The sequence below is a fragment of the Lactuca sativa genome, chromosome 8, assembly GCF_002870075.4.
Source record: "Lactuca sativa cultivar Salinas chromosome 8, Lsat_Salinas_v11, whole genome shotgun sequence".
In the NCBI taxonomy this organism is placed as follows: domain Eukaryota; kingdom Viridiplantae; phylum Streptophyta; class Magnoliopsida; order Asterales; family Asteraceae; genus Lactuca; species Lactuca sativa.
Genome location: NC_056630.2, coordinates 34444159 through 34516247, shown reverse-complemented (window position 1 = coordinate 34516247; position 72089 = coordinate 34444159). Strand labels below are relative to the sequence as shown.

The 72089-nt window shown below is 35.2% G+C and overlaps 1 protein-coding gene and 2 long non-coding RNA genes across 8 annotated transcripts; all 3 read left to right on the top strand.

The window, feature by feature from the left end:
- Positions 1-19877: 19877 nt before the first annotated feature.
- Positions 19878-26325, top strand: LOC111892930 (uncharacterized). Its single transcript, XM_023889006.3, has 8 exons — positions 19878-20207; positions 20339-23057; positions 23133-23291; positions 23373-23552; positions 23631-23825; positions 24801-24899; positions 25007-25588; positions 25658-26325. The coding sequence occupies exons 2-8, from the start codon at positions 20358-20360 to the stop codon at positions 26024-26026; spliced, it is 4284 nt and encodes a 1427-aa protein (XP_023744774.1). The 5' UTR covers positions 19878-20207; positions 20339-20357; the 3' UTR covers positions 26027-26325.
- A 6845-nt stretch (positions 26326-33170) lies between these two features.
- LOC111892934 (uncharacterized) lies at positions 33171-41489 on the top strand. Of its 4 annotated transcripts, none has more exons than XR_008225429.1 (7): positions 33171-33562; positions 33729-33800; positions 33884-33915; positions 33998-34126; positions 34419-34746; positions 34838-34983; positions 41313-41489. It is a non-coding gene; the product is annotated as an uncharacterized LOC111892934 (long non-coding RNA). The 4 variants fall into 4 exon arrangements; XR_006186192.2 differs by having other exon boundaries at positions 34838-35294; XR_006186191.1 differs by lacking the exons at positions 34419-34746; positions 34838-34983; positions 41313-41489 and having other exon boundaries at positions 33998-34346.
- A 20433-nt stretch (positions 41490-61922) lies between these two features.
- On the top strand, positions 61923-64719 carry LOC111892921 (uncharacterized). Of its 3 annotated transcripts, XR_006185737.2 has the most exons (7): positions 61923-62273; positions 62553-62626; positions 62787-62873; positions 63191-63403; positions 63774-63852; positions 64351-64450; positions 64535-64719. It is a non-coding gene; the product is annotated as an uncharacterized LOC111892921 (long non-coding RNA). The 3 variants fall into 3 exon arrangements; XR_002850737.3 differs by lacking the exon at positions 64535-64719 and having other exon boundaries at positions 64351-64533; XR_002850735.3 differs by lacking the exon at positions 64535-64719 and having other exon boundaries at positions 62460-62626; positions 64351-64533.
- The last annotated feature ends 7370 nt before the right edge of the window (positions 64720-72089 follow it).

The window sequence follows — 72089 nt, the reverse complement described above, 5'->3', positions numbered from 1 at the left end:
GTTAAAACATAAAATCCAAATCTAAGTTAGAACATCATATCATTTACATCTTTAAAGTCAACCATCTTCTTTATCATAGTATTTTTCATCACATGCTATGAAAGCAACGCAAGACATAAACAAAAAAAAACTGTTGTAAACAATCATAAAATTATGAATCAAAAGAATAACAACTTACCAAGTTCATCCCTTATAGTTATTAAAAAAAGTCATCATCCAACCTTATCACTTGAGACCGGCAATAAACAAATCTCCAAGCATTTGAATATGAAAAATTAAATATATTTCTACATTTTGTTTCTGTTTATATAGAATAATGACATATGGATATCATTAATTTTCTCTCTTGATCACATTCTTTAGTTTTGATACTTGTCTGGATCAAAATAAGAAAATAGATAGAAATAAAATGTAAAAAAAATATTTCATTCTCTTTGAATATTGCACTTGTCAAATGAAAATAAATGGAATAAGTTTTATCTAACAAGAACATGCAAACTCAACATTTGGTTTGTCATTATTCAAAACAATTTTCATATGGGTAATCTAAAATGGTCATTTCATCTATGATTAGAAGATATTTACGAAAACATTTTTGTGGATAAGATACCAAAATTTAAGTCTTTACAATTTCGTTATTTTGAAAGATTAAAATGTACACCCAACAACGAAATCAAAAGACATAGTCAAAGTAAAAACATTATTTCAACATCATAACTCATAACTCAAAAGTCTTATTAATATTCTTAAGCTCTAAATTATCCAAGTCTTCAACTTAAACTTCAAACCTGAGCACATATTAAGGAGTATAGCTAGCAGGTCAAACATAACGAAGCATATATATATATATATATATATATATATATAGAGGTGGGTTCAATTGAGAAAATAAAAAAGGTTGAGAATGGGGGAATCATTCTCAGCCACTCATTTTATTCAAGCATAAAAAGACACGGTGGCAAACTTGTAAATATGAGAACAACCTTCAATCTCAAATACGTATCTGTAGTTCAAACCCATTCATCGTTCATCATCCAAATTTATTCCCCAACTTTCAACAATCATTTAGATTTCTTCAATTAAACCATCATTAACATCATCCAGTGCTAATCAATCATCGATCTTCGTCAATAATCAACACGATTCAACAGTTAACAACAAAAATTCGTTTTTGGTTCTTTTAATTCAACCTTCAATTGTGCTTAAATACGATCAGATCTTCAACATCTATGATTAATTATACTCCCAACGTTATTAGATCAACATCATCGATAATCAACAAAAATCCACTTCATATCATTCATTCAACATCGATTATCAAATAAAACTTGAAAATTGAGGTTAGAAAAATATCAAATCGTTTTTTTTTGAAAAATTTCATATAATTCTCTATCAATCTACTCTTTTGTAAGATTTAAATGGTCAAAATATCATGTTTTTAACATTTTTAAAAAAAGTTAAATTGTATGCACTCCAACTGTTTGATGAAATACATGAACTAAATTACCACGTTATATTCATATATGAATATGTTTTCTCAGTATATGATTATTAAAACAAAAAAACAAATATGCAAGTCTGTATGTTATTCATATGTGAATAACATATAAAAATTATATATGTTTGTGAAAATACCTTTTAATATTCATATGCGAATATATTGTGTAATATTCATATGTGAATATATCATCTAATATTCACAAATGAATATACTATGTAATATTCACATGTGATATACCATGTAATACTATGTAATATTCAGATATGAAAATATTATCTAATATTCATAAGTGAATATACCATCTAATATTCACAAGTGAATATACTATGTAATATTCATAAGTGAATGCATCATCTAATATTTAAATATGAATATACTATGTTTATTATATGTTATATTCATATATGAATGATACTTAAATTGTAAAAAAATAATAATAATAATCATAGTTTTTATTCATAACTGAATAACGAATGTACTGTAGTAAAAACCTGATTCATTTTTATTCGCTTATGAATAACGATAGCTGAAAATATAAAAAAAATAAATTTTTTATTTTATCTTAAAACTATATCAATATGGATGTCTATTTGTAGAGAATAAAAAATCATGAATTTTGGTATATTTAAAATCATTTTTTGATAAAAATAGCTTATAAAAATTAAAAAAAACGAAAAAAACTATGTTTTTGTATATATTAAGGTAATGATTAGCATAGTTTAAGGAAATATGTTATGTTGGAAAACACATGTATATTGGTTTCTCATTTCCGCCGGTACGTTGGAAGATTTTGCGGCAAAAATAAATGATTGGCTGAGAATGATTCCCCCATTCTCAACCTTTTTTTTTCTCAATTGAACTCTCCCCTATATATATATATATATATATATATATATATATGTATATATATATATATATATATATTAAATTTTAAGAGTTATAAGGTATAAAGTTTTTTGTACAAATCAATTATACATAAATAAATCATCAATACTTGTCAAAAGTTAAGGTTATTAAGAAATTTAATTTGGAGCGAAATAACAATTTTTTAATATTAAATTTATGTATATAAGTTAATTTATATTTTTTAAACTAAACAATGTTATTAATTAATCTACATCAAATGTATAAACATATAATATAAATATAAGGTCTAACATAAATATTTTATTTAAAAATGATAATTTTTTTTATAAATAATAACTAATAATAAAATCTAATAATTATTTTACCATAAGAAAAATTATTCGCTAAAAGAATTATTTATTGTTGCCGTTTTGCACGGACACTACTATGTGTGTGTAATTTACATTATTAAATCATAAAACTCAATCACAACATAAATAAAATAGTGTAAAAGATGCAATGCATAACAATAATACAAACCCAATTCTTATGTCATGTACTCTCAAAACAACAAAGCTTTTTCATTACTATCCGTGGTAAAGATAGGCTAAATATGGTACTAAATCACGGAGTTAGAGAATTGAAACACCTTTCATTATAGTATTTTAAATTAACATTTTTAAAATATTTATTTTTAAATTCCAAAATATATTAAAGTTTAAGTTTGGAGAAATAACAGTCTTAAAGTTCACAAAATAGGTATTAAGTTTAAGGAAAATCGAGGCAACATTAATCATGTATCAAAACAAGGATTAAGGACCTTCTAACATGTACATGTTATTTCTTATAGTCTCTAAATTATTAATCTGAGCGTACACTTTTAGATGTCATTTTATGCATCTTTTTCCGTTATTTTTACTTTTTAGTAATGTATTGCATCATATTTTCTGTATTTGTGTAAGTTTTAATATAGTTAATGGACAACTTATGTTTTTTAGTAAAATGTTCGTACTGCTCATATTTAGATGTCTATTTTAGGTAATTTGAAGTGGTGCAATATTATGGAGGTTTTTGTACGCAGCTTAGAGCGTATTTAGAGCTTAACTGGAGTTAAAAAAAAACTTATGGAAGTTGGAACGTGAAATGTGTAACATTTGTTTTCCTGGTTATAATTCTTAATCCTTTAATTTTCAAGTTAATTAAGTTTTGGGGTTTTTGCTATGTAGCAACACATGGTTTAAAGGTAGCGTCACGACATTTAATGAGTTTCGTCGCGTGATGGGTCTGATGGGCCAAACCCTAGATCTCGAGATTTGGACCCTATTTAAGGGAACTAACTCGTAGGGTTTTGTTATTTCACCAACCTCCACCATCATTGAGCATTCCCTTGTAACCCTAGTGCAACCTCCCTAAAATATAGAGTAAAATTTTCATTTTTACATATATCAAACCAACCGAATGCCATTCCATAAAAAAAGATCATCATAGTTTCAAATGTAGTTTTCAAAACAGTACATTAAAGTATCATAAAATGGTAGTGCGGAAACTCAAGTGGATGTGGTGCAATCACGTTATGATCTTCCATGTTTTGATAAAGTACCTGCAACATTTAAACTCAAAACCATAAACACAAAACATAGTAAGTTCCCTAAGATACCACATACAACTACGGCTTCCGCCCAACGTAACGGGCCCTGACCAACATACATAACGGGCCCCACCCAACTTGTATAATGGGCCCCTCCCAACATACATAATGGGTCATGCCTAACATACATGTAAGAGTCAAAAAGACAATCTAGCAATCTACACAACATAGTGAGAAGACTCACATGAACTACTCAACATAAGCTCAATAGCTACTTCAGCAACAAAACAACTAACCCAAGCTACCGAAAGCTAAACTAATACCATTCATTAGCCAAATACTCGATTCTACCAAAGTTTGATCAAAAGTCAAACTGGTTAAAAAGTCAATGATCAACGGTCATTGCGTCGTGCGAGTTCTTAACCGCACTGTGGCCACGTCCAGACCAAAGTAGATGTGTTGCAGCGCGCTACCACATCGTGGGCCTAAAAAAACTATCCCTAATTCCTTGGTTGATTTTTGGCCTTTTGGATCATTTATTGACTTGAAGAAGAAGAAGAGAAGAAGGAGGATAAGGTGTTCTATTGGTGGAGCTTGCAAGGAAACATCATCATCATCATCATCATCATCTCATTTTGTTTCTGGACCTTTGTAAGTGGAAAATACTCAAACTATATTGCTTAATGTGGTTAGATCTAAGTTGATGTCCTGTTTCTTTCATGTTTAAGCAACTTTGAATGGAAGGAATACATAATGTTGGAAACTTTATGCATTCTAAGGGTCCTTGGAGTATGATTATGTTTAGATCTAGAACTTGGTTGATTATTGGTCCCATGCATGAAGATTTTGGTTTAATCACTTCATTTTGACCTAGGATGGATGGAGGACATGCATGAGGAACTCATGTTCATCAAATAATCATTTTTACGGATCTTTGGAGTCCCCTTTGGCTTCTGGAAAAGTTAGAATGAAAGCCTTAATGGATTAAGGACTTAAATCTTTGGATTTTGTCTTCAGATTGTTGTCACGACATGAGAAATAGCGTGTCACATCGTGAGAATGTTAGATTGTGTTTCTGCATAACCTTTTTGGGGCTAACGACGTGAGGTCAGCTCAGTAAGTTATTTGTGTCTGAGTCGACTCAATGGAGTGAGTCGAGTTAGAATTAGGTTGTGTGAGCTCTTACGACGTGACCAAGGGTTGGTCACGACGTAAGGTGATACGTGTGAAATGTACTAGTTTTAATTCTAACTAACTTAAACAAAAACCAACACACGATAGGCACTGTACCTAATTGGATAGTAGTTTAGTGCAGGCAAGTGAGGTATCGAACACATGGAAAGGTAAAAACAATTAAACTATTACTAACTAGGTGTGAAACCCATGTATTACACGGGTTGATTTAAAAAAAGATTAAACATTAAAATGTAAACATAAAATATTTTTTAATGTATAACTTTAAAATAAAGAAGATACATATTTATTGCAATTTAATATCATATATATCATATTTAATACTTTACATATATAAGTATATGACTTTAATTTTAAAAATTGAAACAAACCAAAAACTGACAAGTGGATAATATTTATTTAAAAAATACCACAAAATGACAAGTGTCAAAATTAATGAGAGATTGACATGTGGCAAAAAAAACCTTCATTTATTAAGGAAGATGTTAACTAATTAAAACAATTATTAAAGAAAGGTTTTTTTTTTCTCTAGTTTTGCAAGACTAGAAACTTAGACAATCAATTAAGCACTTAACAAAGAAGCAATTAACAACTAATCGAAGGACAAAAGACGACTTGATTCAAGTATATTAAAGAGGCTTCCGTTTAGATTCAAATCACTTATTCCTATGGTTGATTTCGTGGAAAGTGCAATGGATTAATGTATTATCAATTATCGATTTCTAATATGATTAGGTTCATGTTCATTATTACTAATCCTTTAGCAAACAATCAATTCTAGCAGTGATCAGTTGATCAATTTAACAAGTTTCTTAGTATTAAGTTTGAATCATGTAAGATTTGTAATGGTGGTTAATTAAATTGGTTGGATCAGTTAACTCATATATGGTTGGTCATAATATATAGCTCACACATTAACTTACTTATTTTCTAGTTAACCCTAGGTTATGTTCACAACACTAGCTTATAATCTTGATGGTAACAAAATCATAAGAGCCATGCAATCAAGAAGATGTTCTTGCAATCTCAATAAACTTATTAATTAACAGAAAATAATTGTCATTAACACATAAGGTTCTTTTAACAAACTTAGCATGATGAATAATCAATTAAACATAATCCAAAGCCACAAAATCAAACCATAATCATAAGATCCTCTACTCTAAACTAAAGTATGGTGTTTAGCTCATGAATTTAGCATAAATAATCATAAAAATGAAATTCAACATTGAAAACATGATGTAAACAAGAGAATTAAGTAAATAAGACGTAATTTTGCCTTAGATCTCTTCAAAATAAAGCTTCAAGTCGAATTTTATAATCCACAGCTCCTTGGGGATGTTTATGGCCTCAAAAAATTGCTAAAAACCTCCAACATACGTTAGGGTTTCGAACAAAAACGATCCTTAAATAGATTCTGAAAAACGGTGCAACATGACATGTCTAAGGGCCCAACACGTCGTGTTCTTCATTAAATACACATGTACGGCAAGGCACGATTCCATCGGGATTTTTCATCTCAACACTCTGTGTTCAGAGATAACACGTCGTGTTCTTCTTTATTTCATCTTTTTCTTCAAAATCCAAGATCCAAGCTTCCAATTGCTAATTTCGTTTCCTTTTCCTTCCGAGCATGTCTTTGTTGCTACAATTGAAATTTTAAACTAATTAAGTACCTTTTGTTATTTATTTGAAACAAATACAACATAAAATATTAAGATAATGCGTGAATAATATGATTAAATATGCAAATATCAAAATACCCCACACGTGACTTTTGCATGCCCCCCAAGCAAAACTGAATTTTAGCACACTAATACCACATAAGACAATCCAAATTGAACCCAAACATTATGCCAAGACCGCAACGCATGCATTCGTGTCTATTTTTTTTCCTAAGAACCTCCCTAATCCTAAATACTCACAATCTTCATAAACACCCACCCAGTTTTTCCGAACTACGCTCATTTTATGCATCCCTCCAAATCCATCCGCAGAGAACTTTCTTAACCTCAAGGTATACTTGGTTAAACCCCAAGCATACATATGGAAAATAACCTAGAAAATAAAATTACAAATAAAATAAAATAACAACTTTTTCTTTGAATCTTTGATAATTTGTAGCTCTTCTTCATGTCCTCATAACCTGTAGATTCTTTCAAACATTGCAACACTCTTTTTTTTCACACGCACTTTTTTCACTCAATTCTAAAAATCCTAGAAAAACTTATGCTTATGCAAGGGGATTTAACTTCAATCTTTATTGATTAAAGGTATTAGTCTCATGTGCAATGACTACTTAAGGTGTTTTGGATACATTTCAAGTACACGATGCTAAACATATTGTGTCCCTCAAACTAAGCAAAGTTATGTTTTTGTTCCATGATTTCACTAGGATAAGGAGGCCACAAATGCACTAAAACGTATATTGGCTCAACTAAACATTTAGGTTCGCATTACATCATCAAACATAATACTAGCATGGAATCCTAATAACTTTTACCATAATTTTCCAAATTATCCTAGCAATTTTTTTATGCAATTTTTTCAAAATTATTCCTGGATTCTAATATAACTATTTAAACCAACCCCTACCCCATGATTATTTTATGCAATGTCCCAATTGCATGCTATGCAAAAATAAAGAACAAGTAAAAATGGAGAAAACGAACGAACTCCCATAAGATAGAAGTGGCGAGGTTGATTTTCTTCTTTATGTTCCTTCTTCAGCTGACTTTGGCATGGGAACAACTCATCCATGCTCTTGCTTGTCAATATGTCTCGTGTGATTGACATCTCGCAAAATAACTGGAAAAAAAGCATCTTGGAACGCTTTGGAATGAATTCAAAGAATGTGGACAATGACTGCCTTGAGTAGGCGCGAATCAATGACTCAAAAAATTGACTGAAGCTGAAACACACCGAGTTGGTAAGGGAAACACGTCGTGTTAAATTTATGATCATACAGAAATCGCGTTTTTTCACTGGAACACGTCGGATTGTGTTATGACCACGGCGTGTTTGACGGTCAGTTCATGATTTTACTCTTTTCTGCTTCAACGAAGATTCCTTGGTCCAAAAGGGTATTAATGCAATATACCTTTCACATTCTTGTGTAACATGCCCCCTTCTTGCAATTAAAATTACCGGACTCAAAATTTTCGTTCAAAATCTTCTATTTTCTTGTCAAAGACCTGACCCCTCACTTGCTTCCTCTCACGTTTTAAATAATCGTTCAATTCTCAGCCTGACTTTTGCAGAAATCAAAAACAATAACCACATAATAACAAGGAAAACAAACACTAAATTAAAATTCCTACATTACCCCTAGCAAACTAGAAGTTTAAAAACAAACAAACCAAGCACATACAAAATAAAACAACACAAATAAAAATTGTCTTCAAACACTTCAAACACAAATTAAGAAAAAAAGATAGTTAATCTTCATCTTCTCTCCCGGTTCCACTCCCACCGGCTCCACCTTGCATGTTTCCCCACAGTTAATTCCAATTCAGAATGTAAGGATAAGAAGTGGGATACCCATCCAACCTTGATATTTGCATATGTTGAAAAGGGAGATCGGTGTACATGTCTTGATAGTTAAGCCCCGACCAATATTGTCTTGGTATTGCTTCATTGCCCAATTATACAAATCCATGGGCATCTCATCCTGCATGGAAATCATCGGCGGCTCCATATCAACGACTTCGGGTCATGGCCTCACCCATCTCCCTACCTGCTTCGGTTGTACCACCTCATCATCATTAGGAATAGAGAAATTATTCCCTCTGTTATCCTACACAATCCTTGCTTTTTTGTAGAGAAGAGTATTGATGGGACATGTTCACATCATAGTTAAGAAACTCCTGGCCCCTATCTCAAACAATCCATAAGACCTAGCCAATTTTGTTACCAACATGCCACCACAAATCGGCGCCCCTTTTCTATCCTTAGCCGCCCTCTCCGCCATAAACGTTGCCAAACAATGGGGTATGTTGCAGAAAACCCCGAAAGTTAGAATGCCCCATAAGAAATATATATCAAGATTGGGGACCTTTTCCGAATCCTTCCTCATGTTAATAGTGCTTGAAATGAAATGGTGAATCAAGCGGTGAATAGGTGACCATATGTCACCTTCTCAGGCCACCGATGGTATGTGAACACCATTGGCGATGGTGGTCCACCAATTCTCCCCATTAACACCTTCCGGAAGTTACGTGTGACAAGTGTCTAAAAAGACATCAAAGCCCTCTAACATCGCATCCGATCAATTGTATAAGTCCAATCTCCAAGCCAACTCCACCACACTACACTCTCTTCACTCCCCTCCCAAGCAAAACACTAGGTTGCCCGTATCAAAAGGATCAATTCTTCCTCTAAATCGAACGGTAGCATAAAACTCCAAACAAAGTTCCTTATATACCGATTTTTGCAACTGGAACAACCTCATCCGACAGGTGCACGTAATCCTTACCCCATCACCCATGAACACCTTAGTCGAATATGGGTTCATTTCCTCAACAAGCCCGACTTGCTCAAGCCATCCCCAACTCACTTCATTAGCGATGTAAAACTATATTGTCTTTAATTTCTCTAGCTTGTTCCTCCATTCCGCTAGAACCCCTGGAGAAACAACCTTCGAAAAATCGTACCATGGGAAATCACCATGTCCTTGTGGAACTTGTTGGCTTCTCTGTCCTCTGCTCATCTTTCTATACATTTGAACAACAAAAGAGAAAACCAAAATCCAAAAGAAGTTAAAATAAAATAGTCAGCAAAAACTGGGCTCTCTGAACATCTAACACGTCGTGTTGTATGAACAACAACCATGTTCCATGATCAATTCGGCTAACAACTTTTACTTTGAACACATATTGACCAAATTAACATCAAACAAGTTAAGGGGTTTACTTAGAACACAATATTATGCACATAAACACAAGAAAATCCAGTTAAAATGCCCTAATTTGTTAAAAATTGAAACCTAGAAATTTATGGAAAAGTTTCAAAAATCCAGTTTAACATGAAAATCGACAAAAAACCTAGAAAAACCTTAACTTTAACAGATTTAGGGGATAAATATCTTACATTTCTTGAAGAAAATGAAGCAAAACCGAAGGGATTGGAGATTGAGGATGCCTGAAGGAAACTCAACGTGTTTGGGGATAGTGGGTGAAAAGTGAAACAATTTTTGCCTTTTAGGGTTAGAGAACCTTTTTTGACTGAGTTTAAAAATGATTTGTTTTTAGTAACTGCTAAAGCAACATGCCGTGTTGGGGTAGCAACACGCTGTGTTGAGACGGAAATCTTCGAAAAATCGCGAATTTTTGCCCAAACACAGCGTAGGAACAGGTCATCCACGCAGTGTTGGGTGTTTATATTATTAAATAATATTAATCTTCATTTTCATCATTAACTATAACTTTCATCTTATTCATATTTGTAATTGTTATTGTAATACATCCTATTTATGGGTCTATATATTCATCAGTAACACCAAGGTAAGTATCCCATTTGCTACTAACGTGACCGACACGATCTAATGCATTAAGTGAGGCGTGACTCTCACCCATAACATTGCCCCTGGTTTTGCTACATTCGCTACTCCGACATTGGATACACTAGTACATGCCTTGTCGTTATGGATTGGTATGAGCGATGACAATTCCATCAAGGGGCGGGGCCCACGATATTTTTATATGAGATTATGTGATTATGTGTATGGTATGTGGTAGTTTGGGGAGACTCGCTAAGCTTCATGCTTACAGTTTTCATTTTTTGGTTTCAGGTACTTCCGGTAGCAAGGGGAAGAGCTCGGGATGACTGCATTGCACACACCATGATACTTTAGCCAGTGATGTTTACTCTGATATATTTGACAGATGTTTTGATAAAAGATACTATTACTTATGTTTTGATGAGATGATTTTGATAACTATGGTTTTATTTAAAAATTTAAAATGAAATTTTTGGTCGTGATTTTTGGAATGTTACACTTTGACTTTGACTCTGACCAAAGTTGACCCATAAGGGGTTATGAGTATGAAAGGGTACTTGAAGGAAATCTTTTATGTTTAGGAGCTTGAGTTGGGTTGATATTCGGAGCCGAGGATTTTCATCTATTTTCCAGTATCCGAGGATTTTTAACTGTTTTCTAGTATCCGAGGTGAGTTAGCTTGAGTAGGTTTCATAAATGGGTCAAAGGCACCAATGTCGGCCTACTAGTAGTTGTTTATAGTAAAGATGATTGTCTTTGTGATAATTATCTGGTATGCCAATATCTATTGAGATTTATGTGATTGTATGCTATGTTATTATGTGGTAGTGGTAGGGGTGAAATAGACCCTGTAACCGATTGGAATACACCGGAGGGTAGCCCGGGCACCCATATATACCTGAAAGTATGTTTGTGCTATGTTATTATGTAGTAGTGGTAAGGGGTGAAATATACCACGTAACCGGTTGGAATACACTGGAGGGTAGGTCGAGCACCCATATATGCCTGCCAGGGTAGGTTGAGGACCCGGATATGCTTAACAGGGTAGGTCGGGCACCCATATATGCCTAACAGGGTAGGCCGGGCACCCAGATATGCCTGGTAGTATGTGATTATGTGGTATGATGGGGAAACTCACTAAGCTTCATGCTTACAGTTTTTATTTTTGGTTTCAAGTACTTCTTCTTCAGAAGGAAAGGAGTCGGCATGATTGCAGCACATCACACTATGATTTTTCCACATTATGAGGTTCTTGGGGGATTGTACTATGATATTATTTTCCTATGACATGTTGTGGTTTTTGATACTTGGGTTTGATTATGATTTGGATGACACTATTGATGTTTTCAGACTACTGTTTTTATAAGCTACCTAATTAAAAATGAAATTTTTGGCTCTAAATTTTGGGATGTTACACTTGGAGGCTAATACTTAAGGTTTGGTGGCTGCAAAACGATATGATTCTCGTATTTTAGGGTTTAGCCTTCTTAAATACTTGACAACTTTCATTCTTGGCCCCTAAAATGTGAGAAAATGACTCCATGACCCATATATATATATATATATATATATATATATATATATATATATATATATATATATATATATATATATTATCAAGTATCATTTTCTTACACTTTGACCCCCCATAACTTAACGTTAAACAAAAGAAATGGTTAGTTCAATAAATAAACTTGAAGGGATACTATTCTCATTAATAGTAGAGAAATTTGGGTCGTTACATTGTGTGTTTTTATATGAGAGTGGTAGCACCTGTTGCGGGTCAGTTGAGTTGAGTTCTTGTCAGCTTTGTGAGTCAGGTGAGTCTCCTCACTGTACCTGTGGGTTGAAGGCACCAATGTTGGCCCACTAAAATGTGTTATGTATGATGCTAGTTGTCTTTGTGACTCTTGCATTGATGTGTTGGTTTGGGCCCATTTGCATGAGTAGGATACACCCATTATATGTTGGGTTAGGCCAATTATATGTCAGGCTAGGCTCATTTGTATCCTGGGCTCGACACATTGATTAGGAAGGGCTACGCCCATTATTATGGGTTGGTCCCAATGTGTGGGCTAGGCCCGATGATATGTATAGTATGTGGTATTTTAGGGAACTCACTAAGATTTGTGCTTACGATTTCATGTTTTTGGTTTTAGGTACTTCTAGTTCCAAATGGAAATGATCGGCGTGACTACACAACATCCCCAAAGTTTATTCCGCATCGGTTATTTGTGATTTTTACTATGATGTTTAAATACCATATTTCACCTTTAATGGTTTTAGGAACAATTTGTTGTATGGGTTAATGCTTTAAAAATGAATATTTTACTATGAATTTTTAGGATGTTAGACACAAGGGTCCAGAAGGTTGATAAAGGTTGATCTTTTTAGTTGCAAAGCTTCAAAATAAAGTCTTTAAAGAGCACAATACCCCAAAGCCATACAAACTTAAGAATATGGATGGGAGGAGTGAGGATGGGCTTGATTTATGAAGGGATGCTAGGACTCTTTTATTTTTAATGTTATTATATTGCTTAATGATAAGTTTTGTATTAAGATTTTCTACAAATATACTCATAATATTTGTCCACTTAACGTGTATATGATAAATCTTTATTAGCTCAAAACACATATGAAGAAATATTACTTTAATTATAGAGTACAAGTTGTTGCGAAGATATTTGATGTTGAAGTCTTTGTCCCACAGTGTCTATATCGAATAGCTTGTTTGTACTTTATATCGAAGGTTAAGCACCTTCAATATATGTATGTATTTCAAAGATCACATATGTTCAATATGTTGTGTTGATGTCTCTTTATATATTTTGTAGTATGTTGAGGGCACTATACATAGTGTTCTCGTCTAAGTTACTAGTGACACTTTTTAGAACTCATTTCTTGTCTTGTAACCTAGTCTCTCCCCTTTGTCTTTTTGAGGTTCCATTTGTGTTTTGTGATGCTTCAAGAAGAAGGAAGGCCATTGTGGTGTCGAGAAGACTTGTTTCAAGCCTTGATCCAACCTTACATTCATATTTATTGACTACTGTGAGTTTAAAGTTTCTGTCTTAAATTTTGGTTGCATAGGGCCCATGATATATTGGAGTCAATCCTCGATTTTAATTAACTTAAGATATTTTTTTATGAGAAATTAAATATCCTCATACTTTTTTCATATATATCTTCTTACTTATTTGAAATGATGATGCTATTAAAATATTATTAATTTTATCCAAATATAACATATGTCATTATTTCACATGGGTAAAAAGATAAATAAGAAGAAACTATAAAATAATATTTAATTTCTCATCTGTTATATACTTATATATATAATTTATCAAATTCGAGTACACCGTAAATATTCATTATTTATAATTTATAATCACTTGGTTTAATACCATCTAACGAGTCGGTGGAACATATCGACTAACATATAAATTCTTCAACTCATTTATTTTTATATATTGGTCATGGCTTTGCTAAAATTGTCAAAATTGGATGTGGCAAACGAGTCGGTGGAACATATCGACTATCATATAAATTCTTCAACTCATTTATTTTTATATACTATATACTATTATTCTTCATGGCCCATCAAACCTAAATATAACCCAAATTAATATGTTGTTACATATATTACTCCCAACAAACTCTCATTTATAGGTTGACTTTTTTTCCCCTTAAATTCTTAATAACAACATTTGTCTTTTTCTTACTATATGCATTTTCTCTTCTCATTTGCATCAAAACATTGATTCAGCCTCTAGTTCAGTAGCAAAATTGGGCAGGTTCTCACGCCTTCCTCCGATTTCATTTTCGTCTCACAAACAAAATTTTAAGTATTCTTATTTTATTTTTATTTTTTTTTTCTTTTTGCAGTACTTTAAGAAGGTTTCAATCGAATTGTGGTTGTTGATGAGCCAACTCTTGTCTGTTTAAAGGTGTGCTGAAATCTTCATATTTCAATGATTTAATAGAAATGAGATTCGATCTTTTGGAAATTGTTTTGCTTTTTATTCCAATATTTTGAGATCCGACGATTTTAACATGTGTTTTTTAAGTTTATTTGATTTATAATGTATAAACTGAAATACAATTATCGAGATGTTTTTTATTGAGCTTTTTTATTTCCTATAAAATATAACGAATTTATTATATACTAAATAATTTTGATTTTTATTTTGCAGGTGTGAGCAACACAAGGTATGTCGACTCCTGTGTCCACTCGTTTTAATAATTTCGAATATTAATCTGTTATCTCTGATTTAAATTAATGATAGTTTTTACGATTACCGATATGAAATCTATGGTGTGAACATAACCATTAATTTGTTTATCCATTAGCATTACCAAAGTTATAAATTAAAAAATAAAAGATTAAACAAAACCTTAATTCCAACAAGTTGTTTGTATTTGCTAGAGCTTTGCTATTTTCTTCTGTTTGATTGAATGTTACACCCTTCTAAAAAATATAATAGACCTATTTATGTTGGTATATTTATTTATTTTAATAATAATATTTAAACTTTAATAAAGTATTATGAAGTAGGTTTATAAATTGCATATAATTTCATCAAAAGTACTTTTGATGGTATAAAAACATAAATTAAAAGGTTGACTTGTTTTACAAATTTAAATGGTTGGCTTATATTAAAGTATCTCTTTTTCTATATCTATGTTTACATTCATTGCATGAAATAGTCTAAGGTGGTAACAGCGCTTTGACTTGTAATATACGGAGTAATAAATAATAATGAATATAAATACATAAATGATTATATACATAACTTTATGTAAATAACATATTAGATCGTTCGATTGATTGATTCTCCTAGAATATTTGTTATTAACTTTATTATGCATTTATGATATATATATATATATATATATATATATATATATATATATATATATATATATATATATATATATATATATATATATATATATATATATATATATATATATATATATATATATATATATATATATATATATTAGTTTATAACTCGTGAGAACCACGGTTATAAAATTAATTAAATTTTCATATAAAAAGTCAAAACTATTAATTAATTATTTTAAATAAATTATTATTTAAGAGAAATTTTTTTAATTATATAAAATTATAATCGTTGATTTAAATAAATACATAAAGTTATATCATCTTATAATATGTATTAAATTTATTTTATTTTTCAATATAATGTTATCAATTTAATATAATTAGAGTGGGAAAATTTAAAATTTGAAATTTAAATAAAAGAATCAATAATTAGTTTAATGTAATTAGAGTGAAAAAATTTAAAATTTGAAATTTGAAATGAATAATTAATAGGTTGACAAGTGGCATGATAATGGATATATAACATTAATGAGATGTTCTAATTGTATGACACTTGTCAATAGAAGATTAAACTTATTCTTTTTATTAGAATAGGGATATATAGGGTTAGGTTATTTTATTTTTACTATCTATTGTGTGCATGTATGATTGATTCTGGACCAATAATTTTAGTTATTTTAAGAAAGTAATTAATGCATATTACATGTTGAAGATATAATGGATATTAATTACATCTACAACATTTAATATGCATTAATTACTTTCTTAAAATAAGTAAAATGGTTGGTCCAGAATTAATCATACATGCACACAATAGATAGTGAAAACATTTGAACCTAAGTACATATATATATATATATATATATATATATATATATATATATATATATATATATATATATATATATATATATATATATATATATATATATAGGGAAAGATTATTTGGAAAACAAAAAAAAAAATCCTAAAAATCATAAAAATGAATAAAAAAAATACTTAAACATCACAAAACTTTTTTTTTGAAAAAAATCGCAGTTTTTTTATACAAAATCGGTGAAAATGATTTTTTTTTACAAAAAAAATTGATTTTTTATTTTTTAAAAAAAAAATTGATTTTTTATTTTTTTTTCTGCGAATTTTAATAAAAACCTGCGATTTTTTATAAAAATTCAAAAAAAAAAATATATGATCTCTAAGTATTTTTTTATGCATTTTTATGAGTTTTAGGGTTTTTTTGTTTTCCATAGAACCTAAACCTCTATATATATATATATATATATATATATATATATATATATATATATATATATATATATATATACACACGGAAAAGTTCAATAGAGAACCATAATTATGGGTTCTTCAAGAAATCAAACCTTTTTTTCAATTTCTAAAATTTATTCTTTTATCGAAAAAAAATCTAACATATCTAAATTCATATATTAACATTGTAAATGTGAAAAATATTTTTCAGAATCACCGTGTGAGTCCGGATTCACGTTGTGAATTTTTGAAGATTCACATTGTGAATTTGACGTAAAAAAAAATCGAATTTTATATCATTGGAAAAAGGATAAAAAGTTATGAATTTCTGTATTTTTAGTTTTTTTTAATAAAAAAAGTTCTAAAAGTTGAAAAAAAGATTGGTTCCTTGGTTAATTATGGTTCTCTATTGAACCTCACCCTATATATATATATATATATATATATATATATATATATATATATATATATATATATATATATATATATATATATATATATATATATATATATATATATATGGTTAGAGGGGGATACATATTAACTAAACCATATCTTAAGAATAAATCAACCAACTTATGATCTATCTAATAAGAAACTCACATTTTTATATGGAAAGTTAGTGTTAAAAAAGCCATAGGATTTCGGTTAGAAATTGATCAAAAGATGTTGTACGATGTATTTTGGTGTGTTAACATATGATTTCAAGGAAGAACCATCTCCTATATTTCAATAAAGCGGGAAATCGCAGTGAATGATGAATTATTCTGTATATTATCTAATTCAAGATTTTTTAACATCATATTAGAATAAATATTCGTGAGATTACACCAAATCAATCTAAAATGTTTTTATTTATTTATTTATGGCATAGTGATAAACAAAATATATTTATGTGTTTGTTTCATATAAAAATTTCATTCAAAAATATAATTTTGAAGTCTGAAAAATTATAAGTAAATTTGATTTGATAAAATAAACAAAATATAAAAAAAAACTGTGACCAACAAAACGCGAGTTATCCAAAAAATAATTTTCAAAATAAGTGTAATTTATTCGGTTTGAATAATATAAAGTTAGTACTGAAAATCTATATAATCTAAAGATTAGGATATTTTTTATATATAAAGTGATGTAACAATTGAAAACTTAAAATAACAAAAGAATAATATTATAATATTATATATAGAAAGTTTGAAACCGTCTCTTTTAAATATCGAAGTATTCAAAATCAAGCCCAATTCTTTTTTTTTTTTTTTTTTTTTTTTTTTTTTTTTTTTTTTTTTTCCGTTTAGAGGGTGAGGAGGGTCCATGAAATGGGTATGAAATAAGGAAGGAAGAGAAAACTCGTGATAAAGCCTTGGACGCGGAAAGAGGGGGTGGGGTGAGTGGGGGCCACAAGAGTTTTTGTTGCGTAAGAAATGACGTCATCACATGGGAGGATATGACAATTGACAGCTAGTGCTCCTGGTTTTGTTTGGGTGAATTGCACTCCATCACACGGCATCATCCGCACATTGTGTTGTTGCCTCTCACTCTTTGACTTTGACTTTTCTCTATTGCTTCGTAACGGAAAACCATTATGATCATGATAAGTGTAAAAAAGAAGGAATCATATTATTATTATAATACTTTGTTACTCATCTATAGCATAATCTTAATATTTTTAAATTTATATAAAGGATAACTATCTATGATGAAACTTATCACTTTTCACGTTCTTAGTAATTTAGTTAAATAGGGGAAAAAAATCTAAATTTGTTACAATGAAACAGTAAAGAGTATAGTTTACGTTTTACGGTTATTCAGAAAGTATTCATATAAATATTAAATTCCATTTAATTCTTTTAATTAGTTTTCATCAATAACTTTAAAATAATTCTTAAAAATTGATATGACATTAACCGGTTATTTCATATGACAAATATTGAAAATAACCAAACTATTTTCTGATAATTATAATCACCGAAAAACTTTGTAATAGTTTTTTTAGAAAAACAAAAAAAAAACTCTCAACTGCTTAAATTTATTATTATTATTATTATTATTTTTTGTTAAAAAGAATCAATCGTTTTTATAGAATTTACTAATTTAGCTACTATTCTATAATAAAAAGGTAGCATATAGAAACATAATATTAAACCTATATGAAGAACATTAATGACAAATATCTTGTAGGCTTATACAAGCCTATAACATAAAATTATTTATTGTCTTTATTAAATACTATGATGATCCTCTTCTACGTATCAAAATATTTTATTTAATTTGATGATTTATTTGTATGTCGCTTGTCTATTTCCTTATATTAATAGTTAAAATAGTTTTAAATAATTACTTAAGTTTTCATACTTATATTAGGAAAAAAATAATAAAAATATAGCTAAGTTAATTCATTTCTAGCATAGTTATATTTTTGCAAATTCAAATAACTAAACTATATGAATAATAGTATAAATAAATTGATTTTGATGATAAAGTTTTACCATCAAATATGAGTAGGTTTTGCTTTTGTAGACATCAAATTACTAAATATATTTATTATTGTACTTTAATAACTAATTTAAAAGAACGTTTGTTATTATTATCATTATTACTAGAAGAATAATTCTTAAATTTAGAAATTAAGTAGGCAAGTAATTATCTTTTTCTTTGTTTAGGTGCTATTATGAATGATATCATAGCAAACCTATGCAATTTATCCTTTTAAAGTTTGGATATACTCCATATAGAATATTTGTTTCACTCAAGATTTGTGATTCTTCAAGACTTCCTCACCATACACCCATAATTACACATTGCAACCCTTCACTTATAAATCGTTCAAATAAAGTTTTTTTTTCTTCTTTTTTTAACTTTAAATATTCATTTTTCATCCTGTAAAACTCCTCAGCTATCCATTTTTTAGGAAGATAATGTAATTAAGATAAAAAATAACGTATATCTTGATAAGTATAAAGTTATTAAATGTTATTAAGAGGTGTATGAGAAATAGTAACAACTAAAGGGACTAAAATGTACAGGGATGTTTTTAGAAGGGTGAATTTTGAAATTATGAATTAAAGATTTCAGATAAAAAGAGATACCTAGGAAAAAAACAGTTGGATTTAATCATAAATACGAGTTCGAATTGGTGAGAGAGACGTGAACAAACAGGGCCAAAAGGTTTTTCTTTTTCCCCGCCAGCTGTTCCGTTTCAGCAACTGTGTGTGTGTGTGTGAAATTATAGAGAGAGAATCTAGAGAGAGAGAGAGGGAGATCTCCCGCCCCATTCTCCTCCTCCCCTTGACCTCTCTACTCTTTCGAATAATTCGGCATTCTCATAAACCCCAACCTAGTCTGTAATCTCAACGTCCGTTTTGACTCAGTGCCGTCGAAGCACTCGATCTGGTAGATTCTGATTCGGTTTATGTTCGATCTGATTTTCCGCATCTGGATCACATCGAATCCGAATCCGAATCTATTACCGGTAAGTACAATCCGGATCCTCTGATTTATGCATTGGTTTTTGTGGTTTTGGGATTTGATATGTTTGAATTGTAGTTGTGATCAGAATTGCGGTGCTCGTGATGTTTGATTTTGTGTAATTTGAATTTGTAGGATTTGCGATCGTTTGACAATGACGGCTGGTACTGAGGTAGTTTGTAACGATGTCGTTCGGAAGGTTGAAATTGAGGAGAAGTGTATAGCTGGCTTGCATACGAGTGATCTGAACGAAGTCGGTGATGCGGCTACTGTTGACGGTAATGTCGGTGGCAATGGGAACAGCAATGTCGGTGGGCATGGGAAGGACGATACTGATGATTCTTCCTATGTATTTGTCAACGGTAGTATTGAGGCGGTTACTGGTGATCCTGCTGATAAGGGGGGTAATAATGTAGATGCTATCTCTCCTAAATCTGATTCGGCTGATGAAGTTGACCAATTTCAGAAAGAAAAATTAGGTTTAGAAAACGGGGAAATACCTATTGATCCGTTGGTGATGGAAACTAATGGCATCGTTAATGGGTCTGCAACAGTAGGGGATCCTGATGTTAAAGCTGATAAAGATGAAGTGAATCTCGAGAATGGATCCACTATTGATCCTCTTGTGCCGCTGGAGAGTAATGGCATTGCTCAGGATGTTAATGGCCATCTTGGCAAGAACACAGGGGAAGAAGATCAAGTTGTTAAGAGCACTGAAATGTATGATGCTAATGGGATCACAAATGTTGAAGCCCAAACGGATGATATTGTTTCTGGAATTACTGTTGATCCTGAGTCCACTCTAAACCCAATAGAGAGTTCCCAAGTGACAGTTATTGAGTCAGAGTCTATGAAGGACTTGGAATCTCAAGTGACAACCACTCAGTCTGTGTCCACGCCTGATCTAATCAACACAACAGATGAGTCATTCTGTACTGCCAATCCAGTTAGGAACACAGACTGTGAAGTGGTGGTTAATGATGGGCAGGAGTTTGATAGCAATCTGATGGATACAGCAGAAGGTCAAGTAACAATTGATGTGTCTAGTAAGCCATCTGAAGATTTGGAAAGTCAAGTAACAGCTGATCTATCAGAATCTTATGAAAGTCCACCCCAAGAACTAGAAGGTCAAGTAGCAGTTGATGGGCCTGGTAAGCTAGCTGAAGATTTGGAATTTCAAGTAACAGCTGATGAGTCAGAATCTTCTAAAAGTCCACCACAGGAACTAGAAGATCAAGTAACAGTTGATGGGCCTGGTAAGCCGTCTGAAGATTTGGTATGTCAAGTTATAGCTGATGAGCCAGAATCTGAAAGGCCAATCAATGAACAAGAATGTCAAGTTCCAGTCAACGGGTTAGACTCCATTGACAGTTCAGTTGACAATCAAGAATCTCCAGTATCAGTTGATGTGTCAGAATCTAAAGGTAATCATACTGAGGAAGTAGATACCACTACAAAAGTTTGGGAGTCCGATGGAAAGTCAGAAGAGCATCAGGACTTGTCAATTGTTGACTCAGAGGTCAATGTAGAAGCTGAACCAAATATTGTCTGCAATGGGATAGAAGCTGAGCAACAGAGTGAGTTGGTGTCAGCTCCCTGCATATCTGAGACCAATAAAGCTGAAGAGACAGTGATTGAGTCAGAAGCAGAACCCGAAGAGAATCCAGATTCAGGACTTGTGTTATCTGAGGGTGCTGATACTCTAATCAATGGACAAGTTGAGAAGTCAGATGGGATTCTGGAGATGGAAGAAACTCAGATTTCTCAAACAGTGGCTGATGAAGATGTACCTTTAAAGCTTGATGCTGAGGAGAAAAAATCAGAAGAGACACTTGAGAAACAAGTGGAGGGAAGCTCAGAAACACTAGTTAAAGTTACAGAACCTGTTGAATTGGAGACGAACATTCAAGAGATGAAGGAACATGTCAAGTTAGAAGATGAGATTCAGGAATCACAAATAGAGGTTATAGACAATGTTCAAGATGATATAAACCAGGAGGATAACACAGCAGAGTCCACCATTGAGGCTGAAGCACCATTGGAGACAGAAACTAGCATTGAGCCCATCACTCATGAGGATACAGTTTCACAAATTGAAGTCAACAATTGTGTTGATGAAACTCAAGAAGGCTTCCAACCAGATGAAAGTGCTGAAAATGTTAAAATCTTGCCTTCCACTGACTCTATGGAATCACAATGCAATAATGGTGAGTTGCTTGTTGACAGGGACAGTGCTTTGCTTTCTAATCCTGTTGAGTTGACAGTAGTAGAAACGGAGGTTGATATTGCAGCTCATCTGGTTACAGAGAATGGATCTGTGATTGAAAATGCTGATGTCCCTGATGATAATGAAGAAAAAGAAACAAAAGTTGAGGACACTCCTGTTGAAGATGATTCCACATCAAGAATCCCTGAAGCATATGTGAACTCTGGAGCTGTGATTGAATTTGGCTCAATTGGGCGTCATGAAACAGTTCCTAATATGCCTAATAGTGATATCATTGCTGTGCCTGATGTCATAAATGGGGAGACCAAACCTGCTTCTGGTATTGATAGTGACAATTCTGAACAAAATGTGGATGACAAAATGTCTTGTCCAGAAACCGAAGACATGAATGGCATTCAAAAGGATGAGATTCCTACATCTTCTGTAGAGGATTCTGTAAGTGATGCTCCTGATGCACAGAATGAAGAAGAAGAAGAAGAAGCTGAGGTTCTACCATATAATTTCTTAATAAGGATTCCAAGATTCGAGGATGAAATGTTTAAAGATCAGATTAGAAGTGCTCAGTTGCAAGTTGATGAGAAGACACGCCTCCGAGATGCAATCCGAGTTGAAATTCAAAGCAAACGTGTAAGAAATCTTGGAACTTTAATTTCATAATAAAATTCATAATTTTCATTTCATTGATTCATTCTATTTTCACAGGCAAGGTTGAGAGCCATTAATGAGGCATTTAATACAGCAAAACAAGAGGAAACAGCTGCAAGACGGTTAGTTAGATTAAAGCGACAGGAAATAGACTCTGTTCAGGCTGTCATCAACCGCTTGAAGAATGCAGAGTCTGTTGGAGATATTAATCACAGGGTATGTTTCACTCCTCGCTCTTCCAAATCCAAACATTGATGACATCTGTTAAGTTCTGATGAATGTATGTTCTTGAATCAGATATACAATATGGAGCACATGATACAACATGAAACATTGTCTTTAAAAGATGAGAAAAACCTCATTCGTGAGATTAAACAGCTTAGGACTCTTAGAGAACAACTAGCCTCGAATATGGGGAGCCAAGATGAAATTCAACAGGCTATGGACCAAAAAGATCAAACTGAGGAACATATGAGGGTATGCGTGTATCATATCATTCAACATTTATCATGTCCTCAATCCTTGAAATTTTTTTTTTTAATTATTTATCTGCAGACTTTAAGGAAGGAACTTGACGCTTTAAAAGTAAAGCTAACAAAAGCTGAAGCAGCTACTGCAGCAGTGGGAACGAAGTATGATGAGCTAAGCACAAAGGAAAGAGAACTGCAAGATCAGTTCAGAGCTGCGGATGATGTTCGTCAAAAAGCATATGCTCATTTAAATAGTTTGAAGAAACAATCATATGACAAGGTTTGTTGAAATTTTGCATCTTACAGATCTGTAGTGAACATAAATAAATAAGCTGTTAAGGTTAAGGCACATCTTTGTATGTCAATTAGCTTTGTAATAGTTGTGAAATGACATCTTAATATGGTAGATAAGTAGTTTATAAGTGCACATAACTAGATTGTTGTACCTTGTGATTAGTAAAACATGTATCATGTGTATTTACGACCGCACGATTGATCTAGAAATTAATATGCATAAACTTTCTTAATCACCAGTCTAATCCACAAATAAATAAATAAATAAAATCACCAAATTAAGAAACCATTATGTGATATTAGAGTATAGAGACATATGTGTATCCTACCATTCTTCTCTATAACCGACCGCGTACTAAATTCTTCCTTATTTCGACGGAAATAAATTAGCAAGTTAGGATTTGACTCATCTGAGTCAACTCATTAGAAGACCCTAGAACTTATTATGCTCGAAAGCGTGTCGTAGGCAGAAGAATAAGATTTCTTTTGCTAGTAGAGTTGTTGATGATTTCATATGCCGAATTTAGGGTGCATACTAGATGATATATTGTTTTTTTGCTTGAGGTATTTTTAGCTATATCTAATCTGGCTGTTACATTTGCATCGACTTGTAAAAGGATTTTGAGAGGTATATTTACTTATTTGCCCCTACTATTTCATATCTATGGACAACAAAACATGTGATAGCTTTTCTCTTTGTGGAAACTTGTTTGATACGGATCAATATTACCTTTTCAAGTATACAACTAAAGTAATGTTAATGGTTTTTTGTGAATTTACATTTAGACATGAAACTTTGATCATATTTATGCATTTAGTTATCTAACATGGACCCTAAGGAAACATCAATCACCTGTGACAGAAATATGAATTTGCATTACTCATTATACATTTAATTTAATGTATTATTCTTGAATAATTATTGTGAAAAATAATAAATTTTGGTTGGTTGTGTATGCAGAACAAAAACTTCCGCCTGTACAAGGAAGATGTAATGGCAGCAAGAGATTTCGCATCACGTGGAGATAAAGACTCACTTCATCGTTTGTGTGCGAATCAGGTTGTTTAAGTAATCTATTTCATTTATTGTATCCGTTACAAAGGGGTACATATGTCATTTCATTCGATCTTCGTCGGTTCTTAACACGTGATTCTGATTCACTGTAGGTGGAGGCATTTATGGAACAATGGAACAACAATGATGAGTTCAGAAATGATTATGTCAACAGGTGCAATATGAATGCAACCCGAAGACAGAAATATTTTGATGGAAACTCACTCGGTCCTGATGACGTGTCACACGTCCAACCGCCCAATGAAACAGTCGACAGGAATCTGGTTTCCATTCCGACGGACGCAAAGCCGGTGTCAGTTATTCCGACCGTGAAACAAGAAACCGTGGTTTCACTTTCCTATTCCGAAGATAGTAAACCCATCGAGAATGTAACGGTGGAAAAGAATCAGACATTGAAAAGCAAAGATGTTAAAAAGGAAAGTGAAAGTGACATGATGTCAGCAGCCGACAATAATAAGAAAAAGGAGGAAGAAGCGAGTAAAGAGGAAATGGAATTGGCTAGAAAAGCTGAGGATTTGAGGAAACAAGAGATTGAAGCTAAACTGAAAGAGCAACGAAGGTTGGAGGAAAAAGCTAAAGCAACCGAAGCATTAGAAAGGAAGAAACGTATCGCTGAAAAGGCCCAACTCAGGGCCGAGTTGCGGGCCCGCAAGGAAGCCGAGCAAAAAGAAAAGGTATATATATTTAAATAAATAATAAATGATTTTCATAAAACTTTAATTTGATAATTAATGGCTGTGTAGGAGAGGGAGAAGCGGATGAGAAAGAAGGAAAAGAAGAAGGCGGGTGGAGATGGGAGTGTGAATGGAGAAGAAGCTGCAAGTTCAGAAAGCTCAAACGAGGCTACAACTAAAGAGGACATCAACAGTAACAGTAACAGTGTGATGAAAAAGAAAAAGGCGGCACAGAAACCGCCAGCTCATTTCTTTTCAAAGCAGCTGAAACCAAAACCGGTCCCACCACCAGCTTCAATTAGAAACAGGAAGAGGTGGCATCAGTGGGTGAAACTGGCATTGGCTGCTATTGGTATCCTTGCTCTGTTTCTTTTGGGTAACACCGGCTTCTTTATTAATCTTAAGGTCCACAAGACCGATGGCAGTGCTGGCATCTGAATGAAAGAGATATAGAGAAAGCGTTTTTTTTTTTTTTTTTTTTTTGGTTTCTTGGATTGCCTTTTTTTTTTTTTTTTTTTTTTTTTTTTTTTTTTTTTTTTATAAAATATATATATAAATGATCGATAGAGATATGGATTAAGAGATTTAATAAGGTTGGGGGTTTGTTTAAAGTAGTTATGAGTAAAGTTATAGACTTGAGAGAGTATATGTAATATGGATATGGTTAAGTTGGAAAATATAATAGGGGACAATGGACATCCTTTTCTTAAGTGGAATTACTTTAAAGATATTAATAAGCTTGTTTGCCTATCTACCTTACTGGTGATTTCATATTTTGATTTGCTTTGCATTTTTTATTTTATTTTATTTGTGAATTCAATGTTTCTTGATTTTAACAGGGTAGGCAGATGAAGGTCAGCTTGGTTTATGAGTGATGGGATCTACTAATGTCATCTTGGACCCGACCTTGGCCCACAAATGACTGAAAAAGAATACATTGTGAAATTTCACCACTTTGGTGAAGTACAACTGTCATACTTTAGTCTCGGCTAAAAGAGGAGGGACCCACTAACCCCACTGTTACATCATTTTTTCTCTTATTTTTCTTCATCTTTTCAAACTCACAACACACGGAAACCCTCTCCTTTTGAACCCACTCAATTAAAAAAAAAATACAAAACAATCAAATGTAAAATCTTAATTAGCAATATAGTTATCGGCGGTATCACTCCTGCTTCAATGAGTCAGTTGATTGGTTTCACTAACCCACTTCATCATCTCTCTCTACTTTCTCTTTCTTATTTTCTCTTGTACCATGTGTTTTAAAACTTGTACCTTACTTGTTTTGTATTTTTTTTAATTGAATGGATTGAATGGGTTCAAAAAGATAGGATTCCGTGTGTTGTGGGTTCGGAAAGATGAAGAAAAAGAAGAGACAAAATTGATGTGGCAGTGGGTTCGGTGGGTTGGGAGGGAACGACTCCCTCCTCCTTAAGGCAGGGGCGGATGCAGGAGTTTACAGTAGGGGTTGCACGGGAGAGTTAGGGGTTGTACGGTAGTAGAAAAAATAAAAAAAATTTAAATTTTCGAAAAAATTTCCACTGCGGCCGGAAAAGTTAGGGGTTGCCGGTGCCACCGTGGACCGCCCCTTGGTCCGCCCCTACCTTAAGGGATGAAATGTGCCATCTTCGAAAAAGCTTCTAATACATAATAACCAAATATTTATGTCGTTGAGCTTAGGAAATGGTAGAACAAAATCCAAACTTATATCTTCCTACAGGTGTTCAAGAACATGAAAGGGCGAGTGTATGGTATATAGTATTGCATGACCAATCTCTAAACCAAGTACTGTATGATAACTTATAAGAGTTATGAGGATGTAGTCCTGTCTAATAAGAAGTCCATTACGCTTTGTAAAAAGCCGTTGGCCTTGATTACTACACCCGCAAATTGGAGTTGCATATTTTTAACCTTAGTTATATTTGTTCCTTATTATTTAATTATTAAATATGAAATTTAAATTCAATAGGGTATTTCAGATTACTTCAAATAAAAAGGCTGGAGGCAGTTTTTGAAACTTTTATGTAATAGGTACATGGTGTTAATAAAATTAAGTTTCCATTATTTAATAAATTCCCTTAGTATTGAAATTTAAGTGGAATTAGAGGATTTTTCACCCAAGTCCAAGTATAGTGACTAAAGGTGACAATCAAACAATTTCTCCTAATTAGGATAGAAGAGTCAATAGAATTATACAATGTTGTGGCTTACAAAATGGAGGAACCCCCTAAGGTTCTCCTCACGAGTCACGATTTCAAGACAGAATTATGGAGAGAAATAGATTAGAGCTAATGTTTGGAGTTCTTGAGTCACACAAACCATAGCCTACGAACACAGATCACTTAAGTAAACCCCTTATTTATGATTATGATTAGGTTTTATGATCAAGAGTTCAAACCATTGATTAAGATAAACGATTGATGATCTTCAACTTTGTTGTTTCAGTTCATCGGTTGTGTTTTGCCATAACCAAACTCGAGGAAATGTACTTTGCTGTTCTAGTAAGTCACGAAAAAAAAATACCAAAAAGACCGCAAATCACCTAGAATTGAAAAGTAATGAAATTGATTGAGTTTTGGACCGCATTAGAAACACAATCAACTGAGTTTTTTTCATTTACCCTGTCAACTCAGTTGGCTGTTGGATCTTACTTAATATGATTTTGGCAAGGTATCCTATTTGATGGTTGATTATGGAATGTTGTAATTAAACGTATTTGAGTCTAGAAAACTTATGATTGTATTTTTAGAAGAAATTACATTTGTGCACCCTAACGTGATTTCATGGTTCTTTCTAAGCTTACATCCCTAAAAACAAAATTATGTGTTCGTTTCTTGTATGTGACATGTACTCAGTGTCAAACTCTTTTCTTTTGACGTTAACCAACATAAAACCCTAATTTACTAATAAGTTTACTTTGTATTAAATGTTATTAGTAATGATAATATTATGATGATTCACAAATAAAAACTTCAATTATACATATGAAATGGAATTTGAATACTCTTGTTTAAGGGACTTCATTGGATCGATGATTATGAAGAATCCCAACTCCGATCAATATTAATACAAAAGGTTGTAGAGGTTAAATACTGTCTTGTTTAGGTCCCGTTTGTTTACCTCTTAATTGCAAAATTAAGAGGTAATGTCTTAAAATTTCAGATTCAGAGTGTTTGTTTGAGTATTATTTTTTACCTCTTAATCTAAAAGATGCCTCTTATTTTTTCAGATATTAAATGAAGTCTGAAAAATAAAAAAAAGGGACGCGTCCTAATTTACCCTAAACACATCGACTCATCGACCGTCTATTCTTCCTTCTTCACTTCACATATGCGCCTCCCTCCATTCTTCCCATCTGTTTCGAAGAATCGTTGACACTGTTATCACTCCGGCGCAATCGTCGACGAAGGCAGAGCGTCGCTGCTCCCGGCGGTGGTTATCTCTTCCGTCTCCATTGACTCATCGACCGCAACAGGTATGGGTGTTTGCCTCCTCTTCTTCCTGTTATATGCTCAATTCTGTTGGCTGAGAACTCGATTAGGGTTTTTGGAATGGGTGTTCTTCCTCTTCTCTATGATCGGTGGCTTTGAATTTGATTATGGTTTTTGGAATGAATGCTCTGTTAAACATTCATCGTGAATTTATAAGATGGTTCTGAAAATGGTTTTTGATTCAAGGAATTCTTGGTGTGCCTTTGAATTAAGTTCTGGAACTGAATATATATATAAACATGATGAATCATATCTAAATAAATTTTTTTATATGATATAGAGAAGTGTTGAAGCACTTCTTGGTGGGTTGAATGTGTTTAAATAAATCCTAATTATGGGACAAAACAATCCAAATTCACATATAAGAAGGTATTTTCATTAGTGGTAGTTTGAGTGATTCAACAACAACCGGTTTTATATACCAATTTCTAAACTATTTTTATAGTTGAGTATTATGTTGAAATGTTGTAGTTGTTGAAAATATGCATTGTTTTTGTTGTTGTTATCATGAAATATTTATATTTATGTTTGATGTTATAGTTGTTTATTGAATTGTACACTTGTTTTGTTGAAATATTTGTTTGAAATGTGCATTAGTTTTGTTGCTGTTATAAAGAAATATCCATATTTGTGTTTGATGTTATAGTGAAATCATATATATTCTTGCTTATATCATGACATTATACACTTGTTTTGTTGAAATAGTTGTTGATAAGGTGCCTCTATGTTGCTTAAATTGTTGTTGAAAATGTGTTTTTAAATTGCTTAACTTGTTATTAAAACATGCATTTTTTTGTTGAATTGATCAAAGAAATAGGAGAAAAGAAGGATAGGATTAGTTGGAAGGTTGAAGGTGTAGAAAAAACGTTTCTAGAAGCTTGTTTACGTGAAGTTACGGTGAATGGGCGGGAAGGGAGTAGTTTGAAAGCATTATCTTGGAGGAATGTAGCTGAAACATTAAAAATTGAACACAACTTTATTGCGGACCAAAAACAAATGAAGAACCGCTATGACTACCTAAAGTCAAAGTTTGGTGCTTTTTTGAAGTTAAAAAACAAAACCGGCAACGTGTACAATTCAACAACCAATACCTTCAACCTTTCCAAAGAAGAATGGGAATTAGAATCAAAGGTATTTTGTTTAGTTATAAAAAAACATATTATCATGTTTAAGTAATAAAATATTTTTTTTCAAACAGTCAAACAAACATGTGGATTCTTTGAGACGTACGCCATTACCCTACCCCGACCTTTGCACACTGTTGTTTGAAGGTGCAACTGCGACAGGCATAAATAGTTGGGGACCAACTTCTACCCTTCCCCGTCCTACTCAAGAATCAAGCCACTATAGTTTGCATGACTTTGATGACATCGATTGCACTCAACAAGAAACTCTAGGTGTCAGTGACGAGTCATCCGCTCAATCAAAAAAACAAAAGACTACAAATACGGCAAAGAGTCAAAATCAAAGTAAAGACAAGGGTAAAGATAAGGGTAAAGATGCATCCAACTCAAGATTGCTTGAAATCGGTGAAGATATTGCCGCAGTTGCTAAAATATTTATGGAAAAACATTCTTCTTCAAATTTGGATGCGTGTATGGAAAAATTGGAGAAGTTAGGATGAGGAATATTTGATCCAAGATACACTACTGCTGTTGCTCTTTTTGGTGAAAGTGCGGATAAGAGGCGTGTGTGGTTAACCATTGATCCAACTATTTGTGAGAATTGAGTCAAGACTGTTGGAGCACATTATGGAATGTTTCGCTAAGTAGATTTTTTGAATGTTTTGATGGGCTTTTTTGGATAACTAGATGTTTGGTCTGAACTAGATGGTTTTTTTTTTTGGATTACTTGATGTTTGGTTTGAACTAGATGGTTTTTTTGGATTACTTGACATTAATGACTTGATGTTTTAGATTATTTGATATTAATGGCTTGATGAATTTTTATGCTATATGTTGTTAATATAATTGTTATGTATTTTCAAAATAACAGATTGCTTATGGATTCGGATGAAGAAATTGCATTTTTCATGTTACTATGTTGCTATTGGTTGAATCTAGCATCCAACAAAATTGGAAGGGCAATTGATAATGATTCGGAAATGAGTGGTCATCAACATACACAAGAATTGTTACATGGAACTTCTACACAATGTCATGACTTGATGCGTCTTTCACGTGAAGCATATGTACTTTTATGCAATCATTTTAGACGAAACAATTGTTTGCAAAGTAGTAGGCATATTAGCGTTGAAGAAAAGATGGCTATGTTCTTGACAACTATAGCACATAATAAACGGTTCAAGATTATCAAACGAAGGTTTCAACACTCCACAGAAACTGTTCATAGATGCTTTCATGAGGTGCTAAATGCAATGATGATTTTTGCAAAAGAAGTTATAGTGCCAACGAATTCTAATGCAACTGTGAATTCCTCAGAGAGGCATCGTAAGCTAAAAGAAATATTTCCTGAAACAATAGGTGCGCTAGATGGAACTCTTATACATGCAGTCGTGCCTGCTGATCAACAAACTCGCTATAGGGGAAGAGGAAAAGGTGAATGCTTTCAAAATGTTTTAGGAATTTGTGATTTTGATATGATGTTCACATTCGTATGGGCCGGTTGGGAGGGTATAACACATGATTCGCGAGTTTTGAAAGAAGTTGCATGTAACCCGACTTCAGGCTTTCCGTTCCCTCCTCCAGGTTTTTAATTCTTTTTAAGATTATTCTAAAATACGATATTAAATTTCTATATATAATACTTCATTTACTCATGTGTACAGATAAATATTACCTTTGCGATGCTGCATACACCAACACTCATGGATTTATGACTCCTTATCGCAACATGAGGTATTGGTTAGCCGACTATCGACGGCGACGTCCGTTAACTAAGGAAGAAAAATTCAATCATGCACATGCACAACTCAGAAATGTTATTGAATGTGCTTACGGTGTTTTGAAGGCGAGATTCCCAATCCTAAAGCGAATGGATCATTTTCCTTTTTCAGTGCAAAGAGATATAGTCGTTGCTTGTTTTGCAGTCCACAATTTCATAAGGAAATGCGATATTCTTGATGAGTTATTTATGACGTTCGAGGAGAACAATGCTCAACCACAAGGGGGACAAAATGATGGCGAAAACGTACACGATATGGAATGGGGTTCACAAGGAAATGAATACATGGATAATTTATGTGACCAGATTGCGAATCAATTGGGGTGAAATTAAATTTGTAGGATTTTATTTGGATTTTAGTATGATATTGTGGATTTAAAAATATTTATGTTTGATTTGGATTTGTGTTTAATTTTGATTTATGCTAAATTTGGATTTGATATGGTGTTTATATATTTTTTTAATACATAATTAAGAATTTTTATTAGGTTATTTTCTAAATAAACAGTTGAATTTAATAAAAAATAAAACAGAAGGGTAAAATGGTCATTTTAATAATTCAGCAGAACAATTCAGAGGTCCCAACCAAATAGCATGTTAAACATTCAGCTCTTAAAATTTCAGACCCTCTTAGAAATTCAGACCTCTTAAAAATTCAGATCCTGCCAAACAGCCCCTTAATGTGGAGAATTATTATGGGGTGTCAGGTTTAGATTAATTGAACTAATAATCTAAAAAGGTAATACTTCTAAGACTATTTTTTAAAATATTTAAGCGTGGTCAATTTTATAAAAAAATGACATCTTTTTTAAATCGTAATGGACATATTTTTATTTTCAACAAAAATGTCAAATGATAAAGTTGTTCTTTATACATTGCTATGAATTTTGAAGAAGAGATTTATATAGAAAGTATTGTTAAGATAACTTTATTTTACAAAATTAGAAATTTTTATAAATAATTAGATGTTTATAAAAGATGAGTAAATTCTTTAGAACTTTATTTGATATTCTCATATATATATATATATATATATATATATATATATATATATATATATATATATATATATATATATATATATATATATATATATATATATATATATATATATATATATATATATATATATATATATATATATATATATATATATATATATATATAGGAAATGAAAGTTAGGAGACCTGACCAGGGTATTGTTTCTCGGGTTACCATAGGGTTAGACTTTTTGTTCCCGATCCTTCCGCTCACTTTATCATCCTGGTTTCCACTCCACCACTTTATCCTCCATTCTTCTTCATCCTCTCATATTCTTTTCATTCACGTTTACTCCACCGCCATACTATCTGCCTCTTCTTATCCAGTTTCTTCCGTAGGTTATTCCGTAACAGTTCATCGCCACAGCCATCCAATCCGGTCCAGCAGGGTTACCGCTCGCTTTGATCATGTTATCATTTCCACCAACTTCGATCACCCTTCCGTCTTCGGTCTTCGTCTCCATCACAACCGGCTTAGGTCCGAACTCCAAGTTCGATCAGTTTCGTTTATGGCTTAGCCTCCATCTCTCCAAACACAGGTCCGAACTCCAGGTTCGATCTTTCATGTCTTTGACCGGTTCGGTAGATGATGAGGCCCTACCGTATTTCGAGGATGAATAGAGTGACAGAAAAACCTAATTTTGGAACAGATTGTATACAGTTCTAAGTTCTAACCCTCGATTTTCGTTTTGTGATTTGTTTCAGAAACTTAGCATACATGGCGGTTGGGGGGTTTATATCTCCTAGCATTGGTAAACTCACTAGACTACAGAGACTGTAAGTGTATTTTTGGAGCTGTAATCTTAACTTATTTAAGTTAATTTGTGTTTGATTTATGCATTTTTTTTTGTTATTATCAGGGCACTTCACCAAATTTCATAATTTCGTTTAGGTATTAGAATTACAGGATTTAGATTTGGTTTTATTCAACAAATTTGTTATTATTTGTAATTGTATTTTGTTTTGCACAACAGGTGTTTGATGAAACGCCCGACTCAACCAACTCTCTAAAATGAAGTTCTTTTAATAGACGAGGGAGGTATTTGAGGATTGAATCATTTCTACAAAAGATGACATTTGGGGAACAAAACACATAGAAGGAGGTTCACTAAATGCTTCCTTATGCAATATAACTTTTTGCAACATATATTGGTCATTTTTAGTTTGTTATCTCATTCTTTGTAGATTCCATCAGATGGTAATGCAGTTTGTTTACCTGAATAGCATGCATTTTCTTTAAGTTTGCGTTATAAAATGTTAGTTTTTTTGCTTATTGTGTCCCATACTAAAGTTCGTTTAATAGATGTTTTGTTTGGATTGAAAGGGTGTTATAATTTCTATGGTTTCATGTCAAATAGTTAATTGACTTTTTTTACCCATTGTTCTTTGGAACAGATTCATCGTAACTTTGTAAGACTTAATTTTCTTGGTTAGCTCCATCTTATGGTAATTTTACCTTCTTTTCTTTTCCATATTAAACTTAGTGGTAATCGATGTTTCCTTAAGTTGTGTGTTTTTTTGTCCGTGGACAATAATTTTGGGACGGAGTGAGTATTATATAAAATCTTTAATGCTTAAGACTTTTATCTGATTGAATGTAGTAGGCTTAATTATTTTGATGTTCTTGGTGATGAGTTTTAATGGTGGGTTGATCCTGTTGGTGCTATACTTCTTGCTGTCTACAGACTTAGCAATTGGTCTCGAACTGTCATAGAAAATGCAGGTTAATTTCTCTCTAATCTCATATAAAATCCATCCTTTTTATTTTTAGGTAGTCCACAAATAACATTGTGATTAGAAGAAGTGTTCAACAGATAACCAAATGTCGAAAATGTCCTTCAATACTGATGAAACATGGGAATCAATCACCAAATCGCATATAAATTACATTCTCTTTCAGATCAAGGCTCTTTTTCATTTTTCCGATTGCTAGATGAAGTATTATTGCCTATATTCTCTGGTATGTTTACACTTACCATATGTAGTGCAAATCCCTAGAGTCCCTGTCACACAAACTATGTTGTGCACTCTGAATACGTGCAATTCAGCAACAATCTGGTCCAATTAGTTTTCAGTACTTTGTATTTTTGATGAATATTTTTATTTATCACTTTTCCATTTGACCACATAAATACTTTCATAAAATAGAATCTTGACTTGTCTTTTCTTAAGTTTTATAAGGGTAATAGTATTTTGGTTGATTCCGGGATAGAGCAACTGTAGTTTATTGCACAATCTCAAAGAACCGGAGATCCAAAGTTTCAACAAAAGGTATGTTCCCGATAGGGTCATTCATTCATATATGAGGATATTTGACCAAATTTAATATTTAATATTGTGACATCCCCATTTTCACAGCCAGAAAAGACCGATTTTGTTTATGTTTTATAAAAATCAGAGTACATCTTTTAATAAAAGTGTTGCGGAATTTGTCCCAAGAAAAACATGATAATTACGTTATCAAATGCATTTCCGAAGAAATGTATTTTTTTATTCATTTTAAAACATTGGGATGTCATCGTCAATACAGGAACATAAGCATAAACAGGACTTACATTTATTTACACTAGTGATCTACATCTCTTTTAAATCTCTCAGTGTAAAGTAGCTTCGTATCGACACATGTGATACAAATAAGCTGGAGTGGGTCAGGTTGGGAAACCTGATGAGTACATAGGGTTCTCAACCCACAATAATATAATTATTATATTTAAACATCAAAAAATCCACCCAATTACCTATTCCCATTATCTTCTTAAGGATTTACCCTAAGGATTGGCTAATCCTTGTTCTTTCATTCCTAAGGATCATCCTAAGGAAAAAACATGAAGTCCATTGTTGCCAATGACACAGTGGTCAAGCGCAACTGTTAATATTATCACTTAGGCGTAGCTGCCAGAATTGAGACATTTTCTATGAGGCGCTTCTGCCGGTATTGTGACAACCCGAAATTTTCATTCAGTCAAACCGTAAAAGTCAATCACTTCATATTATAAGTCAATTTAATTTCTAATTGTTTTGAACAAATTTAAAGTTAGTTTGACTATTATAATAATTATTCTTTAAACGGTCGGGTGACCGATGTGCCGCCTCGAGTCTTGAAATTTCAAAACCGCGAATACCACATAGCTTAGAAGTTCACGGCCAAACTTTTATGTTTGGGCCTTAATTTACCCCAAAAAAACCGTAAACTCACGCTTAAGCATGAGTTTATTCCCCAAAACACTTCATTTCTCATTTGTAAACTGAAGAGTAAACTCCAAAACTCTCTCAAGTATCATCCAAGTTTTTGTTCAATATCTACAATCTAGTAAGTGTTTCTAGCTCTTTCAAGTTAGTATATCACTTAATCTAGTGATTGTACATTTTTTCATTCATCCATTTATGTGTTTTGACTAGATTTCCAAAACACCAAGAACACACACTAGTGTTCTTGGGCCCTTAGCACCTTTTCAAGCTTCTAACTAGTAAGTACTCCAACCCTAGTGTATTGAACAACTTATTAACTTATCATACATCAAGAAAATGTCCCAAAACACCAAGATCATGGAGTTTACGGTCCAAGGAGTTCTTGGACCGTGAACCCCAAATAAAGGTGCTAAAGTGTGCCAAAGTGTGCTTTATCTTATCCTAAGCCTTGGGTATTAACTTAGAATCCTTCCTTGATGTGTATAGCACATGTAAACCACCAAAATCTCTCATTTATATGTGTTTACGGTTTGGGGATCTCCCAAAACCGTAAACACCCCAAAGAGGTGTAAAAGTGGCCCTAGTCCCTTCACAAGCTTAGGAAACTAGTCTACATTTATTCCTTGTTATGCTTGGGACTTGAAAACATCAAAATACCTTAGTCCATAGGAGTTTACGGTAGTAAACTCATGGAGAAATGGTCCATGGACCGTAAACTCCATTTAGGAGTGTATAGATGTCACAAAACACTTCCTAAGGTTTAAACATGAAGTAGGAATGCTTGGATTAGCTTAGAAGGCTTCAAACAACAAATGGTCACAAAGAGGGTGAGCTTACGACCGTAAACCCTTTTGGTTAATACCACAAAACCATAAACTCCTTAATGGAGTTTTCCTTGAACCCCAAACACACTAGCCTTTCCCTACAACACTTAGATGCAATCCTTGAGACTTATAACACTTGTATAAGGTGTTTAGCATGTCCTAGGGTGTCTTGACTTGTTTATTAGTTGTTTAAAGGCTAATTGGATACATATATGTGATATTATATGTTAACTAGGATCATAAAGTGTGTTCAAGACTTCACTTGACACCTAGCAGTCCTACATCTTCAGTTCATCCGTACCACTCACTACAGGTGAGTTCATACCCCTTAATCAATGTTTTAAATGTTTTTATGGGGGGGGGGGGGGGGGGGGGTACAAGTAGAATCATGCTAGTTATTATATCAATCACATGTAATTAATAAGCAGCATTCAAATGATTTACTACTCATTAGCTGTTTTACCAAACAGTTTTCTTCAAATGATTTTCATAAACATTTTATATGTTTAAAACTCCTTATTAAACTGTTCATTATACCTTGTATGTTTCATTTCAAACTCATTTACAGTTGTATTTCAAACAAATATTTCTTTATACTTAAACTGTTTTATCAAACAAATACTTTCAACTCGTTTTATAGGCTGACATCAAGTCGACCTTTTCTTAGATAGTAATCATGTTCAAAGGTGTTACAAAACTTATTTATGCTTTTATATTGTCAATTGCATGCCTATGTATGTATAGTTACATAAGAAATGTTTAAAGGACTTAGGAAGGCTAGCCGCTTTATTTCCTTTTCTCCGTTGGGATGTGGTCTGGTAAGGTACCGGGTATCCTTTCGAAGGTCGTTTAAATATTAGTTATGTATCATGTGTACATATATAGTCATAAAGGTTTTTCCAGTCAGTTCAATACCCTTGGGTAGCAAGGGTATACTTCCATGTTCATACGTACCAGTTATATTACTAGTAAGCTACCATATGGGTAGTTTAGGAAGATACTAATATGTTTACTAGAATGCGGAATCATACCACGAGTTAGTTCATTCATGTGTCTATACATGCTAGATAGAGAAACAAACATAATACATAGTGATGAGAAACAAACATAATACATAGTGATGAGAAACAAACATACAGGCTAGACAGAGGAAGAACACACAATACAACTAGCACATACATTACATATACATTACATTCAGTTATGTGAGCCATTAAACGGGTCATGGCACTACCTACCATGACCGTTTTTGTGTCCAGAATCTCCTTAATTGGGGAGCGTATGAGTTTGCGTATAGATCTATACTGGATTGACTATCCTACACCTTGCTGCTCGCTACAGTGGGACTTGCAAGTCTACGGGTGCCAAATGTCATTTCTTACGGCATCTTACATCGTCGTTTTACTATTGAGTCGGTAGCAGGATACAGGCTGATCACATGTTACTTTAAATTTCATTTGGTAAAAGGTAGTTAGTACAACAGTTGTCACTTATTATAAAACTACAGTACATTATTATTTCCCCATTACATTCACTTCGTGAACATTCACATGGTGCACGGTAATGTAAATACTATATTTTGGTTAATAATAGTTAGATTTGGGAAAATACACACTCTTACAATAGACATTGTAGTTTATGTCAAACAAATCAGAAATCGGGAAACAAACTAGTGGACAATGAGTATGACTTTATTCCATGTCTTTGTCCATAGATATCTTGAAGAACAGAGGATTATATGATCCCTTATCTAAAGGACACGTCATTGACTAGCTCAGAATTCGACAACAACTTTTTTGAGAGCTACGATTTCTAATCGGATTTTGAAGTAGCATTGGCTGTTATAGTTATTAGACTTATCCAAGTGGGAGACTGTTGGATTAGGTGTCTAAGCCCATAACTATAACTGGTATGTACTTGGCCCGATAGTAGCATGGTCCTTTTGAGTTACCTTCACCGGAGCAATTTGATAGGATGGATATTTGAGAAAGAGGTTATTTGTGATTTATTAATATATTATATGAATAATATATTAATTAAGAAATCATATTATTTAATTGGTATTGATCAAGAATTAATTTAGTGATCAAAAGAGATTGATTAAATTTACGGGGACTGATTAAGTAAATCAGTAATGCTTATAGTTTAGGCTAATGATCCATGTTGATTAGGGATGGACTTAACCTATATGAGAGTCCATGAAGGTTTAGTCTAAAGGGCTTATGAAATGTGAAGAGTCATGGTGAATTAGGGTTTACATCTTAGAAAACCTAAGAATTCCACACTATAAATGTAATCCCTAACTCCTCAAAATTGCCCAATACATTCCAAGGTGAAGCCCTAGCCCATTTTTGTGTTTCATAACCTCTCTCTCACAAGCCTCAATGTAGCACCTGGTTCCTAGTATGCAAGATTTATCTAAGTATTTTTGTATTTTGGTCTTGGACTCGGCGAGTTGGAGGCCCGACTCGTCGAGTAGAGACGAGACTTGGGACGCGGTTAAGTTGGCGACTTGGCGAGTCCATATTATGGACTCGGCGAGTCCATATTATGGACTCGGCGAGTCCGTGCTGTCCGATGAAACCCTAATATCCAAGGGTTTGCACCCTATTTAATCTCTCATTTCCGCCCCAAGCCAGCCCCATTCACCCTCAGAGCCCCCAACCCCCGTTCAAAGCTTATTTCCTTGAGAGTTTGAAGCATTCTTGTGTGTTCTTGAAGGATTTGAGAAGGAAGTGGAGTAGATCAAGAGGAAGGGAAGGAAGCCAAGCATCTTAGTGTCCTCTCAGTGATTCCTTTGAGGTATAACCCGTTTTCCCTCTGATTCTATGCTTATTATCCCATTAAGTCTTTCTTGAGCCTTTCCCCAAGCTTATATGTGCAATATAATTCGTAATAAGTTGATTGGCCTTTAGATCTAGGCATGATTGAGCTCCAGGAGCTCAGATCCGTTGCCTTTATGGATCCATGTTGCTTGTTCACCCTAGATTTACCCTTTTGAGGCATTTTGAGCCCTAAATCCCTCATTGGTGAGTATCTACACGTAAAGTTGGAAACTTTACGTGTCATTCATGCTCTAGGAACCCAGATCTGTGAATGACATAGACTGGAATCGAGCAAAATCACGTATATAGTGATTGCATGGCGACGACTCGGCGAGTCTGCTCGCGAGTCTCCGAGTTGTCCCCTTTTCGTTGTGTCGAGTGCGAGTAGTGAGTCACGGGGTGTGACTCAGTGAGTTGGAAGCCAAACTCATCCATGGAGGAACTCGGCGAGTCCATGCCCCGACTCGGCGAGTTCAAGGCAATCTCCTTAGATCAAGAACAGACTCGGCAAGTTGTTCATACAACTCGGCGAGTCACAGCATAAAGTGTTCTTCGGATGAAGATATACTCGGCGAGTTGTTCATACAACTCGGCGAGTAGGATGAAGGACGTGAACCTCAATTTAGAAGAAGAACTCGTCAAGTCAACGCCTAACTCGACGAGTAGGGACGGGATCCATGACAATCGATTGGATAGGGACTCGGCGAGTTGGAGAGCCAACTCGGCGAGTCGGGTCAACTGAAAGTTGACTCTGACTTTGACTTATGACATGATCAGGGGTAAAATGGTCACTTTACCCAAAGGAAAGTTAGCAGAAATTGATTGAGTCTGTTGTGGGAATTGCAGCCGAAGGATTTTCGGAGCAGCAGTTGGCAGTCAGTTCCCGACCAGATCAGCAGCTACTTCGAGGTGAGTTACCTTCTAGTAGCGGTGGGTCTACGGCCACAATGCCGGCTCACCAGTAGAAGTTGTATGTAGATGATTGTCTTTGTGATATTCATCTAGGGATTACTACTACTACCTGTGTTGTGTTTATGTGCTAGTATGAGATGATGTTATATGCCAGTGATAGTAGGGGGAGATAGTCCCCAAGATATCGGGTCGATAGGGCCGAAGGGGTAGTCATACCCAGTCATACTAGATAGATTCTGATATTGTGATACATGTTATGTGGTAGTAGTAGAGGGGGAGGAATAGTTCCCCAGTATCCGGTCGAGAGGACCGAAGGGGAGGCCAGCACCCATATATGCTAGGTAGTATCTGGTCGAGAGGACCGAAGGGGAGGCCGGCACCCAGGTATGCTAGGCAACGTCCGGTCGAGAGGACCGAAGGGGTAGGTCGGGCACCCAGATATGCCTGACAATTTATGTATGTTATGTGGTTATATGGTATAAGGTACAGTGGGGGAACTCACTAAGCTTTGTGCTTATGTTTTTCAGTTTTGGTGTCAGGTACCTCCTCAGCTAGGGGAAAGGAGCCAGCGCGGTAGCAGCATGTCACACACACTCTCTTGTTTCCGCAGTTATGAGTTTATTCTGGGATTGATACTCTGATAGTTTGGTTGATCAAATGTTGTGGATTTCAATTTGGTTTTCGATGTGAAATGGTTTAATTAAACAATGTTTTAATTATTAATGTTTTCTACGTAATGTTTTATAAACGAAATTTTTGGACGTGAAAATTGGGTCGTTACAAGTGATGGGTTTTAGCCATAAGAACTCTCCTATGTGCGTACGCAAAACCCTAATGCTTGGATCTAGGCTTTCTAATTAAACATGCTTTGAATCCAAGACTTCTAATGACTATTTAGGAATAAGAACAATGATAAAACAGATCTAGAATCATACCTTTGAATTCCTTGTTGATCTTGTTGTCTTGGAGCTTCTAGAGTCACAATTGTCACTCCTCTAATGGCTTACAAACACTAAATAGCAAGGAGGATGATTTGGGAGAGAGGAGAGGGAAGGAAATAGGCCATGGTTTCTATGCTTTAGATGAAGTGCCGATTTCCCTTAGCCACAGGGTCTATTTATACTTGTAGACTCCTTAAGGGTTACAACGTAAACCCTAATTGGATAATCTTCTCTTAAGGCTATCCAAATCCATTCCTTAGATAACTCTTGGACGATTTGAGCTATCCTTTAGCTCCTAGAATCCGTCCAATCCATATCTATATGGATTTACAATCTAAAGTTTAACTATCAAACAATTGACAGTTTATACCCTCTTATTTAATTAATCTCTTTAAGTCACCAAATTAATTCCAATTAATTCTATGACTTATATTAATCAAATAACAATATATTATTCTTTATATATTATTCTCATAATATATATTAATAATATTTACTCTCTCTTAATAAATCATCCTATCAAGTTGCTATGGTGAAGGCAACCCAAAAGGACCATGCACAACTGGGTCAAATACTTGCCTAATATAGTTGCAGCCTTAGACACTATTCCAACAGTCTCCCACTTGGATAAGTCTAGTAACTATATGCACAAGTACAATTCGGTTTGCAATCGTAGCTCTCAAAGACGCTGTCAAACTCTGATCTAATCAATTTTGTCCTTTAGATAAGGGATCGTACAGTCCTCTGTTAGATATCATGCTGACAATCCTATGGAATGGTTAGTCAAGCATTTAGGTTTCTCGATCTCTGATTTATTTGACATAGAACTTAATCGAACACATCAATTCAGTTCTGACCGGGCCTGACACATAAGTCAAATCAAATCATCGAGCGGCTGAGATATCGCTTTTACCTTCTTAGATAAAAGTTATCGATAAACTTCGACTTATATGCATTTACTTATTCATTAACCAACTATACACAACAATGCGTTTTATAACACCGAGTTACTGATGCGTTTTCGCATTATCAATGTATAATCAATTAACAAATAACAAACCATATATCTAGGTTTTAAGACTATATGATATTATCGTCTTGCGATCACCCTTTTATATCATATTCCATAAGGTGATTCCAGCAAGCACGGGTTTGTTCCAATGCTCAAAACCAGTTCATAAGCACTCATGAACGTCGTAGCAATCTTTTGCCATGTCTAATACCATTTAGACAATCTACGCACCAATTCACGACAATCTTCATTCATATCTACTTCCAACATACGAACGATTGTGGACATTTTGAATAATTCAATTATTCTTAATAAATTCAATTATTCTGGAAGTCAAAACATGCAAAAATGAAAAATAGTTAAACAATTAACATAAGACAGTAACATTACTCATAAATAAAACTCCTTTATTTAATCATCAAATGTTAATTACATTTATCTATTACACGTTTCTAATACTATCTATCTAATCTATGCTAATATCATCCTTCAGCCCAATACTCCTAGCATGCTGCAAGTGCTTAACCCTACTCAGTCCCTTCGTAAGCGGATCTACTGGGTTATCTTCTGATGATATCCTCTTCACTACGAGTTGTCCTTCTTCTACACGATGTGTGATGAAGTGATATTTTCTATCGATATGTCTTGATCTACCATGATCCCTCGGTTCCTTGGTCAAGGCAACTGCTCCTTCATTATCATAGAAAATCTCCATGGGCTCCTTTATGGCAGGTACAACTCCAAGATCACCAATGAAGTTCTTCAGCCATATTGCCTCCTTCGACGCTTCGCTCGCTGCAATGTACTCTAATTCGCACGTTGAATCAGCTACGGTTTCCTGCTTGGAACTCTTCCATGTCACTGCTCCTCCATTTAGGGTAAAGACCCAGCCCGACTGCGAACGGTAATTGTCCCTGTCGGTCTGAAAGCCGGCGTCACTATACCCTCGCACCTTCAAGTCATCACTCCCTCCGAGGACTAAGAACCATTCCTTCATCCTCCGAAGGTACTTATGGATATTCTTCACCACAATCTAATGTGCTCTGCCAGGATTCCCTTGATATCTGCTAACCATGCTCAAAGTGAAGGCTACATCAGGGCGAGTACAAGTCATAGCGTACATGATTGAGCCAACTGCGGAAGCGTATGGTACTCGGCTCATTTCTGCTATCTCAGCTTCGGTACTCGGACTTTGAGTCTTACTCAACTTGGCATTACTTTGTATCGCTAATTCTCCCTTCTTTGAGTTTTCCATACTAAAACGTTTTAGTACCTTCTCTAAGTAAGTATTCTGACTAAGTCCAATTAGTCTCTTACTTCTTTCTCTTACTATCCTTATTCCCAAAATGTAAGAAGCCTCTCCGAGGTCCTTCATAGCGAAACACTTCCCGAGCCAGGACTTCACCTCCTGCAGAGTCGGGATGTCATTTCCTATGAGTAATATGTCATCGACATATAGAACGAGGAAGCATACTATACTCCCACTGGCTTTGACATATACACATGATTCATCTTCGCTTCGTACAAATCCAAACTCTTTGACTTTCTCATCGAAGCAAAGATTCCATCTGCGAGATGCTTGCTTAAGTCCATAAATGGACTTCTCAAGCTTACACACTCTATTCGGATGTTTCGGATCCACAAACCCCTCTGGCTGAGCCATGTAAACATCTTCAGCCAACTTTCCGTTAAGGAAAGCGGTCTTGACATCCATTTGCCAAATCTCATAATCATGAAATGCGGCAATAGCTAGCATCACTCTAATAGATTTAATCTTCGCAACTGTGAGAAGGTCTCATCATAGTCAACTCTGGGAGTTTGAGTAAAGCCCTTCGTAACCAATCGCGCTTTATATGTGTGTACGTTTCCATCCACGTCTGTCTTCTTCTTGAAGATCCATTTGCACCCAACGGTCTTACGTCCGGGCACATAATCAACCAAATTCCAAACTTGGTTGTCATACATAGATTGGATCTCGCTATCCATTGCCTCTTTCCATTTCGCAGACTCCGGTCCTACCATGGCTTCCTTATAGCTATTAGGTTCATCAAGATTTATTAGTGTACCATCACTAATATACGTGTCCCCTTCGGTAGTAATATAAAAACCATAAAACTGGGAACTCTAACTCTATCGGAACGTCTAAGAGGTAATGACTCGTCAATCGGTTCAACCGGAGTTTCCTCCTCGGGTTGAGTGCCAGCGGTAGAGGTTCCTTCATCTATCGAATCTTGAATCTCTTTAAGCTCGATTTGCCTCCCACTGTCTCCTTGGCCTATGAGTTCTCGCTCTTTGAAAACTCCTCTCCTCGCAACAAAGAAAACATTGTCCTTCGGTCTATAGAAGAGATATCCAAAGGATGTCTGCGGGTAGCCGATGAAAATACATCGCTCACTTCGAGGTTCGAGCTTGTCGTGAGTATCTCGTCTTACGAAAGCCTCGCAACCCCAAACCTTGATATGTGCCAACGAGGGAGCTTTCCCTGTCCACATCTCGTGAGGTGTTTTGGCAACCTTCTTAGTAGGGACTCGGTTAAGGATATGGGCGGCAGTCTCTAAGGCATACCCCCCCAAAAGAGATAGGTAGTGAAGCACGACTCATCATAGAGTGAACGATATCCAATAAGGTTCGATCACGCCTTTCTGCCACACCATTCAACTGCGGTGTCCTAGGAGGCGTCACTTGCGAAACTATTCCTCACTCCTTGAGATAATCGTGGAATTCAAGACTTAGGTACTCTCCTCCTCGATCGGATCGAAGCATCTTGATTTTCCTGCCCAATTGATTCTCCAATTCATTCTTGAACTCTTTGAACTTTTCAAAGGTTTCTGACTTTTGCTTGATTAAATAGATATACCCATATCTACTATAATCATCGGTAAAGGTCACGTAGAAGCGGTTCCCATCCTTCGTGGTTGATCTAAACGGTCCACATACATCAGTATGTATTAGGTCCAATAGACCCTCACCCCTTTCACACGTACTCGTGAAGGGTGACTTAGTCATCTTTCCAAGTAAACAAGATTCGCACGTGTCATCTTCCCTAAGGTTGAATGACTCCAACACTCCATCCTTTTGGAGTTGGGCTATGCGTTTCTTGTTGACATGTCCAAGACGACAATGCCACAAGGATGCTTTATCCATACTAGTGGAAGAATCTATATTTAAAACATCATTTCCTAAGTTATCAATAATCATAACAGTTTCATAAATTCCATTACATGGTATAGTTTCAAAGTAAAAGACACCATTTACATAAGCTAAAATAGAACCATTCTCATTATTAAAAGAAAATCTAAAACCTTGTCTGTATAAACCATGAAATGAAATGATGTTTCTAGCCATTTCTGGCGAATAGCAACAATTGTTCAAATCTAAACATAAATTATTCCTAAGCACTAAAGAATACACTCCAATCTTGGTCACATGCGACAATCTTCTGTTCCCCATGATTAGATTGATCCTTCCTTGCTCCACATCCCTACTTCTTCTTAGTCCCTGCACATTAGAACAAATGTGATAACCACAACCGGTATCAAGAACCCAAGAAATAGCATGATTAGAATCATTAGATTTAATTGTGTATATACCTGTGAAAGATGGCTTGATCTTTCCTTCCTTGATGGCTTGCAGGTACTCTGGGCAACTTCTCTTCCAATGTCCTATCTTGTGGCAGTGGTGGCACTCTTCCTCCTTCGGGTTAGGGCAGGGCTTCGCGGGATCAACTTTGGTCCCACTAGAAGAGGCACCATCTCGGGCTTTAACCTTGCGATAGTTCTTAGACGAAGCCTTCCTCTTCTTTCCCTTTCCTTGACCAATAGCCAAGACAGGAGCAGCAGGTGGATTGGGAGTTGGTGCAACAGACTTGTCTTTGAAGTTGCTCTCAGCGACCCTCAAGAGACCTTGGAGTTTGCTTAGGGTGACCTCCTCTTTGTTCATGTGGTAGGTAATCCTAAATTGATTGTACATCGGAGGCAAAGAGTGAAGCACCATGTCGATCGCCAAGTCTTCCCCAAAGTCAACATTTAACTTGCGAAGGCGGTCGACATACCTTTGCATCTTTTGCAGGTGCACGGTAAGAGATTCTCCATGACCCATCTTAGTGGAGATCATGTTAGTGAAAATCTCATAACGCTCTTGTCTCGCGTTCTGGTGGTATCTCTCCAATAAGTGTTGATGCATCTCGTACGGGTACATGTCCTCATAGGACTTTTGGAATTCGGAGTTCATGGTGGCTATCATGATGCAATGTACCTTCGTTGCATCTCGCTCATGAGTTTTAAAAGCGGTAATTTCAGCCGGAGTAGCGATTTCAGGGTTGATTTTCTCGAGCTTCTCATTGAGGACATACTCCTTATCCTCATAGCGAGCAATGGTGCGAATGTATCTTATCCATTCGCTAAAGTACGTTCCATCGAAGGTGACCTTTTGGCAAAGGCTCATCAACGTGAAAGAACTAGCAGCAGCGTTGTTTGCGTTCGACATCTACAAATAGAAAGGACAAAGATAGATTAGAATATGAATCCCTAATTATCACCCAATAAGAAAAATTAGGGCTAGGATCCAACAATAACATTTACATACTAGAAAAGGGATGCCATAATCTAACATGCAAATAAATTGAAGGTAAGTGAATGACGATTCACTAATTCTCTACCACACAACCTAACTATTAGTCCTAAATGTTTTGAGAAATCCTAGGTTCGGATGAGATTCATTGAAACTATTCAATGGCATGTTTAAATCTCGATATGCCCCTCTTGTTTGTGACTGGGATATCGAGGATCACAAAGCGGGTGTGAATTACCATGCAAATTCACATGGTGCCTTCATTGTAACGATTACCTATTCGATGTGCCGGTAAACCACACACGCTCCACCGAACTATGATAAACAATGAATCACCCTTTGCCACCTTTGCTTAGAACCAATTAGTGTGCCGGTAAACCACACACGCTCCACTAACTTCTTAGCAAGGGTGCAAAGTGTAATTTTATGGGATTGCATCAATTCACTTTTCCTAAAGTAACTAAGATTGGGAAATTTTAAAAATATGTGTAGTTACTTTGTATTACTTATTATACTTTTAATGAGAGGATGAGGTTGCCCTATCCTACCCGTTCGGCTAACGACCCTCCACCGATCAAGCAAGCGGTGGATGTGAGTGTACACCCATTAAGCGCCATTTTATAGGCCGCAACCTTATACCCACCTTATAGATCGGCTTCGTGAATGAGGCCTACTAACGGTAAGACTAGCATTTAGTTATACATACATACATACATATATATATATATATATATATATATATTATTCTTGTAATATTATATTAGTATAGGGTTGTATTTTAAACCTTTTAAAATCTAGGGTTTGAAATTTAAATTGTCTAAATTAATACTTTTAATCACAAAATATAAATTTCAAAACTTGAGGACAAGTTTTAAACATTTAAAACATGGAGGATCAAATAACAAATAATTTTAATTAACAATTAATTTCTTAATTATCTATATTTGATTTATTCAAGATTTCTTTCAAGATAATTACTAAAATAATCAAAATAATTAATTAATTATCATATAAGGAAATTAAATATTTTATTAGTTGATAAATATCTTTAATTAGATCAAGATTATAGTCATATATATCAAAAAATTGGATTAGGATTGATCTAATATGATTAAGGTAAGTTTCCATAAGATAATTATGAAGAAATCCCGAATTTGGCCATTCCTGACGCTTGGACTCGCCGAGTGCACAAAGGGACTCACCGAGTCAAGCCAACTCGCCGAGTCCACTTTGGAACTCGCCGAGTCCATGACTCAGAAACACAAAAAAATCGAATTTTGCAGTTTAGTTTCAGACAATTAAGCAACAATTTAATGAAAACCAAGCTAGGCTCTGATACCACTGATGGGTTTTAGCCATAAGAACTCTCCTATGTGCGCATGCAAAACCCTAATGCTTGGATCTAGGCTTTCTAATTAAACATGCTTTGAATCCAAGACTTCTAATGACTATTTAGGAATAAGAACAATGATAAAATAGATCTAGAATCATACCTTTGAATTCCTTGTTGATCTTGTTGTCTTGGAGCTTCTAGAGTCATAATTGTCACTCCTCTAATGACTTACAAACACCAAATAGCAAGGAGGATGATTTGGGAGAGAGGAGAGGGAAGGAAATAGGCCATGGTTTCTATTCTTTAGATGAAGTGCCGATTTCCCTTAGCCATAGGGTCTATTTATACTTGTAGACTCCTTAAGGGTTACAACCTAAACCCTAATTGGATAATCTTCTCTTAAGGCTATCCAAATCCATTCCTTAGATAACTCTTGGACGATTTGAGCTATCCTTTAGCTCTTAGAATCCGTCCAATCCATATCTATATGGATTTACAGTCTAAAGTTTAACTATCAAACAATTGACAGTTTATACCCTCTTATTTAATTAATCTCTTTAAGTCACCGAATTAATTCCAATTAATTCTATGACTTATATTAATCAAATAACAATATATTATTCTTTATATATTATTCTCATAATATATATTAATAATATTTACTCTCTCTTAATAAATCATCCTATCAAGTTGCTATGGTGAAGGCAACCCAAAAGGACCATGCACAACTGGGTCAAATACTTGCCTAATATAGTTGCAGCCTTAGACACTATTCCAACAACAAGTTGGTATCAGAGCTCTGGTTTGAGGGATTCGGACACACCTTCGGGGGTGTCTAAACTCAAATAGAGGGATTAAAAGATTTTCTAAAAGAAAATGTTTTCAAAAAAAATTGAGAAATGAGTTTTGAGAAAGAACTAAGTGTGTGATGTGTGCGACCGGCCAAGCTCAAGTAAGTATTCCCCAAAGTACCCATACAAGTTTATGTTATGTTTATCAGCTTTTGTAGAACAACATGCTAGATTAGGACTAAGGATCTAGGAGTGATGCCTTATGTGCCTGCTTTATGTGCTTCTATGTATGAAAATTGCATGCTAGTGTTGAGTAGACAACAAGTAGGATAGCCTGATTAGGTTATGCCTGATAGTATGAACTTAACATTGTATGCTAGTACAAGTTCTTGTAAGCAGATAGAGTTGATTGAGATTGTTACCCTTATCTGAATGCTGCTTGCTTCGTGCTTTGTGGGACTTCGAATAATGGGAGTTAGCCATTAGGTGAATACGTCACGTCACATGTGAACAGGGTTGAATAATCTTAGAGTGCTGGATTTGATCCTATTGCGCAACTCTTGTTTGAGTCCAACCGTTGTAGGGATGAGTCTGTTACTCGAAGGATTATCTGAGCCTCATCACATATGATGGTATTCAGGTAATGGCTAATTGGCATTACAAGGAGGCCTGCAGCAGCTGAGGACTGGATGGAGTAGAGTCAGAGATTTCCCTAGGGCAAGCCTAGGATGAGTATAGCAGAGGACAGAAATAGTGAAAGGGACCTGGTGGAGTCGAGGTAGTACTTGAAGAAGGTACGGATAGATGTGGAAGGTAGTATGGGCCCGTACTACTGAAAGCAGAGGATCCGTACCCGAACCAAGGAAAGGCCAAGATGAGACCAGGAAACTTGTAGTAGATGTGATCCCTCAAGAAGTATTAGTATTGCTAATAATTGTTATGTATGTATTGCAGAATGGTGGTACTTCGATCGAGGCCGATAGATGACAGTTCAGGAGAGGGGTCAGGTTCGGGATCAGGTTCCGAGCCGGTAGATGAGGGACTACGCGAGTTCATCGCGTCAGAGATCACCAGGGGTATCCTTGAGTCGACCCCGATTATCTTCGGGTTGATCAAGGAAGGGATCATCGAGTTGATGGAGGATCGCCTCAGGGCGTTCAGGAGTGACATGGCATCTGGCCAGTCAGGATCTCGCACGCTGTCCTTTAAGGACTTCAGGGGCAGTGGTGCGCCGGATTTCCACGGGGTGAAAGACCCCATTGCTGCTAGGCGATGGATTGCGGACATCGAGTCTGCACAGCTGACTAGCTTCTGCCCCGAGGGGTCGAAGGTGAGGTATGCAGTAGGGTGTTTGTGAGACCGAGCTCGAGATTGGTGGGAGTCAGTGGGTGACTCGTTGGGAGCCTCAGCTATCGAGGCTATGACCTGGTCGGACTTTGTGACCAGGTTCAGGGCAGAGTTTGCGCCCGCTGTCGAGCTTCAGCAGCTGGCCAGGGAGTTTTTGGACATGAGACAGACGACAGAGACTGTGGCGGAGATCACCACCAAGTTCCAAGAGAGGGCACTGTTGGTGCCCCAGTATGCAGGCGATGAGGACATGAGGAGGACCCGCTATCATGACATGCTCCGGGCTATATCCGGGAGCACGTTAGTTTTTCAGCTTGTCCTACCTTGGACTCCATGATTGCCAGGGCAAAGGAGAGGGAGATAGACTTGGAGCACATCCGGAAACGGAAGGCAGAAGAGGGTCAGTCAGGAGAGGCTTCGGGGAAGAAGCCCAAGGGATCATATGTGGGGCCGAAAGGCCAACAGGGATGGGGACGCTGCAGGAAATGCGGCAAGACGCACGAGGGGGCATGCAGGTTGGGATCATCAGGCTGCTACAAGTGCGGCAAGTCTGGGCACTTTAGCAGGGATTGCACTGCTCCGACAGCAGTTATTCAGACGTCTGAGCTGTTGTGTTTCCACTGCAACCAGAGGGGCCACAAGAAGGCCAATTGCCCCCAGTTGACAGTTTCAGCGCCGATGAAGGCGCCAGCTCCAGCGACCTTGCGGATCACGGATGGCCGACAGGGCAAGGTAGAGGCTACGGTGGTGAGGAGCCGGGCATTTCAGCTGACTACCGAGGAGGCACGCGCCGCACCCGATGTGGTGACGGGTATGATTCTTTCCCTCTATTCTTTTTTTATGATGTTATGATATTGATATGTGCTCGGTATATATATATATATATATATATATATATATATATATATATATATATATATATATATATATATATGTTTTAGGATCGTTCCATATGAACGGTATCCCAGTTCAGGTGTTGTTCGACTCGGGTGCTACCCGATTGTTTGTTTCTCTTGCGCTTAGCAAGAAGTTCACTGAGTCTTCGGGCATGTTGGATTGCCCTTTGGAGGTAGAGATTGCTGATGATCGATCGGTGCGAGCATCGATGGTGTTTCGGTATTGCATAATGCGTTTGTTTGAGGAGCGCTACTTAGTAGACCTGGTTCCCATTCCGCTGCGTGGGAACAAGGTGATTATAGGCATGGATTGGTTGAGCCCTAATGGGGCAGTGATAGATTGCGCGCAGCAGCTAGTGCGAGTCAGGACCCCAAGTGGGGGAGAGTTAGTGATTCATGGCGAGAGGCCACATCACGGACCCACTGTATGTTCAGCGGCGAGGGCTAGGCGTTACCTTCAGCAGGGATGCGCAGGATATGTCGTGTACGTGATGGACACCCGGGAGGCGGGTAAGGCGACAGTGAGCGAGGTTCCGGTGGTGCGGGATTTCACAGATGTTTTTCCAGAGGAGCTTCCTGGGATACCTCCGGAGCGACAGGTGGAGTTCAGGATTGACCTCGTTCCTGGTGCGGCTCCGATAGCCAAGGCACCGTATCGGTTGGCTCCTCCCGAGATGCAGGAGTTGTCTACGCAGCTGCAGGAGCTGCTAGGCAAGGGATTTATTCGTCCGAGTAGTTCACCCTGGGGAGCCTCGATCCTGTTTGTGAAGAAGCAGGATGGGTTGCACCGGATGTGCATAGACTATCGGGAGCTGAATAAGGTAACGGTGAAGAAACGTTACCCACTCCCGAGGATTGATGATCTCTTTGACCAGCTTCAGGGTGCGTCTTGGTTTTCCAAGATCGATTTGCGTTCGGGATACCATCAGATGAGGGTTAGGGAGGAGGATACACAGAAGACCGCGTTTCGGAAGCGCTATGGCCACTATGAGTTCGTGGTGATGCCGTTTGGGCTCACCAATGCTCCTGCCGCGTTCATGGACCTCATGAACCGCGTATGCAGACCGATGCTGGATCGGTCTGTGATAGTCTTTATCGATGACATCTTGGTTTATTCCAAGACTCAGGAGGAGCATGAGGAGCATCTGAGAGAGGTGTTGGAGACCCTGAGGAGGGAGAACTTGTATGCCAAGTTCTCCAAGTGTGAGTTTTGGTTGCGCGAGGTGTCATTCTTCGATTATGATAGCCGAGGGCTATTGACACTACACCGTAGGGTGTGGGTGCCGTATCACGGAGGCGTGCGCCAGATCTCGATGGAGGAGGCGCACAAGTCCCGATTCTCTATTCATCCTGGGGCGACGAAGATGTGGCATGGTACGTTGAGCGGTGCTTGACCTGCAGGAAGGTCAAGGCCGAACATCAGAGACCACATGGCAAGATGCAGCCATTGGATATTCCACTGTGGAAATGGGAAGATATCACGATGGATTTTATCACGAAGCTTCCCAGGACCGCGCATGGAGTGGATTTGATTTGGGTCATCGTGGATCGATTGACCAAGAGTGCTCACTTTATCCCGATCCAGGAGAGCATATCGGCCGAGAAATTGGCCGACATCTATATCAGGGAGATCGTGGCGCGGCATGGGGTGCTAGTATCGGTTATTTCGGACAGGGATGTGCGTTTTACTCCCAGGTTTTGGAAGAGATTTCATGACGAGTTGGACAGCCGTTTGCATTTTAGCACCGCCTTTCACCCGCAGACGGATGGTCAGAGTGAGCGGACCATCCAGACTCTGGAAGACATGTTGCGGGCATGCGTGTTGGATTTCGGTGGTAGCTGGGATACCTATCTTCCCTTGGCCGAGTTCTCCTACAATAACAGCTACCATGCGAGTATCGACCGCCCTCCATTCGAGATGTTGTACGGACGGAGGTGCAGGACCCCGATATGCTGGGGTGAAGTTGGCCAGAGAGTCATGGGGAGCACCGAAGTGGTGTTCAAGACGACCGAGAGGATCCAGCAGGTTCAGAGTAGGCTTCAGACTGCTCAGAGTCGACAGAAGAGTTACGCCGACAAGCGTCGATCCGACTTGGAGTTCCAAGTCGGGGATATGGTTCTCCTGAAGGTGTCGCCTTGGAAAGGTGTCATTCGATTCAGGAAGCGGGGCAAGTTGGGCCCGAGATTCATCGGACCGTTCAGAGTTGTAGACCAAGTGGACAAGGTGGCGTATAGGCTGGATCTGCCAGTCGAGCTCAGCCAGATCCACAGCACTTTCCATGTTTCTTAGTTGTGGAAGTGCCTAGTGGACGTTTCAGCAGTAGTGCCGTTGGAGGACATACAGGTTGATGACAGCCTAAATTACATTGAGCGCCCAGTCACAATCCTCGACAGGAAGTCGAAGGATTTGAGGAACAAACGAGTGGAACTCGTGAAGGTGCAATGGCAGCACCGGAAGGGATCGGAGTTGACTTGGGAGCCGGTGGAGGAGATGATGGAGCATTACCCCGATCTGTTTCAGGATCGAGCAGCAGACTTCGAGGACGAAGTCTAAAATAAGTAGGGGAGATTTGTAGCACCTGGTTCCTGGTATGCAAGATTTATCTAAGTATTTTTGTATTTTGGCCTTGGACTCGACGAGTTGGAGGCTCGACTCGCCGAGTAGAGACGAGACTTGGGACGCGGTTAAGTTGGCGACTCGGCGAGTCCATATTATGGACTCAGCGAGTCCGCGCTGTCCGATGAAACCCTAATTTCCAAGGGTTTGCACCCTATTTAATCTCTCATTTCCGCCCCAAGCCAGCCCCATTCACCCTCAGAGCCCCCAACCCTCATTCAAAGCTTATTTCCTTGAGAGTTTGAAGCATTCTTGTGTGTTCTTGAAGGATTTGAGAAGGAAGTGGAGTAGATCAAGAGGAATGGAAGGAAGCCAAGCATCTTAGTGTCCTCTCAGTGATTCCTTTGAGGTATAACCCGTTTTCCCTCTGATTCTATGCTTATTATCCCATTAAGTCTTTCTTGAGCCCTTCCCCAAGCTTGTATGTGCAATATAATTCGTAATAAGTTGATTGGCCTTTAGATCTAGGCATGATTGAGCTCCAGGAGCTCAGATCTGTTGCCTTTATGGACCCATGTTGCTTGTTCATCCTAGATCTACCCTTTTGAGGCATTTTGAGCCCTAAATCCATCATTGGCGAGTATCTACACGTAAAGTTGGAAACTTTACGTGTCATTCATGCTCTAGGAACCCAGATATGTGAATGGCATAGACTGGAATCGAGCAAAATTGCGTATATAGTGATTGCATGGCGACGACTCGGCGAGTCGTTCATCCGACTCGGCGAGTCTGCTCGCGAGTCTCCGAGTTGTCCCCTTTTCGTTGTGTCGAGTGCGAGTAGTGAGTCATGGGGTGTGACTCAGTGAGTTGGAAGCCAAACTCATCCATGGAGGAACTCGGCGAGTCCATGCCCCGACTCGGCGAGTTCAAGGCAATCTCCTTAGATAAAGAACAGACTCGACAAGTTGTTCATACAACTCGACGAGTCACATCATAAAGTGTTCTTCAGATGAAGATGAACTCGGCGAGTTGTTCATACAACTCGGCGAGTAGGATGAAGGACGTGAACCTCAGTTTAGAAGAAGAACTCGTCAAGTCAACGCCTAACTCGACGAGTAGGGACGAGATCCAGGACAATCGATTGGATAGGGACTCGGCGAGTTGGAGAGCCAACTCGGCGAGTCGGGTCAATTGAAAGTTGACTCTGACTTTGACTTATGACATGATCAGGGGTAAAATGGTCATTTTACCCAAAGGAAAGTTAGCAGAAATTGATTGAGTATGTTGTAGGAATTGCAGCCGAAGGATTTCCGGAGCAGCAGTAGGCAATCAGTTCCCGACCAGATCAGCAGCTACTTCGAGGTGAGTTACCTTCTAGTAGCGGTGGGCCTACGGCCACAATGCCGGCTCACCAGTAGAAGTTGTATGTAGATGATTGTCTTTGTGATATTCATCTAGGGATTACTACTACTACCTGTGTTGTGTTTATGTGCTAGTATGAGATGATGTTATATGCCAGTGACAGTAGGGGGAGATAGTCCCCAAGATATCGGGTCGATAGGGCCGAAGGGGTGGTCATACCCAGTCATACTAGATAGATTCTGATATTGTGATACATGTTATGTGGTAGTAGTAGAGGGGGAGGAATAGTTCCCCAGTATCCGGTCGAGAGGACCGAGGGGGAGGCCAACACCCCGATATGCTAGGTAGTATCTGGTCGAGAGGACCGAAGGGGAGGCTAGCACCCAGGTATGCTAGGCAACGTCCGGTCGAGAGGACCGAAGGGGTAGGTCGGGCACCCAGATATGCTTGACAATTTATGTATGTTATGTGGTTATATGGTATGAGGTACAGTGGGGGAACTCACTAAGCTTTGTGCTTACGTTTTTCAGTTTTGGTTTCAGGTACCTCCTCAGCTAGGGGAAAGGAGCCGGCGCGGTAGCAGCATGTCACACACACTCTCTTGTTTCCACAGTTACGAGTTTTTTCTGGGATTGATACTCTGATAGTTTGGTTGATCAAATGTTGTGGATTTCAATTTGGTTTTCGATGTGAAATGGTTTAATTAAACAATGTTTTAATTATTAATGTTTTCTACGTAATGTTTTATAAACGAAATTTTTGGACGTCAAAATTGGGTCGTTACACTCAATTTGCTTTTGGTGTTTGTAACTTATTATAAGTATCACACTTGAGGTACTAAGCTCTTGAAAGGCCAAGAACTACAAGCTACAACTAAGAGGTATTCATCTATTAGTTTTTATGTTGTATATCTCCAATTGCATGCTAGCTAAGGTATATGCTTTGGATAAAATGAAATTCCATGTATAACTTGAGAAAACTTAGATCCAAAGCATTAGGGTTGTATGTGCACTATTGGGATGTTATAGTGCTCAAAACCCATCACTAATAAGAGTAAGGTCTGGTGTGTGGATCACTATTTTGTAATGTCTGATCTTTCCTTGGTATATTTTTAGTATGACGGCTATTGAAGGTTCATGATTAGGAGCTGACGACACTGGGAGAGCAGGTCAAAGTGAGGAGGAGATCCGTGGGATCATTGCTGCAGGAGCGACCAAGGCGATAAGGGAGGCTACTCTAGAGTTGTTTGGGTTGGTCAAGACCGCCATGATTGAGCTATTTGATGACCGTTATGCTGCACTTTCTGAGGTTGTTGTTGCTACAACTACCGCTGTTGTTGCTGTCATTAGGGGTTCCAGGAGAGAGAGCTTTTCAATATTGAGACTTCGACAATATGAAGCCTCCGGAGTTTGATGGGATCAAGGACCAGATTGTGGTGATGAGATGGTTGTCTGATGTGGAGGGTTTTTTCTTCACGTGTTCATGTTCGGATGACCAGAAGGTCAAGTGCGCCCTGAACTTTCTCAGGTTAGGGCAAGGGATTGGTGGAGGTTGGTGACTGGTTCTTATACTCCTAAACAGAGGGTTGCGGTGACTTGGGAGCAATTCTTGAAGTTGTTCCGTGCGAGGTATGTGTTAGATTGGGTGTCTAAGCTCATAACTATAATTCGTATAAACTTGAATTGATAGTAGCATAGTCCTTTTGGGTTGCCCTCAAACCTAGCAATTGGACAAGATGATTTTTTAGAGAGAGAGTTTGATTTATTATTTGATTAATAAATTGAAAAAAATTATTTGTTAATATATTATTAGAATAATATATTAATTAGGAATAGTAATATTTAATTAATAATTAATCAGAAATTAATTGGAATTAATTTTGGGATTAACAAAATTAATTAAAAGTACAGGGACTAAAGTGTAATTGTTCAAAAGTTGAACAAGAGGCGCTCTAGAACCTCCCTAGAAGCCTTGGACGGTTTCAGGAGGATTCTAGGGTTCGTCACCATTGGCATACACTTCTGTGAGCTCTAATTTAGGTCTATGATTTTCGTCACTATCGCCATCCAGATCTGCAAGCTCCAGCGAGATCGGTAAAGTTCCAACGAGAGTCCACCATAATTGTTGCTACCTAACACCACCGTATCTGTTATCTAACAGCACATTCCAAATACCATCAGATGTAAGTTTTAACATGTGAATGAGATGTGAATGTGTTTATTAAACTGTGAACTACATATACTTTTTTAGGTATTAAGCTGTGAATTTCGTAATTAAGGTTGTAAAAACCGCTTGACGGTACGAAGTCGGCCGACTAACAACTAGGGATTTGTCGCCTTAGTCAGGGATTAGTTGGCGACTCTAAATTGGTAATTTGTGAAATTTAAGAGAAAAATATATGTGATTAATATCATAAATGCTTTTGGTAAATATCACTAATATCATAAAAATAGGTTAATATGATTTATGCAACACTAATCAAGCATCAAATAGTTTCTACTGAGATATAACTTTTTTTAAAATGTTAAAATTTCAATAACTTGTATAGTTTCACTCATTGTCTAGGCGTGATTTAATTGTTAGATGCTTTGTAGTAGGTCAGGTAGCGCTTAGTGACTAATCGAGACTTTTACAACACTAAAAAATACCGTGAAAGGTTTAATTGACCTTATGAAAATTCTATAATAATATGTTAATATTCTATTTGAACTCATGAATGTTGTGTAATAATATATGAATGTATTGTTTAAAGTTGTGAATTTTGTTTATTAAACTATGAATGAATTGTATTAATTTATAGATATATGGTATTAAGTAGGAGTGTTGATCGGGTAATTTTTTCGGGTTTCGGGTAATTCGAGTTTTTCATGTTAATAATAATACCCGTTACCCGACCCAAATTAAATTCGGGTAATTCGAGTATCGGGTCGGGTTTGGGTAATTCGGGTATTACCCGAAATATATAATTTTTTATTTTGAATTTCACCTGAAAATATATTTAATGAAATAAATACGTCTTGCTTTATTATTCTTGTTTATATAAACAAACAAAACATAAACGAAGTTACTCAAACTTTGAACATTGAGATTTTTTAGTCAATAATACCTGATATATCAAGTAATTTTTTAACAACTTAATCTAATCTAATAAGATGTTAAAAAAATAAATACTTAAATATCTTAACTTAAAAGTTTTAAATGTTTAAGATAATTGTAGCCATAAGTTTTGCCATTTTCTGAAGTTTCGTCAAAATAATGAGTTTGTCAGTTACAATAAAAATTATAATCTAGAAAACAGTTTTAAAGAACATGATGATATATAAACAATTACTTTTAATATTTTTAGTGTCATATTGTCATAATAAAAAAGATTCATGTTTTACAATAATGATAGTTAGTTTAAGCGTGATCAAATACCTGCTACATAGTACAAGTTCTACAAAAAAAAAAAAAAAGTTCGGGTAATTTGGGTATACCCGAAACCCAAAAAACGTACCCTTTACCTGACTTAAAAAAAACCGGGTTACCCGATTACTCGAAATTTTTTACCCGATACCGAAAAAATCGGGCGGGTAATTCGGGTATCGGCTATTTTCGACAAGGCTAGTGTTAAGTTGTGAATTATGTATGTATTTTATGTTAAAATATAAATGATTGTATTAAACTATGAATACATGTTGTGAAAGCATGTACAAATGAAATTATTCGAGTGCAAAAGTGATTCTACAATTTTATTATCAAAAGAGACAAAAAAAATCGAGACATTAATGCATTAATCAATATCACAATTTAACTGTGCATCGGAGGGCTTTTAAACCATCCACATTAGGTCTTTCAAAATATATTTGCAACTATGCGAATACCCACGCGTTGCGTAGAATACAACTAAATAATTGAATTCTTAACAATTATATATTTTTAAATATAACAATGACATTGTTGTTAACTTTGATATAATAATTCTTATACTAAGCTAATATAAAACATTATTTATTTTGAATTATATGATAATGTAGATATCTTTTAAAACTATATAATCATAACTATCTCAATAGCCTCTACCCAGTGGTTACTTATGAATATAAGTAAATATAATATATGGTTTAATGATACTAACACTTGTTATATTAATTAATTGTTAAAAATATTATTTTGCTTAACATTTTAATTTATATTATTGTAATTATTTAAACATCAAACATTGTTTTTTTTTTCTAAAATGTAACAATATAATCTTTATATATAATATTACTTTTAACTATTGATGTTGTAAGTTATTTTTAAGATAGTTATTTTGAAACTCTTAATTATTCTAAAAATAGTTTAAGAATTTTTTTAGTTAATTTGGGATTATAGTTTAGGTTTTGCATTTAACACTATAATTTATAACTTTAAGCTATTTACAAAATGGTCTTTGAATTTTCTATTAAGCTTAATTAAAATTTTGATTTAAGTTAACACATTAACGTTATAATTATTAAAAAAATAGTTTTAGGGAATTAACAGCATATCAAACTAATAAGTTAAATATAATATGTTTAAAGTTAAAGACATAATATTACAAGTAGAAGTAAAATATGTTATGTAAGTACTGAAGTTTAGTTAATTTAGGATATAATTTAGTTTTTACACTTGTTTAACATTATTAACCAATTTAGAATGTGTGTATATATATATATATATATATATATATATATATATATATATATATATATATATATTAAAGATATGAAGCTTAGGAATAGTAAACTTGACATTTTTTTGGCAGAAATGGTCCCTGCACTTTGCTCCTCATTCTTTACCTATTTTGAGATTTTTGGTCCTTGCAATCAATACTTTCACACTTTTTAGGAACCTTTTAATATTTAAAGTTTGACAACAAAACTTTAACGGTTTGACAACTTTGATCCCTTTTCTAAAAATTTGTTAATTCCTACCCCTTTAATTCTTTAACTGTTTTGAAACTTCTGATCCTTGCAGTCAAAACTTTTACATTTTTTCATAAAAACATGAAAAAAACGGTCCGGGGCAAACTCCGGGTTTTTCATCCTTGCACTTTCTACGTCAGTCATATTTATCGATTCGGAAACAATATTGAAAGCTTCTGGCCCCCGTATAACGGGGGTAACCTTTCTAGTTATTATTAGAAAGAAATTAGATAATAATAAAATTTTCAAATAATTTAGTTTTTGCATTAGGTTTTGCACTTGTTTAATATTATTAACCTGTGAAAGATATACAAATGAAATATATTAATTTTTTAATCAATTCATATGTGGAATAGATGTGTAGACTTCTTTTAATCAATATATTAATTCTTTATCCAATATATATATATATATATATATATATATATATATATATATATATATATATATATATATATATAGGGGCGGAGTCAAAAAAAAATTTAGGGTGTTCCTCATAAATTAGTTAGAAAACACACACACTCATATATATATATATATATATATATATATATATATATATATATATATATATAGAGAGAGAGAGAGAGAGAGAGAGAGAGAGAGATCGATCGTTAATTTTGAAGGTCCTATGTGAAAACTAAAATTGATCCTCTTTAAATATATTTTTTTTATATAAACAAAATAAATTCAAGGGAATGAGTTGTAACATGACAAAGCTAAAAACGTAACTAAATTAATTAAAATAAAAAAATAAATTTCTAGGTGAGTTAAATTGTGAAAATGAAATTAGAAGATGAGTTAAATTGTGAAAATGAGTGTATAAATAGGTGGCTACAACTATAAGTTGAAATTATGATTTAAATGACGACGTTGAGTTAAATGCATCCAATGTTCAAAAAATTATTAACAATTGGGTTCGAACATAGGTATATTGGAGGCCGATGTGATGCTTGTAACAATTGAGCTCTTTTACGTTTATGATTGCATAAAACGATGTATATGAACTCATGCTTAAAAAAAAAGAAAATTAAGAATTTAAGGGTGGGCCTGGGCCACCCTTGGCTCTCATGTGGCTCCGCCCATATATATATATATATATATATATATATATATATATATATATATATATATATATATATATATATATATATATATATCGTTACAATCTTATAAAAGAAATCCTACTATTTCTAAAAATAAATTGAATATAATAATATTATTTATTCAAATTGTTAAGCTTTATGTACAACTTACCATCAATATAATAATAGTATAATTTAAATCATTCAAATGATTAAGCATATAATACAACTACTCAAGTGCATAAATTTCCTTATTTCACTAAAACTTTTGACCTAGCCCCCTAGATGGAGTCGTATTGAATCCTATATAATCCAAATATCTCGGCAAAAATCATACTGAACCCAAACTCCCCCACTATGTTGCCATTTCCTCTGCCCTATAGTGCTATACCTCCGCCTCTCTCCTTTGTACTTTCGCATTCACGACGAACTGGGTTCTCGCACACCCTTCAATATGACCACCTGTTTCTTCTCCTACCCCTCAACTCTCTCCCTGACTCCATCTCCACACCATTAAGCGCAACCCACCACCGTTACCACGACCGCCACTAAGCGCCACCAAAACCAAGTCAGCGACACCCACTCTAGCGCCGCCATGCCACTCCAACATCATCCTATACGTCACTCCAGGTGGTTCTGGTTGAAATATCGACAACGATGCCATGTTCGGTAGTACAAGGTAAGAGCCCTAATCAATTTATGTTTACTAGACCTAAGTTGATATTTTTTAAGTTTTGTCTCAATTTTTGGATTCTTGCACAAGTGTCGACATTTCTCATTGGAGAAGCGACACGAGAACCCTATTCTTCTTTTCTATATGTGTGGTCGTTAAATGACAGAGAAAGAAACCCTGTTCTCATTGCAGTTCCATCGCTTTTACTCTCGATCCACTTAAAAGGTTAATCTTCTTCCATCTATGTTGATATCTGTTTCTGATTTCACTTTGTGATTTTTTTAGAGTTGAAAGTGTGATTGGTGGAGAAATCAGCTGAATCATCCCAACCAGGTTCAAAGTACCTTCTAATTCACCAGGTTTGTCTTTTTTTTTCTCTTAATAATCATGTTTTTAATTTTTTATATGTATTATTCATTAAGTCTACAATTTGCCTCCTTCATCCTCACCACCATAATCACACCATAACTGCTTATCTATGTGTGTGTGTTTTCTTATCTCCCTAAACTATTGAATCAGGAACACATACTTACATTGAGCATCAGCTCTCTATCTCTTTCTGGTCACTCAAACACCTTACCACCATCGACAAATGTCCTCTCTCTGGTAAACTTTATATTCACGTCAAAAGTATGGATTTTTGAAATTCGGGTTTAGGTTATGATTATGTTTATTGTGTTTATTTTTTCAATTTCTAATATCTACATCAATTCTGAAGCATTACAACCTAATTGTGATGACATGATTGGGAGGATATTCAAATAAAATTTCATTACAATTGACCGTTCATTGAATCTGTTTTCCAGTACTCACCTAACAAAACACTAAGATGGCTACTTTTACTTCATGTGAAGGTTTTTAACAAATTGGCAAGAATAACATGTTAATATTCTCCTAATTTTGTGTTTATATGTTTTTATCAGTGGTGTTTAGGTTTCTATTGCATATCTGCTTTGATTATTTGGAATGACAGGAGCTGATGGGTTTGTTCTTTCCATTACTTGAATTTTCTTCAACTTATTGTTTTTTAGTGATTTATTGTTTGTAAATAAGAAAAACGAGATTTTTTTGAGTTTTCTTGAGCTACAGGTACACCATTGATTCAAAAGATTGCTGGCACTTTTGAGAATTTAAATGTAGGTCCAACCGATTTGGGGAATCATTTATGCCCATGCTGTTGATAAACAAGTTAGAATCAAGTATTTGATTAATTATGACAATTTCACCCTCACATTCACAATTTAGTGTACTCTTTCTTACCAGATTTACCCTTATAACTTTTATCTCACAATGATCCATTTTATTGAAAAATATATCTTAAGAAAACCAAATTAGATTCAAAATGAAAATCCTTTTAATTTGGTTCCTGGTTCCCAAAAGGATCCAGATGGACTTCTGATTTTTGGAAAGTACTACTATTTTCACTATATTACGGAACCATTTATTGTTACATAACTATATTTGTAAAAAAAAAATTGAGCATATCTATGTTTCTATTTTTCACAGAAATTTGAATTCTCTAATAGCATGATGGACTTGGTCATGGTAGATTTTACATTGGTTTGATGGTTCATCTCTTTGCAAGGTAAAGATCCATGCCAAGTTCTATTAAGAGACATCTTGGTTTTGAAGTTGTTTTGTGTTCATGTAAATGAAAGATTTTTGTTTTTCCAAGTTCACATACTTTTCTGCTTAGGTCAATGAATAACGGGTGTAAATGGTAAAGTCATAAACCATGGCTTCGGGTGGTTAACCCAAAACTCTCACACTTTATGATCATTTCCCCCAATTGCAGATCGTCCAAAATGAATATTTTTGACTTTTTGAATCCCTATAAAGGAGATAAGGGTTTATTTGTCCTTTTAATAGTGTGATGATCTAGATGACAAAGGACTAAAGAGGCTTAGAGATAGAGGACTTCACTTTATACTTATCTGTCTAAGTTTGTAAATTGTTATACATGGCTTCCTTTTATCCTTATTTGTTCGAAGCCTTTAAATCACAATTCATGATATCACATCAAGAATATTTGCCTATTAACATCAAGATATAGATATGTTGATATGTAAATATTAACTTGCAGATAACCACAAGACGACAACTGATGATTTCAAGAAAAAATGGCGAGAGAGGAAAGAAATAAATAAAAATAAAAGAAAAATAGAATGAATGTAATATAACAGGTTGAATGCAGTAATGACAATGTACGCACATTCATATTTTTTGGCTTTTAATTTGGCTGACATATGTCATTTTTTTGGTTTTAGCTTCTTCTTCTGATGCTGGGCAAGTCAATCTTATTGTGCTGGGAATTCATGATTCTGTTGGCATTAATGTCATTGTATATATTTATTCTTTCAGAGCTTCAGTGATACTAAAATATTTCTTTATTTTTAAGGTTTGTTGTGATTTTATAATCATTTAAGAATACAAAATGCATAAACTTTTTAAATCCTAAAGGGCATTAAATTGAAACCAAAATTCCTCAAACTCTATTGCAAACTTGACAGGATACCGCGAATTAAGGAAACATACATATATAAAAATGATAAAAAACAATTAAATATAGAAACTTAGGAAATTTGATATATTTCACATTAAATATGCCTTATGAATTTTTGAATTTACATAGAATAAACAATTTAATTTTTTTTAGATGTAGGAAAGATTCCATATAATTTAAAAGATAAAATTTGATTTGTATAATTTTTAAATGAAGAATTATCTTATATCAGTTATTATTTTTTTTAAAAGGAAGAAAATTGATATTTAAAAACCATATATGGGGAGCTCATGCGTGTTCACATTATAAAAGCAATAATAATAATAATAATAATAATAATAATAATAATAATAATAATAATAATAATAATAATAATAATAATAATAACCTGTTGCTAATAAATTGATATCAATTTCACAATCATGATTTACGACCTATTTATATAACTTGTTGCTAATAAATAACTAAAAAATCTTTATTTGCTTTAACTTTTATTACATTTCGATAAACAATTTAACTTATTGATTTGTGTTTTTTGTAAAATACTTAACAAATACAACTAATTAAAATCAAATTAATTAGCATTTTATCCTTATATTTTTTTAAAAATAACCAATAAAAGGAACTGTTTATGAAAAGAATCTTTCCAGTGCCATTGTATCCATCATCTGTCGTATTGTATGGGTACCCGAGTGTATATTATAATGTTTAAAATGTGATGCAAAATAATTGGTATCGTTCAAAAAGACATTATTGGAAACAATATGCTTGAAAAAAAACCATCATCGTCCGTTTTCAAAAACATATCAGTTTTTTTATTTTTTTTATTAGCTTTATACACATCCCTAGCAATTATGTGTAAAATAAAAACCATAGAAATAGATAACACTGGATAAAAATCATTCCGCTCTTGCATCTACGTACCTAACTAGAAACTATTCGTTGAAAGAAACTATATGACACAAAAGAATACGCTAAAAGATTGAAATAAACTAACACGAAAATGAAACTAATTGTCTGATGAAAACTGACGTCCGAATGAAATTATCTAGCGCCACCGCATCGCGCGGGTAGCCTACTAGTATATATATATATATATATATATATATATATATATATATATATATATATATATATATATATATATATATATAATATGGATGAACAACTATATGTTGACATGTAAACAATGATATTCTATGAGAATTACTAAAAGAATAAGTTATTTAGTAATGTGAATACCTTCAACCTTACACAATTATTTTCATTTTCATTCATTCTCACTAATTTTTATTTACTTTTGTTCTCACATATCGTTTTTCAATCATTTTCATTCTTATAGAATACGACCCAATAAATATCCTGACAACATTCTGACAGAATGTGAATAATAATAAAAAGTTTATAATAACCTTATTGACGATTTAATTGGTGAGAATGCGTGCTAATGACAATAGTTATGTAAGATTGAACGTATTTACATTATCAAACAACATATTCTCTTTGTCATTCTCATTAAATAACATTGTCCACATTTGAACCTAGCTCATATATATATATATATATATATATATATATATATATATATATATATATATGTATATATATATATGTATGTATGTATGTATGTATGTATGTATGTTGACTGTAACATTGTCTACATACGTCCGCAGAATAGTTTTCATCTACATTTTAATATATATATATATATATATATATATATATATATATATATATATATATATATATATATATATATATATATATATATATATATATGGTAAAGTGAATATACCTAACAACCTTATATAAGCTTAGGTACCTAACCTCATCAAACTACGTTATTTTGCATTAAATTTTCATTGCAATCATCCAAGGTTCTTAAACTTCATCCCTAAACTTGATTTACTTCAAAAAAAATTTGGAAATTCGTCATTATATTTCTCCTACATCCTTTCATTTGTAGCGGTAGGATATGAAGTCATCAGGTGGTATTCGATAGAAAGACGTGATGTAAAAGAAAGATATTGTTGAAAGTCCAAAGATTTTGGAAGTAATCAAGTTATGAGGTTGAAGCTTAAGAACCTTAGGCAATTACAATGTAAATATGATACAAACCGATGTAGTATTATGGAATTAGATACCTAAGCTTATATAAGGTTGTTAGGTATATTTACTTACCCATATATATATATATATATATATATATATATATATATATATATATATATATATATATATATATATATATATATATATATATATATATATATATGTTGGTTGTAGCAATGGAGTTTACACTTAAATTATTGTATTTGATGTTGAAATAAATAGTATAGAAACAAACAAAAAGCCATAAGTTAGTTTGAAATTATTCACATTATGGTTCGTTTATCCTTTTATATAATCGACATATTTTAATTTACAATTATTCATCCATATTCATCAGATTGCAACGTTCTAACTTTTAAAATATAATCCTCATAAATAAAAACACATGTTAGAAGTACGAGAAAACCACATAAAAGTAAGATAAAAGAACTGAAGAAGGAATGAATAAAAAATGGAAAATATGGAGATAAGACAGAAAAGGAAAGGAGCTGTGTCCACCGAAACACGTGGACCTCCCTAAAATTAACACAATTTAATCTTCTTTATCCCATTTCGTGTTGATTCAATAATTCCGTTTTTCTAATTAAAGTTGTATATATCACTAGTTTATGACATCAACTGGTTAAACATGTTTGAATTAAAAGAAGTAATTTTTGCATAGGTCATGAGTTCATTTAACTAAGATCATATTTTTTGTATAGCTTTAAATATATACAGTTACCATAAGTTATGTGGTAATAAAGATGTCAAATGTAGACAATATAACCTTGTCATGCATTTGTTAATAAAAGTAACACATAATAAAATATTAATATTAAGAATAGTAGTAATAGTTATTAGTGATAAGTAATCTAATTAAACAGACTTTATTACCCTTGTGTTATGTGTTTTCTTTTATTAACACCCAATATAATATTAGTTTTTTCGTGTCTAAATTAATCAGTGGATGTGAAATTTTTAAATTTCGCGATGAGGGAGCATTACACGATAACTAGCATGACTAGGTACAGGCGGCGGAATGTGATTCTGATCGTACGACCTAAATTGGTTGGGCCCACATGACCGAATCATCAAAAATTAGGTTACCAAAAAAGTATTTAAGGATCGCACGGATGTCATTCAACAACGAATCTTGTTTATCCTTTCGTATCCGTCGATCATGAAACACATTGTGACATTATCATAATTGTCTTGTCCATTTTTCTTTTTAAGCCCTTCTACTTTTCAGGTCATTCACGAATTCCTCTTGTGTTCACTTAAAAGTTTATTTAACGCGGCCCTGCAATTTAGGAGACTCGCTGTATGCAGAAATTGTTTTGAAAATCCAAAAAAGTATGTGTTTATAGTACCCAATCAAAAAGATTTTTTTTAAAATTATTTTGTAAATATATCTGAAAATTATTAAGAGATGGAACGAGTAAGACCTACATACGACCAATATCAATATATTCCGTAAAAATATAAACTTAATTATTGTTGGAATCCTAAGTCGATGAGGACTTGGAGACCAAGCAATCTAATATATGGAAAGTTTAGTTTATGACAAGTTGGTCATAAGTTTCCTAGTCTAATACAAGTGGGTATGTTAGGCTGTATATACATGTTCATAATCGAGTTTATGATTATGAGAACAGATTGTAAAAACATTGGTTTTGAGTGATTTTCCAATTAATCAAAGAGTTATTTTGGTTATTTGTTTTGCATTCTTGTTTTCAATCTTTAATTGGTATCAGAGCTTGAGTCAAGAAGCTGTGAGATCAAATTCCTTACCTGTTGACAACATGACAGATACAGGGGGAGAAGGAGAAGCTCCGGTAAAGGTAAAGGAGGTTGGTACAACCTCAGTCTCCTGTCCGATGCTTACATCCACAAATTACACCGTATGGGCAATGCGTATGAAAGTCGTCCTACGAATCCACAAAGCTTGAACTGTGATTGATCCAGGAACCGAGGACAATGAAGAGAAAGACTGTCTCGCTGTGGGTCTACTGTACCAAGCCCTACCAGAAAACCTCATAATGCAAATCGGAGAACAGGATTCGGCTAAGAAGCTATGGGAAGCGATTAGAACACGAAATATGGGTGCTGATAGAGTTAAAGAAGCCAGATTACAAACCTTAATGTCGGAATTCGATCGATTGAAGATGCTGGAATCAGAGACAATCGACAGCTTTGCCGGAAAGCTGTCCGGAATCGCATCAAAATCAGCGGCGCTGGGAGAACCGATTGAGGAATCGAAGTTAGTCAAGAAATTTCTGAAATCGGTGCCAAGGAACTTCATCCATATTGTCGCTTCCTTGGAACAAGTACTTGACCTGAAGACAATCGGGTTCGAGGATATTGTGGGAAGACTTAAGGCATACGAGGAGAGAATTAGGGAGGACGAGACCGGCAGTGAAGGTCAGACGAGGGCCCTGTTCGTCGACCATAGTGGAAACTTGAATCGGAAGAATATAGCGTCGAAGGGCAAATGGAAAGGGGCTGGAGGATCGGGTGGGTACAATCAGCATGAAGGATCCGGGTCTGGGTCTGCTGGATCACAAAACTCAAATGGGCCAAAATTCAAAAAAACCCCACACGGAATTAACCAAAATAAAACAACACAAGCCCAAAGAGGAAAGCCCAATTCTAATTTTGAAACGAACCGCAAACCTAAAAAGGACTGCTCCAATATTATTTGTTACCGGTGCGATAAACCGGGCCATTTTGCGTCTCAATGCCCGGACCGAATCAAAAAATTACAAGAAAGTAATTTTGTTGAATATGACGATACCGACGAGGCCGTATTTTTACACGAGACCGTGTTTTTGAATGAAGAGAAGGTGATACCGTCTCGATACGATCCACAAGAAAACGATGTGTGGTATTTGGATAATGGGGCGAGCAATCACATGACGGGGAACCGGTCATTTTTCTCCGAGCTTGACGAAAGCATAACCGGGAGGGTTAAATTTGGAGATAATTCGTGTGTAAAAATCAAGGGAAAAGGTGCTATACTTTTCCAAGGCAAGAAAGGTCAACAAAGGCTGATGACGGAGATTTACTACATACCGGATCTCAAGAACAACATTATAAGTCTCGGACAAGCAACTGAAGCCGGGTGTGATATTCGAATGAAAGACAACTTTTTAACCATGCACGATGCCGATAATTGCTTATTAATGAAAGTACAAAGAACTTCAAACCGCCTTTATAAAATAAAATTACAGATTGGAGTTCCTATTTGCCTACATTCAAGACTAAGTGAAGATGCATGGCGATGGCATGCAAGACTTGGGCACATCAATTTCGAGTCAATGAAAAAGATGTCCAAAAAGGGTTTAGTCAAAGGGTTACCGAAATTAGATCATGAGAATCAATTATGTGAATCATGCTTAGTCGGCAAGCAAACGAGAAAGTCCTTCCCAACCATGACGACATACAAAGCGAAACAACCATTGGAGCTTGTTCACGGAGATTTATGCGGTCCGATCACGCCGGCAACCAAGGGTCAAAATAGGTACATTTTTACACTAATTGATGATTTTTCACGATTTATGTGGATTTATCTCATAAAAGAAAAGAGTGAGGCGTTTACACACTTCAAAAAATTCAAAGCTTTGGTGGAAAATGAAATTGGAAAGCCTTTGAAAGTGTTTAGAAGTGATCGAAGAGGTGAGTTTACCTCTCTCGAGTTTAATTCTTTTTGTGAGCAAAACGGAGTTAAACGCAATCTCACCGCCCCATACTCTCCACAACAAAACGGAATTGTGGAACGAAGAAACCGAACTCTTATGGACATGACACGAAGTATAATGAAGGCAATGCATGTTCCAAACTACTTATGGGGAGAAGCGGTAAATCACTCAACAAATCTAATCAATCGAGTTTACACAAGAGTCCTTGGTGATACAACTCCATACGAAAAGTTGTATAAAAGAAAACCGAATTTAGAAAATGTTCGTATATTTGGGTGTCTAGCACATGCAAAAGTTGAACCGGTTAATCAAAAGAAGTTGGATGCAAGATCAAGACCACTAGTACATGTTGGTTCCGAACCGGGTATGAAAGCTTACCGGTTATTTAACCCGGTAACACAAAAAATAATCGTGAGTCGAGATGTTATTTTTGATGAAACCAAAGGGTGGGATTGGATTAAAGAAGCAGGAATCAACAATGAAGAACCGGGTTCATTCATAATACCATGGGACTATCCAAGAGAAGATGTGAACAACAACCAAGGAAACGATGTAAACAATGATCCAATTGAATCGGATCAAGAGATTGGAGACGGAGCGGATGAACAAGATAATCAACAATCAAGTCCGGTAAATAATAATGTTCAACAAGGAGCTACAAGTCAAAGACCCTCGAGAGCAAGAGTACCTCCAAGACGATTTCAAGATTATGAGCTTGATCTTGACAATCTCGAAGAACTCCTTCTAACAACCAATGACGAGCCGGTATCGGTTGAAGAAGCGAAGAAAGAACCAGAATGGGTCAAGGCCATGGATGCGGAAATCAAGTCAATAAACAAAAATAATACTTGGACTCTTGTGAACAAACCTATGGGGGTGAAGCCAATTGGACTCAAGTGGGTGTTCAAATTAAAGAAAAATGCAGATGGCACCATTAATAAATACAAGGCAAGGTTGGTTGCTAAAGGTTACGTGCAACAACCCGGTATTGATTTTCAGGAAGTGTTTGCCCCGGTAGCTCGAATTGAAACTATTCGATTTCTTATAGCCTTAGCAGCTACTCATGGGTGGGAGCTTCACCACTTAGATGTAAAAACAACATTCTTACATGGAGAATTAAAAGAAACTGTTTATGTGTCACAACCGGAAGGCTATATAAAGAAGGGCAACGAGCATAAAGTATATCGCCTTACAAAAGCACTATATGGTCTAAGACAAGCACCTCGAGCATGGAACACGAAGCTTGATGGGATTTTGAAGAATATGAAATTTCAAAAGTGCATGAAAGAACCATCGGTGTACTGGAAATGTGAAGGATCTAACTTGCTAATTTTAGCAATTTATGTTGATGACTTATTTGTCATAGGTACAAACTTGAGCATGATCAAGAGGTTCAAATTAGAAATGTCCAAGAACTTTGAGATGTCGGATCTTGGAAGATTAACTTATTACCTTGGCATTGAAGTTAAGCAAGAAGAATCGGGGATTACTATAAACCAAGAAGCATATGCTCAACGCATTTTAAAAGAA

Excerpts from the sequence above, each read along its gene's own strand:
- LOC111892930 (XM_023889006.3), top strand. The coding sequence starts at position 20,358 with ATGACGGCTGGTACTGAGGTAGTTTGTAACGATGTCGTTCGGAAGGTT. Across the intron at positions 23,058-23,132 it reads TTGAAATTCAAAGCAAACGT|GCAAGGTTGAGAGCCATTAA; the intron begins GTAAGAAATCTT and ends CTATTTTCACAG. Across the intron at positions 23,292-23,372 it reads TTGGAGATATTAATCACAGG|ATATACAATATGGAGCACAT; the intron begins GTATGTTTCACT and ends TTCTTGAATCAG.